Source organism: Thermobia domestica, chromosome 3, assembly GCF_964235325.1.
Source record: "Thermobia domestica chromosome 3, izTheDome1.hap1.1, whole genome shotgun sequence".
NCBI classification, from domain to species: Eukaryota; Metazoa; Arthropoda; class Insecta; order Zygentoma; family Lepismatidae; genus Thermobia; species Thermobia domestica.
Window position 1 is genome coordinate 210,000,792 of NC_137456.1, and position 72,089 is coordinate 210,072,880.

The 72,089-nt window shown below is 38.2% G+C and overlaps 2 protein-coding genes across 3 annotated transcripts; both read left to right on the forward strand.

Moving 5' to 3' along the window:
- The first annotated feature begins 25,106 nt into the window (after positions 1-25,106).
- On the forward strand, positions 25,107-26,354 carry LOC145682096 (zinc finger MYM-type protein 1-like). The gene has a single exon (XM_081753691.1). The coding sequence runs from the start codon at positions 25,107-25,109 to the stop codon at positions 26,352-26,354; it is 1,248 nt and encodes a 415-aa protein (XP_081609817.1).
- Positions 26,355-30,076: 3,722 nt separating this feature from the next.
- LOC145680945 (uncharacterized) lies at positions 30,077-41,642 on the forward strand. 2 transcript variants are annotated; one of them, XM_081752154.1, is made up of 4 exons: positions 30,077-30,581; positions 33,731-33,890; positions 35,282-35,400; positions 41,025-41,642. In XM_081752154.1, exons 1-4 carry the CDS (start codon positions 30,579-30,581, stop codon positions 41,163-41,165), a joined length of 423 nt encoding a protein of 140 aa, XP_081608280.1. In that variant the 5' UTR covers positions 30,077-30,578; the 3' UTR covers positions 41,166-41,642. The 2 variants fall into 2 exon arrangements, with proteins under 2 accessions (XP_081608280.1, XP_081608281.1); XM_081752155.1 differs by lacking the exon at positions 41,025-41,642 and adding an exon at positions 38,824-41,015 and having other exon boundaries at positions 30,087-30,581.
- Positions 41,643-72,089: the final 30,447 nt, after the last annotated feature.

Here is a 72,089-nt window from a genome sequence, read left to right on the forward strand (position 1 = left end):
TAAAGTGGAGATTTTTTTTCGTCCATCAACTGCAAAGCAAAAGGATATTTCAGTGTTCCAGTGTATAGTAAGACACAGATGACGTGATGTGAGTGTGAAGTGGTGGCGCTAGGATCAACGAGGCGGTCAGAACACTTTCCGCTTTCTGTTTGGCAAGTCGCTGTTGCCACGTTTACACCCTACTCCTCTTCCCCGTCCCTTTCCTCTTCGTTTTACCTAAACGTCAAAAAGTAGAAGGAGGAAAGAGTCTTTTTACTCAGGATCATTTAATATTGTGTTGGTAGTGGATACAAAATATGTTTATTTTGCAGCCTAAAACTATTTTAAGACTACTGCATGTCGGTTAGTATCTAGCTCCCGTGTAGGCATTTCTATGTTTATTTTTTTATGTACCGGCACGTTTAGGTATGCATTCTGCTGTTCCATTATTATAATTGATTTAATTTCTCTTGTTAAAACAAAGACCACGGAAGATAAAAGACTACGAAAGAAAAATGATGCAATAGACTAGGCTTCCTCAATACGGCCCCCTTTTATCACACCTTCTTGCCTGCGACCCTTACAATTAATTTTCTGTTTGTAAGTTATTTATCATTATTATTATTGCTGTTCATCGTTTACAGTTGTAAGTTCTATTTGTATTTTTCTTGTATTTAAATCTGCAGATTTTAACGAGTTTCATTCCTCTTTTATTCCAATTGTATTTAAAACCATTCTCGTAATTGTTCAATATGCTTTTTTGTATTTGGAAACAATTGTACAAATAAAAATGTCTATCAAAAGAAATTCAAAATATTTTTTAAAAAATATTTTTCTGCTACTAGACGCTAATTACATTTATTATTTACATCTTCCTTCTCACCCTCGTGTCGGGCCGCGGTGGTTCAGTGGTAAGCCTGTGGTAATACCCCAGTTGTCTCGGGGGTTCGGCTTCGGATAATGAGGCGCATCCACTGGGGTTTCGAATTCCTCTGAAGAGCATAGGATTTTTAATTGTCCTGGACCTTTCTGTGTTCGTATCCCTGTCGTGTTTGGATTACACAGAAATTGCACGAACTGTCCATGCCAAAGTGTATCTCAGTTAGAACGAACTTTAAAAAAATGGTAGAGCGTTTACCTATGGTGCATGAGGTCCTTGGTTCGATCCCAGATAGGGCAAGTGAGCTTTGTGATGGAGAAACATGCACGTGTTTCCCCAAGGTTCTCCCGTTTCCTCCTACTTCATTCCATTTAACTCATTTATCATCCTCACCGTCTTATTTAGACTAGCCGGCATGATCGTACGACTTAAACTGAAGAATTCATTTTTTCAATCCTCATGTTGTTGTGAGTCCAAGGTTGAGAAACCTCGATATATATATATATATATATATATATATATATATATATATATATATATATATATATATATATATATATATATATATATACTTAATTTAAATTCATATTCTTTCCAATAACTTATTTATATTTACGGGGTCCTTTCCCTTTCTTTCCCCTCCTCTTTTTTTCTATTGAGAAGAATGAAATGAACCGTAACATTTGAAGCAAATGTTTCATCTGAGCGCCGCGGACTTTGAAGAGAAACTGAAGCACACCACATGGTTTGTTCTTTAGTCGGCAGCCATGTTGGGTATCTTAATGTTAAATGTGGCTACTCAGCTCTGTTGATAGTCGTGTTGGGGGTGGGTAATGTGTTCGCAGCTCCTATTGGTTGACACTTTCTTGTAGTCTGAAAAATAGTGTTGCAAAGTTGAGAACATTTCTCTACGTTAACGGAGTGATTGGGAAAGGTACTACAATATTATACAGCAAATTTTCTCTGAATTTCAGAACTTATATGGAGCATTGCATGCATTTTAAGAAAACAGTATTTACAAAAAATCTTTAAGAATCGAAAAAAGACTCTTTAGATTACTTTCAACAACTATTTTAATTTCACACAAATTTACAACATAAAGTATGAGGCGTATCAAATACTAAGGACAATCTCAACATCTGACCAGCTTTTTTTTATTTACCTGGAGTATAATAATCATAACAGAAATCTCAATAATAATAATAATAATAATAGTAACTAATTGAATTAAGAACGTTTTGTAGAGTACTGTATTGTGAAGAAAGTTTAAAATATCTTTTTCCCAAAGTAACTCTTTGTTGAGTTCACCATTACTACCCGGAATGCTCCATAAGTTTTGAAATAGTGCACATTCATCGTATACTGAACGCTAACCAACTTTCTGATACAGCCTGAGACACCAATTAATACTGAAAACAGAAAGAACCTATAACAATATAAGACGAAGTTGAAGGAAGTTGGCCAGTGACTGCACTGAAAAATGTCATTTACTTGCTTGATGGAACTTGAGGAAAGCGTCTGGAGAAACCTCAGACAGGATAGATAGCCTTCGGATTTGAACCTGGGATCATCACATTAAGAAAGAAGATCGCTAACAACTGGCCTATATTTTGATTGCTTTTTTATTTGATTTTTACCGTCTTTTTTAGCAGCGAGACAACATGGGACGTATACCTACAGGTTAATGAGGAATCTGAGCCACATGTGCTCCCGCCGATAACCGCTTAGGAACGAGGGAGCTACTACCTTGTTCGTTAAGCATTTATCTTTTTAAAATCTCGGGTTTGCCTCGTATTCCTGCGAGTAGCATGTTTTCAAGTAGGTTTTCTAAAGGGAATTGGAAGGAACGAACAAAATTTCGTATAATTATTAGAGTTCTGTTTTAAAATAAGGATTCGTATGCTCTGATATACTCTGAAATATATTTGTATCTCTTATTATTTCAATGAAAAATCGTATTTTGGTTGTGAATGCAGATTGTCGGTAATCCTTTATCATGTAGGACATTCTTTTATTTTATCTTACAAAAACAATAAAACAGAGAAAATCTAAATTCAAATCAACTTAAATCTTAAACTACTATAAACACGGTATCTTTATTTTGACATAACACAATCCCATTGTTCGCAAAATCATTCAATTGTTGCGTTATATCATGCACTTACTTAGATAACTATTCCAGAGAAGCAATATACTCCATCATAAATGATTGTCTTCTCACATTGTTTAAATAGATAATCGGTTTATTCCCTGTGGGAGCTTATGTTTTCAATCCTAAGTTAAGCTGCTTCATAGTACTCGCTTGCCTTTCCTTGCTATAACGTTCGCTCAGTTCCTTTTCAGGCTATAGAACAAATCTTGTTGAAGCATACTAGATAAAAATAAAAGTTACCTATAGATTAAGGGAATTTAAAATGTTTAGGAATCAGTTTTATTCATAACTCACTGTAGAACACCCTTGTGTCTATGTTAATAGCGTACGCGCGAAAGACCCCGGTTCGAATCATGGTAGCTCTTGTTATTCGGATCCCAAGTTAAGCTGTGTTTCGCGTCCCACATACTCTTGCTGCTGAAACGTACGCTAAACTCAAATAAAAAAAGATCATATCATAACCAATTGTATTTATATTCATTATAGCTATATAGACCTCTTCATTATTCAGCCGACAAAGAAAATAATATATTTCCCGAGTACGAGTCGACAATGAAGGGGAAGTGAATAACATGAACACAAGAAAATTAAACATTTTTCTTTCAGCATTAATAGCACAACATAGTTCTTATAACAAAAGTAACTACTAGAGTTCATAAATTTGCAACACTGTTTTTAGTTCGCGTATTTTCCGTCGATCTTGTCATCTGTGGCGCACCATATTAATCGCTTGAGAAGTTCGTGTAAGTTGGGTTGCACTTGTTCAGGCTTATAGACGGCCTTAGCCTTTGTGGTGCCTAGTGGAAGTATGCCCCGCGCTGTCTTTCGCCGGTGTCGTGATACAGTTTCAAAAGTAAAAAGGTCGATGACAAAATATCGCCTGACAAAAGACTTACATGAAAAATATACACTGAGAGTTCACTGAATTGCGACCACCTAGGGTAAGCCTGATACTGTGTTGATCCATCTTGTGCTCAGAGCACGGCCTGGATACTGCGTCCTATGGATTCTGGTAGTTTCTGATATGTTTCCACGGGGATATGACACCATATATTCTTGATGGCATCTCACAATCAGCCTACAGATGTTGACGCAGGAGTCAATGTGCGAAGAGCTTATCTCGCAACATTCCATAAATGTTCTATAGGATTAAGGTCTGGTGACTTAGGGGGCCAATTCATAAGTTGCAGCTCCGTGGAATGTTCCTTAAGCCAAACAAGTAGAGCCCTGGATTGGTGACATTGTGGATTGTCGTCCTGGAAAATGTCGTCTTCGTGTATGTAGAAGTATTGCATTGTAGGGTGTATGTCATTATCTAACACCTGCAGATACACAACAGATGTCTCGCTGTGGTTCATACACACCAACGGTCCTAGTCACTGCCAACAAAAGCATCATCGAACTATGCAGCCAACCCCACTTTTCTGTACAGTAAGCACCATGCACGAGGGATCCATATCTTTGTGGTGTTGGCGTCACACATGTATACGCCCATCCTAGAGGGATAGCACTAATCGTGATTAATCGGACGATACACCCTTTTCCAGCCACCCATGGTCCAATTAGCGTGTTCCCTTGCCCGAGCGTAACAAAGTCGGTGGTGAGGAGTCGTAAGAAGTGGGTGAGAGTATCGTCGGCTGTGGAACTGCGTGCGTGCCAGTGTAAGCTGTATAGTTCCGTGCAATATGGGTGTTGTGCATCCACCAGTGTATTGGTCACGTAATTTCTGGGCACTGATGGTCCACTTGGTTGTCACGAGCTGTTTAATGTGACGCTCGCCTAACGTTTTGAACATCCGTATACCCTGTAGTTCCTTCTCTTGGAGACCGTTACCCCATTTTCTTCCCACTCCTTGTAAACCTTCACTACACAGGGACGGGCGCATCTGACAAGTAATGCTGTCTGGGTTATTGACGCTCCTATTGCTCGGGTAACAACTCATGCCCTATTGGAATGCGAATAAATCATGATCATCTCCCATTATGACGATGTGTTGTCTGCTAACATGTAGCTTCGAGCGTGTTCTTTCTCTGCAATACTACCAGCCGGAGTGTTCATGTAATCAGCTCGCTGCTGGCCACACTTTCTTGTGCGATGGAGTGATCGCAATTTAGTGTGCACTTCGTGTAGAATTATTTTCCATTTTAGCGGTGCTTGTTTACTAATCGTAATATTGTAGGGAGTTCCTAAACACAAGCAATGTCACGTTATAATCAAGAATAATGGAGTACGACTAATAGTTTAAGCAATTTCTTATTATTTTCTTTTTGATTGAATGAGCTTTATAATCCATCTTGAATATTTTTTGTTCGGACATAATAATCATTTGTCTTCTTATTAGTCATTTGGTGTGGACATTGCATCAAATCGGACAATTTATTTGCTTCATTCAAACCATTGTCACCAAAGTGACGTTCAAATTTTCTCTATGACTACTGAATGGTAAAATTTTGTGAAGCTACAGTCTTAACAATGATTAACAGTCTAAAAATATATTTCCAGCGCTCTTCTACTCCACTTCAGATCTGAGATGAATAGACGAAAGTTGTTCAGTCCTTTTTGGAGATCGAACCACTTTAACATGCACTCTTTGTTACTTTGCGGCTTTACATTTTTTGTATCGTTTTCGTGATAGTTCGCATGTTCTCACACATGCCTCGTCTCACGTATTTCTTTAGTTGAATCAAAAACTTTATGATCAGAAATAAACGAACGACAAAATGGTATATACAACTTTCAAATTGGGAATACAGATGGTGATCAGAAAAATGGAAACACCTGTAGTTGGCAACACGTCAGATGTATGGGTTGGCAGTGGTGTCGTGGCGCCAATGGTGTCCAGTGGCTGCAGCAGACGGAGGTAGTGTAAAATGGGAGACCTCTCAGAGTTTTAAAGAGGGCAAATTGTTGCTGCGAGGTTATGTGGAGTGAGTGTGGCGGCAGTGGCTACTGTGTTAGGTGTGTCGCGTGGGACAGTGTCGAAGGTAATGACGGCCTACACAACACACGGGAAACCACATCGGGGAAGCGGAACAGTGGGCGGAATAAAATCATGAGTGACAGGTCACGCCGGGTATTAAAGCGCATTGTCACGCAGAACCGTCGTGCCACTGCGGAGCAAGTGACGGAGGAACTCAATCACCACCTCCCCCAGCCTGTTTCGACAATCACAGTCCGCCGCGAATTACATGACATGAACTTACGGGGCCGTGTTGCACGGGCCAAACCGCTCATCAAGGACCATAACGCTTTCTCACGCCGCAAATGGTGCCGCGACCATGCAACTTGGACCGTTGAGGACTGGAAACGTGTGATATGGTCAGATGAGTTATCCTTCACCCTATTTCCAACCACGGGCCGTGTTTATGGGTGGAGAATGCCCAAAGAAGCTTATGATCTGCAGTGTCTCCGATCAACTGTGAAACATGGCGGCGGCTCGGTGATGCTGTGGGCCGCCATATCATGGTTTTTCATTGGGTCCTGTGGTCACACTTAGCGGACGAATCACTGCCAACGATTATGTCGCAATTTTAGGAGACCACTTGCATCCTATGGTTCGGATGTTGTTCCCGGACAGTGACGCCATCTTCCAGGATGATAATACACCCATTCGCACACCTTGTTGCAGCGTGGTTTAAGGAACATCGGGATGAAGTTCAACACCTCCCCTGGCCCGCCCAATCTCCAGATCTCAACATAATTGAACATCTGTGGTCCGTCTTGGAAACACGACGCCGGCGACGATTTCCACCTCCATCCTCTCTCACAGAACTGGCCGGTGCCCTGCACGAGGAATGGTGTAAAATTCCACTTGCTACCATTCACGACCTCTATGCCTCCATCCCACGTCGCATCAAGGCTGTTCTGAAGGCGAAAGGTGGCCCGACACCATATTAATCTGGTAAGTTGCAATTTCGTTCAGGTGTTTCCATTTTTCTGATCACCATCTGTATATTAACCAGCATATATCATGTATTTCGCTATTAGCCCAAATGCTCGTGTTGTAAAATTTACTAAAATGCCACTCACTTGACTGGCATTTGTTTTTATTGTGGATTGAACAGAATGTTTAGCAATAATCGTATGCCACTCTATGTCACGTAGTTGCGATGACCATATCTCTGGATCATTTTGTAAGTTCAATTGTTTGGTGGACTTTTTATTGAGAAAGAAGAAAGTGTTGTAACGATGTTGTATCATATCTAATTTCTTAAGTTCTTTAGGTAAATTGTCAAGTTCAAAGCTAATCCCACTTCCAACATTTTTTATTTTTAAATATCTTGTCATACGCTCATGAAGATGCTGGACTGGTTCACTTCTTTTCTTCCATTTCCTATATCTTGTATTAGTATTGTGATCACGTGAAGATTTTTGTAAAATCAAAAATATACAATATAAACTTTGAATTTCCGTGTAACATGCAAAAAGGTAATCAAAACTTTTGAGTGAAGACCAAATAATAAACAGATTAAGATTAGTTCTTCTATAAGCAGCTTAACTTGTAAAGCAACACTAGTGTGTAGTTCGTGAGTAAACTCCGTTATGCAGTAACTAGATATCTTATAGTGTAATAGTACAGAATAATTTGAAGGGCAACTTGACTCACTAATACACTGACCATTTAAATGGAGTTAATGAATAATGCAAATATTTCTATTTATAATTGTGTGTTGGTGTTCTGCATATGGAGTAATTATACAACTTTAATCGACTTGACTATTCTTTAATTTTGTAATATTCAGAATGTTATTGAGTTCTATAATTTGCTGTCCATAAATGCTTTAAAAAATCAAGAGTAGAATTATGAAGTGCGCGGTGCTTCCATACACGAGACCCCGAGCGATTGGCCAGTTCGTTATATGTAAAAGCCACTACTTTGTACAAAATTTAAAGAGTATACGAGAAGAGTTTAGGATAAATAGTAAATATCGGTACAAGGTCAGGTCTCGCATCTCCATTGAAAATTCGCATTTCGTGACAATTCAGGTTTATATATAGCCTATGGTATGGAACTTGAAGTTTGTATGACCATTTCGAACAAAAATTCGACAAAAATATTCAAGCCCCTCTCAGCTTCTTAGGATTCGCACTTCGACAATGCCTTAGTTTCAGCTTAGGGTGTAAGGAGAAAATCAGCAATTTCAATTCTTTAATGGTTTTGGAGGTATTGCGAACAATAAAAAGGAATTAAAACCCCCATAAGAAATCTGATTTTGCAATACAGTGGTTTATTTTAAGCCTGGATTCCAAAACAAACACAAATTAGAAATTTAGAGTTCGTACGAATAATATAGTTTTGGAGATCGGCAAGCGGTAGAATCAAATATTCAAGACCACTCACCCCTTAGAATTCGCATATCAGAAAACCGTGTGTTATTTGCAGCTTCGCATTTCTGTAAAAGTGAAATAATAGAAATCCGTAATGATACCTCTTCCTTCACCATTTCTTACTCCTCATACTCATGGGGGCATAAATCGGACTTAAAATGCATTGGTAGTAAGTATCACTATACATCTAAGCGACACCTAAATTTATGAATTGGTCGTTTCCGATTATTTTACATGTCATCCTTTCCCACTCCATCCATCATTCCATGCCAATAGGGTTGTATTTGAGCGTAAATTTCATCCGGATTGTCAGTAATCATCTCAACAATACTGAAAAGAATGGATTAGATAGTAATATCGGTCGTTTTTCGTTTTCATCTGTTCGTATCCTCTCTCTCCAAGCTGATAATCTAATATAAACCAAAGTTCTGTCATCGTCCACTCATGTATCAACAAGTAGCAGTGGCACGTGTACATAATGTGAAAGAATTTAATTTGAATGGCGTGATATTTTATATTAATATTGAAACCAGAAGTTTATACTACTTCAAGGTTTATTGTAAAGTGGAGAGAGAACATATTACTGGGATACATAATTGATTGTAGAAAAAAATCTCGCCGTCTGTTACTGTGTTTACTCCATAACGATCAATGTTACAACTCAAAGTGGTTGATTTCTGTCACTTTCGGTTTTAGTAGAGAAATTCGAGCACAGATTGAATATAATCCTAGGAAGCTTAATAGATCACAGAAAACCACATCACGCAGTTGCAGTCTTCTTTATGGTGAACAATGTTAAAAACGGTAATGGTTTATTTCTAACTCTTCCGCTTTGAATATCACCAATAAAAGCGAACCCGATTCCAAACTTTTGAGCCCCTACATTCTGACCAAATTTAGTGGTGAGTTATTAAACAGTTCTGGCGATTTTTTGTCTCCCTGACGGACACACAGATAGGGTATGTAAACAAGTGTTAGCAAATCAAACTCCTTAAAAATCATGAAATTAAGTGGCCTCTTAGGAGTTGCCGAAAAATCATTACATTTATTTCCATTGTAGAAAATGTTTCCTATCCTTCTAAGATGGAAATTTGCAGAAAAGCTGAAACACGTGTCCCCTTATTTATAATGTTTCTACATACCAAGTTTCACCTTTCTAGATTGACGGGCTCGTGAGATGCTATAAAAATGAAATAAAATAATATCTTTTAGTTTTACGTCCATGATATGCTGTGTAGGCTAAATGAGACGATGATAAGGACAATGAATAAAAGGATGGAATAAAGAAAATGTGAGGATTCTGGAGAATCCTGAGAAAACCCAAAATCACGATGTTAGTCAACCACAAAGCTCATTAGAGCATGGTCGGATATAAAGCACACCACGCACCAGAGGTAAATATTTTGCCACTGAGCTACCGCGGTCCTTGAGACACTGTATTATGGAGATATTATAGAGCCTCTACTAGGAAACTTATGTGGTAAAACTCTAAGCTAGGACATGTATTCATTGACCATAAAAATTTAAATCGATGGAGTCCTTTAGGAGAAGATCGCGGACGAACACTGTTACGCTCATCCCTATATACAAGGTGTGTCTGAAAAATTTGGTAGTCTCAGAAAATAATGGCACAAGAGTCACAAACAATAGTACAAGAGTAACAATACCGTTACTGGCCTTGAAGGTAATCACTATTAGCTATAACACGTTTCTGACATAAGTTGTAAATCTGTTGGAAACTGTCAGCAAACGCTTCGTGTGGAATCGCTCGAAGCACCGTGGTTACGCGTTGCTGGATATCCGCAACGTCTTCGAAGCGTACGCCTTTCAGAGCTAATTTAAGGCTAGGAAACAAAAAGAAGTCTGGTGGCGCCAAATCTGGAGATTAAGAAATGTATTGAAGAATTGTCACCTTGCGTTGAGCGAAAAAGTTAAACATGTGGATCGCAATGTGTGACAGGTGTTGTCCTGAAGAAAATTCCACTGTCCACTCCGGTACAGTTGTGGCCAAACCCACTGGATGCGTTGCAGCAGCTGTTTGAAAATCCCCTTGTAAACTTTCGCTTTAACAGTTTCATTCTCTGGTGGAAATTCATACCGGATCAAGCGCTTCGAGAAAGGCAATCAACATCGTCTTAATCTTGGATTTTGTCAGCCTACTTTCTCGGGGGTAGCGAAGACAATGAATGCAATGCCATTGACTGTCTCTTAGTCTTCGGATCGTATTAGTACCACCAGACATCATCTCTTGTAATGATGGTTCCCAAAAAAAAGAGACTCCGGTCAGAGATATCGATGAAATCTCTAGAAGTTTCTATCCAAATTTTCTTCTCTCATTTCTCAGCGTCTGTGGTACAGACCAGGCACGGATTCCGCTTTTTCAAATGTTCGTGAACAATAGTGCCTGCACTTATATTAAACTCTTGTGCTATCATTCTTAGAGACGGCCGCTGATCATCTTCAAACATCCGTCGCTCTCGTTCGATGTTGTCTGGGATTACGCTTGTTGACGATTGACTCGAACGCGGTGTCCTCGACAACTTTCGTCTCCAAAGCATTTAAATCACTTAAACACACACTTTTTACTCACTGGTTTAGCATCATACGCTTACATTAATATTCTATGAGTTTTCGTCGCCGTTTTCCCTAATTTCAAGCAACTTCATATTAACGCGTTGCTCCACTTTACAATGGCACGAGTTCTCAAAGTAACTCCATTAGTTTGGTCACAGTGCACCACTGCTTAACTTCGATGATTTTCAATTTAGAGAATCCTTATTGACATGTCTCTGAATGCGTATGAGCGGGTGCCTCTTCTAACCAGTGCGAATTTTAACCTATTGGACCACTCACCAAACTTTTCAGATGCACCTTGTATATGGAATATATGCTTTAACTAGTAAAGTAAGTTTCACTAAAAGTTTAAAAAAGCTTTCTGTTATCATGAGAATGAAGATGCTAAATCTTAAACCAAGCATATTTTAGTGTGCGTTTAATAGTAGGTGGAAAATTATTAGAAAAATGAGGCACAGAAGAAAATGGAAACTACAGAAATCTCTGAAATGACTGTATAGAGGGGGCGCTAGCTTACACTGAGCATGCAAAATTTTACCAGAGCTAATGTTTCTTCTATCCTTTTCCTCATATGATGGTGATGTCAGAAAGCGATAATATCATGTTCCTAGGTGGTGCAAAATCAAGATGGCAGCCAAACTCTAATATGGCTACTATGCCGTTCGACAGAATTGAAAACTTTTATTTAAATAGACACTGATGCTGTATTTATTATCGTACCATTATGTTTCGCATAGGTTTCTTCACTTTTAGATTCTCAGGTGGTACTACTTGTGTTGGACTGTGACGTAAGAGAAAGGAGCTGTGAGGGAATTTCAACAAGACTTCCTTCTAAAATTTTCCTTTCCCCAATTTCGTGACCCATAGCTCCACTCTTCTTGTAGTCACCATAAATCCAAATATTTAGAGAAATATAACAATTTATGGATGACAAATTCATCAATTTTCACTTCATTTGGAGCAATGTGTGGGAAGAACAAATATTTCAAGTTCTTCCTATTTGAAATTTTGTCACTTCCACTGTAAGAGAGTAGTATTTTTACTAAATTACCTAATTTCCGTTCATGACTTTACCCGAGCCAATGTTCCTTCGGTTGTACTTTCTATGCCATGGTGATCATGTTCAAAGATAGTGCAAATTCAAGATGGTGGTCAAAATCTAATATTACTACAACAAACTTGGTAAAACAAGTTTGCTGTGCAAGTGTTTAGCTTGTATTTGCCTCGGAGACATAAACTATAAATTTAATTTAATTGAACTTGCATTGAGTACTCAGTGCAAGCAAGACCCTTCTCTGTAAAGCGCATACAAAATGTTACTGATGTTCATTTATCATTTGGCATAATTTATGAATTCTACTTTCAAAACAGTTTCTGATTTTATGTTTCTTTCTCTTTCCAGATTTGAAATTTGTACCATTTCAAAGGAAGCACAACATCTGACGTTATGCAGCGTTTCAAGAGGCAGAAAGTATCAGATAGCTATCATTGCATCATTTGCATACCACAAACGGTCACCAATCCAAAGGCAACAAGTTTCGGTAAACTGCAAAAACTCCATGCAAATCTAAGTCGCAGAAAGCATACCTTCAGAGTACTTTTAGCAATGAAGAAGCAGATGCTCATCCTGCGTTTGTGTGGCACAGACGGTGTTATTGTTCGTATGTAGGTGAACAGAATATGAAACAAAGAGAACGGCAACTACAGGGGAACTCATCCAGCAACCTGGATCAGTGTGATAATCTTATTAAGTTGGAGAAGATGTACAGCCTAGGCGAGTTGGAACAGATATGAAGAAATGTATCTTCTTCCTCCAGTAAGAGCGAAAGAAGAAAGAAAGAAAGAACTTTTTACAGAATATTGAATGATACATTTTGGTTTGGTGTCAGTACTGTGGGATGGTGGAACTTCCGCTAGACAACATTTCGGCTGATAGAAAGGGCAACTGGAGTCTGCATCTAGTAACAATCAAGAAGATGATCCCGTATTTCTTTATTTTGAATCTCTGTAATTATGCACGCTGGATGGCAGTATACTTGGAAGATGTGATTCGTCTTCAAAATGATGTGCACGCATTAAGGAGTTTAAAGCTTGGAACTTCTGCCTGAAACGCACAGCTGGTAAATTCAACAGAGTAATTTCAGACGATGCTCTTGAGCAAACCCTCATTAGATCATCGAAAATCCAAGGAGGAATTATAGGCAATCTGCTCGAAAGGAAGCAGTCACGAAGTGGCAGCTTATACATCATGAGAAGACTGCAATGAAAGAAATCCTTCGCCAAGCAAATAGACTGGATTATGATGCTACTGGAGATATAGATTCTTTATATGACGAGTGATTACCACACTGTGCTGCTAGAGACGAAGACGATGTTCAAAAGCTGATAGCTTACTTGAAATAACAAGACAACCCATTTAACATGGAACATGCTTTAGTAGGATTACAGAACATTAGTAATGGAATTATTGCTAACTGAAATTACAAATTTTTTGTTAAACCTGCAAAAGAATTGAAGAAATAGGTATGAAGGATTTAGAGAATTAATCCAATTAAAAGTTTGCATGATCCCATCAAAAGAAGAAAACTACACACCTTCACTGAATGCCATGCTACCTCTCCCAAATCTAAAGTCATTAATGTAGCTACTGAGAAAACATTGCAAACAGTTAGGAATACACTTCTCTTAGCTTCAGAGTGAAATTACTCCTTTGAGGAACTGTTCAAATGTGAGCTTCTCTCATACCTTCCATCTTTATTCGATAGGTTTTGGCGTAATGAGAAAAGCAAACAAGGCATTGTTGATGAATAAAATAGCAACAAAAACTACGTGCAGAACAACAGATGAAGTAGACTTAGAATTCCCTACTAATACAGTAGTTCAAGTGTATGACGGAAGACGCTAGTATATTCACTTCTAAAAGTTACCGAATTTAATATATTCGGTGATTATTCAAGCTGTCTACTGAAAATAACTACACCATTGACTTCATGAACTTACGCTGTTAATCGAGTGGATGTTGTCTTCGATCGCAATGATCTGTATCATTTTAATGAATCGGAAAGATACCATCCTGCTTCCCATGATGACACGCTACGGCTGTAATAAAAGGACCTAACACCAAATTTTCAAAGCAATGGAAACGATACTTAAGCTCATATGAGAACAGAACAAACTTCATTCAATTCCTTGGCCAATGCTCAAGAAATGAAGCTGTAAAGATACTCCAAGTTGGACAAAAATTAGTGAGCAGTGGTAGTTGGAATAATCCACAAGAATGCAAACAAATAACGAAATCAACATGGACAACTGTCCCAGAATTAGAAAACAATCATGTAGAAGCCGACACCAGGATATATTTACATTTGCGTCATGCTATCGTAAGTTGTAACAATAATAACATCTCAGTAATCATGCATAGTCCAGACAGTGGTGTATTTATTCTTGGTATCCACCTGTGGCAAAACTTTAGAAGGGTTGGATGTCAAGCCATGTGGATTACTTACGACTGAGCAAAACAACCAAATCTAGCCATACATTCAGCTGCTGAAGCGTTAGGTAATGGCTTATGTAATATAATGCCTGCTTTCCACAGTTTTACTGGTTGTGACACAATCAGGATGATTTGAACAAAAGAAACTACATTTAAAATAGTAAAGAAGATGGGCGATGCAGCTTTAAAGCCGCTCGAAGGTATTTAGGGACCTGCTATTCCAAGCCCTATGGATGCACAAATATTTTATTTGGCAATTCGGAAGAAACAAAGGGACCAGTAATGATGACCCTCGGTTTCAAGAATTTATGAGAAAGACGCCAGTGGTGGATTCACTATCTAAGCTACGAGCCATCTCACTCTGTTTTCGGTATCACATTTTGCGTGCCGTGTATCAGACATACCTGTGCTTTAACACCGATTATTCCCTCTCAGGATCCAACCTTCTATGGATTCTGAAAAAGTGATGTGTATGAGCTTTAACCTGCACTTATGACAAGAAGTTCGAGTCCACTTGATTTGTTCAGCCCTGCAAATGCCGAAAGTGCAAAACTCAGAACTGAGAATATATAAAACAAAGAGCACCTTGTTGTACATTTTGTGCTTCTAAGGAAGAAGAGCGTCGAAATGTTGACCACCCATAAATGCGGCATTTTGTCTAGAAATTCAGGAAGTTGATTAATTTTAAGTCACAATAACCAAACTTGGTAATGACTCTGAATCACGAGTGGATGTTTATCTTAAATGAGAACTAGTTTTTCTTCACAAACTAAAATTACATAGATTTAGACATATTTTGTTAAAGTTCCTCGAGTTAAAGTTTTTTTTTACCTATGTTGTCAGTTAAAAGGTTCTTGTATAGTTGTAGAGATTTGTACTTTTCTTTCGCATTTTCATGAATCATTTCCCAAAATATTCATAATGTATTTTTAATTTTCATGAATTAATTTTCATCCTCGTGGTTGTAATATTACATTTTGACAGCCATCTTGGATTTGCACTATCTTCGAACATGACGTCATTGATATGTGACATCACCATGACATAGGAAATACAATCGAAGGAACATTGGCTCTGGTAAAGTAAAGGACGATTTGGTAATTAAGTAAAAATACTACTTCCTTACAATGGAAGACACAAAATTACAAATAGGAAGAACTTGAAATAATATTTTTCTTCCCACGCATTGCTCCGAATGAAGTGAAAATTGGTGAATTTGTCACCCATAAAGTGTTATATTTTTTTCTAATTATTTGGATGTATGATGACTATAGATTGGAGGTCGTTTCGTTCAAAGATATTTTGTCCAAAGAACATTTCGCCCAGAGACATTTAATCCAAACAAATTTGGTCCAGGGACACTTGGTCCAAAGGACATTTCGTCCAAAAGACAATTGGTACAAAAGACATTTCGTCCAAAATATATTTGGTCCAAAGGACATTTAATACAAAAGACAATTGGTCCAAAGGACATTTCGTCCAAAGGACAATCGGTCCAAAGGACCTTTTCTCCAAAAGACATTTAGTCCAAAGTACATTTCGTCCGAAGGACAATTTGTCCAAGAAACATTTCGTATGGCGATGTTTAGTTCAAAGCACATTTCGTCCAAATTACATTTGGTCCGGTAACGCTTGGGGTTCCGGGCTTTGTTTCTATTAGAAGAGTAACAGTAATGCCTATAACATTATCACTCAGTAGCTTCTGATTTCTAAAGGAAATTTGAAATAGAGATTTATTCCACAATTTTCATTTCGATAGAACAAATATATGCTGAGATATTCAGAAAAACGTAAATGCCTGAAAACAAAATGGCCACATTTCTTTGCTTTCGTTAATAATTTTATAAAAATTCAGTTTTAGCTTCGCAGAAATACAGTTTTAGCTTCGTTGGTTAAGGAATTCACCTCCTCCCGAAATGAACAACTCTTTGAAGAGCAAACTCCCTCTTTATTAAGGACAACATTGCCTCCGGAAGGTAATGTGAACCTTCTACTTGGTTTGAGACTTTGCAATGGATATCTTAAATGTACTGTACTGTACCGAGAAAATTAATATGAAAGAAAAAGTATATACTGTATTTGCATGAGGAGTAACACTGAAATAAAAATACAAGACAAGTGAACAATTCTAGTTTGTCATACAACTCACTAATTATGTAGAAACGTCTGCCGAAGGTACACACTATCAATAGTCTACGAATAGAAACCAGACTTGTGGTTAACCTGAAAAGATACCTATATTCTACACGAAATGTTCCAACTTTCATCCTATCTTTGTCAATCACTTATCACAATGTTGCAGCCAAGAATGTGACTGTTTAAGAGTATTACTAACGGTAAAAAGAATATATTTCACACATGTGTATTTTTCTATTCTCAGTATTTCTTCAAAGAAACTTGACACACATCATTTTTCACTTTTCTAACACAAAAGAGTTTGAATTCCTAATATTTAACTTACTCAAATTTAAACTTCATTAATTTTAGTTACCGGTACTAATTTTAAAACTATTTCATTCACAACATTAAAATTTTAGATGTCATGTTAGCAGTTGTTGCAGTAACATACTTCACACTTCAACTTTTCCCTCATTCCTGTTGATCGGCCATTTTGTTTTCAGGCTTTTATATTAGTCTGAATACCGCAGCATATATTTGTTCAATCGAAATGAAAATTGCGGAATAAATCTCTATTTCAAATTTCCTTTAGGATTGAAAAGCTACTGAGTCACAATGTTATAGGCATCACTTTTTTACTCTTCTAATGGAAACAAACCCCGGACCCCCAAGCGTTACCGGGGCAAATGTCCTTTGGACGAAATGTGATTTGAAGTAAACATCCCTGGACAAAATGTTTCTTGGACCAATTGTCTTTTGGACGAAATGTCCTTTGGACGAAATGTTCTTTGGACCAATTGTCTTTTGGACGAAATGTCATTTGGACCAATTGTCTTTTGGACGAAATATCCTTTGAACCAAATGTCTTTGGACGAAAGGTCCTCTGAACCAATTGTCTTTTGAACGAAATGTCATTTGGATCAAATGTCTTTGGACGAAATGTCCTTTGGACCAATTGTCTTTTGGACGAAATGTTCTTTGGACGAATTGTCCTTTGGACCAAATGTCCCTGGACCAAGTGTCTTTAGACTAAATGTCTGAAATAAATGTCCTTTGGACGAAAAGGGTGGTCACGTGACTACAAGGCGAGCGGAGCTACGGGTTACGAAATTCGCGGAAAGGGAAATTTTAGACGGAATTTTCGTTGAAATTTCTCCATCGATCCTCTCTTTTACCTCACAGTCTAGCACGAGTAATACCACATGGAAGCTTGCTTAAAACTGAAGAACACCATGTGTGAAATACAGGGTGGTCGTGCATGAATGTCGGAAAATTCGTGAGATGAATCTACAGCTAAAAACAAGCAAAAAATGTCATATGAACATTGGGTGAATGCGGCTTCGTTTGGACGCTAGAGGCGTCTGAAATGTTACCTTCCGAGGCGGCAATTTGCAATATCTCAAGAACGGAGAGAAATACGAATGTCGGGTCAAAATATATCAAAGGAAACCCCATCCGAAGAATCCAATTATGCATAAGTGGTGGCGAAACAGTGGCGGCGCTAGAGGGGGGCACAAAGAAAGTGAATGAAACATGGAGAAAAGTGAACAATTTACACTGAAAAATTGTAGGAGGGGATGTTACTTGGAATATGCAACAACAAATGTTAATGAACAAAGGCAACAGCGGCTAGTCTGTAGGGACTTTATGGGAGGCGGATTGTAGGAATACAGTATCTTTGTAATGGTGAGAAATAGGAATGTCGGGTCAAAAGATATCAAAGGAAATGCCATCTGAAGAATCCAATTATGTATAAGTGATGGCGAAACAGTGGCGGCGCCAGGGGAAGCATAAAGAAAGTGAATGAAATGCGGAGAAAGGTGAACAATTTACACTGACAAACTGTAGGAGCGGATGTTATATGGAACATGCAGCAACAAATTTTAATGAACAAAGGCAACAATGGCTACGCTGTAGGGACACTATGAGAGGTGGAATGTTGAAATACAGTATCATTTTAACGGAGAGAAATAGAAATGTCGGGTGAAAAGATATCAAAGGAAATCCCATCCGAAGAATCCAATTATGCACACGTACTGCGGAACAGTGGCGGCGCATGGGAGCTGCAAAGAAACTGTTAAACACTCTTAGTGATGAAACGTGCAGATCGTAAAAAACACGTATGGAAGATGAGACCCAGTGTACTGTAAAAACAAGAGGTATTGTACTTACCATGGTCAACATAATGCCATTCTATAGCAGCTGTTCAATATGTCCTCCTTGTTCTTCGAGACAGACAGTTACACGATGGCGTAAGGATTGTCTGACTGGTGCCAATATCGCTGGTGTTTGCCGTAATGTGGCAAATGCAGCACATACACGCTGGCGAAGATCTTCAACATCATGCAGGGGCCGTGTATACACGAGGCTCTTCACGTAACCCCACAGGAAAAAATCTAGGGGATTCAGGTCGGGTGAACGTGGGGGCCATGCTTGTCTTCCACCACGACCTATCCACATGCGTGGAAATGTTTTGTTCAGATATGCACGAATGGTGTGACATGAGTGGGCAGGGGCGCCATCATGCATAAACCACATACACTGTCGTGTCCTCAGTGACACATCTTCAAGCAGAATAGGTAGGTTCTGAGTCAGAAACTGGAGATACGATATTGCGTTCAATCGCTGTGGTAAGAAATGTGGTTCCACAGCGTTGTCGCCAATAATACCAGCCCACACATGCAATTGGAAACGCTGTTGATGCTTCGTCTCTACAATTGCATGCGGGTTGTTGAGTGCCCATCGATGGTCATTGTGGAAATTTGTGATGCCATCCCGTGTGAATAATGTCTCATCCGAGAACAATACCTGTGTTAGAAAGGCTGATGATACACGGCAGCGGCGGTATAACCAACGACAGAAACGTCGTCGGGTTTCATAGTCACCATCGTATAACACATGCGTTCGTTGTACGTGGTATGGTCTGAGATTATTACTATGCAAGATGCTTAGCACGACTTGATGCGAAACGTATTCCTGCCTTGCTATTCGTCGGGTACTAATACTCGGGTTCCGGGTCACATGTCGGAGTACCCTCTCTTCCAAGGGGGGGGGGGGTGTTCGAACGCGTCGTCGCCTCGGAATGTCTGTGTTGGGAAGGAATGACCCAGTGTCCCACAATCGCTGATGAATACGAATAAACATCCCCGGTGCTGGAATTTGTCGATCTGGGTAGCGTTCCGCATATAACCTACGTGCTTCTTCTGCATTACCTTCCGCTAAGCCGTACATCAAATGCATATCTGCCATTTCGGCGTTAGTGTATACTACCCTATTCATTGTGGTGCATTACACATAGCGCTTGTCAACATCAACACTGTTTCACACGACACAAAGTAAACCACATTCACATACACATGGATTACTGCCCTGCCTGCAGAGTGTAGCACTAAAACGCTTGTGCTGTTACTGTCATTGCTCCATTCAGTACGAATGAACTGTGCGCTGTCCTCTGCGATGCGAACGCTCTCGTTACCCACCCTTTCACTACTCCTATAACTAACTCTACTACGCGACGCTCTGCACGCCCCCTTGTTCCACCTACTGTAGCTATGCGCCCTCTGTCGTCGGACATGTATCATACAGTACACCTAGAGTTGTATTCCTTGTTTCCTGATTGCTTTCAAATAGTTGTGTTTTCACCAATTTCAACTTTTCTCCATGTTTCATTCACTTTCTTTGTGCTTCCCCTGGTGCCGCCACTGTTTCGCCATCACTTATACATAATTGGATTCTTCAGATGGCATTTCCTTTGATATCTTTTGACCCGACATTCCTATTTCTCACCATTACAAAGATACTGTATTCCTACAATCCGCCTCCCATAAAGTCCCTACAGACTAGCCGCTGTTGCCTTTGTTCATTAACATTTGTTGTTGCATATTCCAAGTAACATCCCCTCCTACAATTTTTCAGTGTAAATTGTTCACTTTTCTCCATGTTTCATTCACTTTCTTTGTGCCCCCCTCTAGCGCCGCCACTGTTTCGCCACCACTTATGCATAATTGGATTCTTCGGATGGGGTTTCCTTTGATATGTTTTGACCCGACATTCGTATTTCTCTCCGTTCTTGAGATATTGCAAATTGCCGCCTCGGAAGGTGACATTTCAGACGCCTCTAGCGTCCAAACGAAGCCGCATTCACCCAATGTTCATATGACATTTTTTGCTTGTTTTTAGCTGTAGATTCATCTCACGAATTTTCCGACATTCATGCACGACCACCCTGTATAATTGTACATTAATTAATACAACAACAGTACCTATTTAAATGAAAGTCTAAATTCTTTTGTACGATATGGTAGTCATATTGGAGTTTGGCCACCATCTTGGTTTGCACCACCTAGAAACATGACATTACTGTTTTCTGACATCACCATCATATGAGGAACAGGATAGAAGGAACATTAGCTCTGGCAAAATTTTGCTTGCGCAATGTAAGCTTGCGCCTGGTCTAGTAGACAACGTCTTGAACATATAGTGGTCAATTTGAATTATGTCCTGATCCTGATGTCATTCGAGATATCTCAAAGCAGAAGATTCAACATTATTTTCATAAGTCAGTTTCACAACATAAGTTAAAATTGGCGTAGGATTAACTCTTTCTGAGACCCTTTTCTTTCTTCAGGGATTGCTCATCATCGAAACTCGAGTAGATAATCCGTTGATCTGACTGAAGCAAAATGATTCAGTTCCAAGAATCAGAAAAAATGTAGTTCTTACAATCATTGTATGTATTGTGTGTATTATGTATAATTCATTTTAACCCTTAGCGTTTCTATTTCTTCTCCTTCCCTCCCGACATTATCAAGTGTAATGGTAAGCAGTGACCTATCTACACCCCCTAACAACCCCCCAGTACCCCCTAAAATTTTCGGACACCCGCGGAAGTAAATTCCTTACATCCTCGAGGGGGTGCAATATTAAAAAGATTCATTCTCGTTTTGCCTAAATCCCACCACGACTTTGTAGAAAATATTTTAAATAATATTACCTTTAGGCAGAACCGGAAATCTGGTTCTGCCTAATCTTTGGATACAGGGAATTCTATGTGAGGAGGAAATTTTTAGGGAAATGCAGCACTGAAAAGCTTGACTCCTAGCTTGTTTGTATTCAAATCGGAACTCATGGCTGTAGCAACGAGAGCGGGAACTAAATCCAAGCGGTCAAAATGCAAGGAAAATTCTGATGAGGACATACTCCAAGGGGTAAATCACAGGAGAATATATTGGATATGCCAGTGCAAACCCTACATGATTATTGTTCCCTTCAATTGTCATATATTCTAAAATGTTATCTGTTTTCAATCAACAGAAATAGCTTTTTTTAAAATGCTGAAAACTCAATAAAACGTAAAAATGTTATGATAAAAAGGCAGATAAGCTTTAATTAAGCACACATACCCATATGAAAAGTTCTGGGTATTCCTATTTATTATACCTTTAGTAAATTTGAAATACGTTTAGCATATTACAGTGAGATCATTCATTTTAGTTACGAAAAGTAACTGAGATGCTATTTAATTTTAAAAAGTCCGTCTTGTGTAGTAGCATGTAGCAGTCTTTTATTTTGAGTAATGTATATTTATTGGGTTTTCAGAATTTTTTTTAAATTTTATTTCCGTAAAGTAAAGAATTTCAGATAACATTTTAGATGCATAACAGTTGAAGAGAAAAATTATCATTCTTTTAGTAATCTGCGCCTATGATTCTGTCGCTTGAATTTGGTCCGTATTGCCTGAATTGTCGTTCGAGTTTGTTTTCTTGAATGTTGTCCTGTATTCATAATATTCTGTTTGGTAATTCTAAAGAGGCTGTAGGAAGAATAACTATTTCTTCAAGTTTCATTATAAATTTTGGGTGTTATTCTTCATGTTCTTCTCGGAAAAATGACGAGGATACAGTTCTTTATCAGCAATGTTATTCACATCTACTTTGGTAGAGATGAATGTGTGTGTGTGTTTTTTTTAATACCTAAGGGCAAATGGAAAATTGATTGACTCAGTTGCAAGAAAGTCGTTTGACATTGTAACTGAAACGAATATAAAATAAACTTAATTCGGTATAATATCAGATTATATCACATCAAGATTTTATTCACTTTTTCAGTAGTTCATCTCTAATATGCTAAGTAATGCAGTATGTAAAAGGTGTCACAGTTCACATCCTCAAGACACGTTTGGCCATTAATTAAGTAAACAATGCAAGAGAATGCATAAGGCGAAAAATGAAATGAATGAAATCGTTAAGTTTTACGTCCCACGGTTATGCCGGTTAGGCTAAAGGAGGCGGTGATGATGAGAGATGAGTGAAATGGTGGAATGAAGAAAGTGGGAGGAAACGGAGAACCCCGAGAAAACCCACGAGCACGGTGTCTGTCCAGCACAAAGTTCACTTGGTGGGGGCTGTGATCGAACCCGGGACCCCAAGCACAAGAGGTGAACGCTCTACCACTGAGTCACCGCGCCCCCTGTATAAGGCGACTCTTAAGAAAGAATGTTAGTGTTCTGCATCACAACTCCTTTCTCGGCATCACCTTAACCAGAGGCGGCCTTTGGGGGTGGCGACTGGGGCATCCGCCCCAGGCCCCGCGATAGGATATTCTCTTGTCACAGTCAGCTCAAATATGCGGGGCCTTTGCAACATTCTAATGTACCGTAGCTTAGAGTTAAGTGAATACTTTGGCCAATAATACGGTGTGGTGGATTTCTTCGGAAACCAGTTTTCATAAACCAGAACTTCTTACTCAATATTTTACTTTTAGAAGCCTTAAATTCTTGAAATCTACACCATTACTATGAAAGTGTTTAGCATGATATTTTTCATTTTAAAGTACCGTAATAATTACGCCCTTGAGTTTCGGATTAACAATGGGTCAGCAAACAAGGCGACGCTAATACCATGCACGTGACTCTAAATGGCCTTATCTCAACTTTTCTTTGTTGTCGAAATAGAGTGAAAAGTCATGTTGTTTGTTGCTTTTGGGTCAGAAGAGTGGTCCTGTTGCTACTGACACCTCTGAGTCATCGCTTCCAAGAAATAGCTCCTATTGCACGCCTTGTGTAGCACCTCAGTTTGGCTTCGGAATTCGGACCGCGCAGTCGTAGTGAGATGTGGATACGTAATATTATGGTTAGTGCGTGAGTGTCTTCCGATTATTCGTTTATTGGGCAAAGAATAAGTGACCATCATGAGTGGCAGAGACAGAGACAAATTCCGTAAATACGAAAGTGGGGCTGTGAAAGCCAAGAAACGGAAATATAAAGAAGATTTCATTCAGAAGCAAAAGGGATCTTTGGACAAGTTTGTTGTAGCGGTAAAATCAGAGGATCAACACCAAAAACTTGAGAACACGGATGATGATTTGTCTGTGACTGTGAGCGATCGGTGTGATGCGACAGACCAGGTTGTGATACCAAGTTTTGCGTCCGACGAAGAAAAACTAGCCGGCAACAAAACTGTTTCTACGCCCTGTTGTCCCACAAGCAACAATGAAAACTTGGTGCAATTCTCTGGGGACAACGTTGTTGCAAGAGACCCAGAAAGTGACCTCTCCTGTGAAAGCGCGACCATTCCTCTGCATACTTCTGACACTCTTCAAACGACGAGCACACTGTTCGAGGACATATAGGATCCAGGTAATTGGAAACATATTAACAGTGAAGTGCGTGACATTTTAGTGGAGAAGGGTCCAATCAGGCTAAGTGACTGTGAATACCCAAAGGACGAAAGTAACAGACATTTTTCGAACAATTTCTTTACACGGAGGATGCCGAACGGAGAAACAGTGGATAGGCGATGGCTAAGTTATTCGAAGATCAAAGACAGAGTATTTTGCTTTCCTTGTAAGTTGTTTGGCACGACAGCTACTAGACGCCAGTTAGCAAACGAAGGCTGCTGCGACTGGAAGCATCTTGGCGATAAACTTCAGCACCACGAAGTTTCTGTAAATCACGTTAAGTGCATGACAGCGTGGTTGGAATCAGCTCGGAGAATGTCCAATGGTAGCGCAATAGATAACATGATGCTAGAACGAATTAGAAAAGAAAAGCTGCATTGGCGCGCAGTGTTAACATGAATTCTAGCGATTGTACAGTACCTTGCCGAAAACAACAGCGCATTTCGTGGGAGAACGGAGAAACTTTATGCGCCGAACAATGGTCAGTTTTTAGGCTTAGTTGAGATGCTGGCCAAATTCGATCCAACCATGCAAGAACATCTCCGCCGAATTAAGAACGACGAGGCTCACGACCATTACCTCGGGCATAGGATCCAAAACGAGCTTATCGACCTGATGGCGTCAGAAGTAAAGGGGAAAATTATTAATAAAGTGAAACTTGGTAAATATTTTGCTGTCATCCTTGACTGCACGCCTGATGTTAGCCACAAAGAGCAGATGTCCCTAATATTGCGTTTTGTGGACGTATCAGATCCGGAAGTGAAGGTGATGGAGCACTTCATCGAATTTCTGAATGTGGACAACGCAACAGGAAAGGGGTGTCTGAAGCTCTTCTTGCCGCACTGGCGAACCTCGGTCTGGACATCGCCGATTGTCGTGGCCAGGGGTACGACAATGGTGCGAACATGAAGGGAAAATACCAAGGAGTTCAAGCGCACATTCTTCGCATGAACAATCGAGCATTTTACACTCCGTGTGGCTGCCATAATTTGAACCTTGTTTTAGGAGACATGGCTAAATGCAACTCCCAAGCAGTGACGTTTTTTGGTGTCATACAGAGAATATATAAATGCTTTGCTGCCTCGGCTGAAAGGTGGAAAATTTTGGAAGAAACTGTGCCTTTCATGACTACAAAATCACTTTCAGAAACGCGGTGGGAGTGCCACCTGGAAAGTGTGAAAGCGCTGCGTTATCAGACGAAAGAAGTCAAAGAGGCACTGTTGACTGTCGCAGATACCGCCAATGATCCGCTAGTAAAAAGTGAAGCCGAATGTCTTGCAAATTATGAGCTCGAAAGCTTCGAGTTTGTTCTGAGCTTAATCATATGGTATGACATTTTATTTGCTGTGAATGCTATCAGCAAAACTTTGCAATCAGCTGACATGCAGCTCGATGTAGCAATACAGCAAATCAAAGGCCTTGTTACTTTCTTGAGAAAGTACCGGGAAACCGGATTCTCCGATGCTATGATCGCAGCAAAGGAAATTGCGTCCGAAATGAACGTAGCTCAGAAATTCAAGGAACGAAGAGTCAGATGCAAGAAAAAACAATTCGATTATGAGGATAACGACGAAGAAACATCTTCGCCGGAGGAATCCTTCAGAACAGGATATTTCTTATGGATAGTGGATCAAGCACTTACCTCAATGGAAAAAAGATTCGAACAACTGGAAGAGTATGCTTCAATCTTTGGATTTCTATACAACTTGAAGGGTTTGCGATCGTTGAACGACGATTATTTGTTAAAGTGCTGCATGGATTTGGACAACATGTTACGCGCAGAAGATTCACGCGATTTAGACGGAATTGACTTGTGCGCAGAATTGAAGATTTTTCGAGAAATGCTTCCTGATAACATCAATGCCGCCCAAGAGTGTCTTCAGTACGTTTGGCCCATTCGAGATTCATTTCCCAACATCGTTATTGCATACAGAATTATGTTGACAATTCCTGTGACAGTTTCCAGCGCGGAAAGAAGCTTTTCGAAGTTGAAACTTATCAAAAACTATCTACGATCAACAATGTCGCAAAGCAGATTGTGCGGTTTAGCTATTTTGTCCATCGAAAAGGAAGTTGCCTCAACAATGGACTACGAGGAACTTATCAACGATTTTGCACAGCGAAAAGCCAGAAAAGTGGACTTCCGTCTGTGACCGTCAAAGCAGCTGCTTCGTAAGTCAGTGATAGTTTTATTATGTGTTCTAGTTTGTTGATCTTGCATGCATGTAAAATGTTTCCGAATCATTAATGTCGTAAGTTATATCGACCCCATGCCATAAGAACCCCTTACCCCTTCAAAAATTTCACCTATGTTTCCTGGCTTCGGAGGGGGGCCTTCGCCTACCGAACCCCCCGCCCGGGGCCCCGCATACTACTAAGGTCGCCTCTGCCTTAACACCTGATTTGTCTTATATACATAATTCTATACCAAATGCAATAGTATATATGAAGCGTTTGAGGCAAGAATATGGTAACCCACAATTTTACTATGATAAGAAATTAGAGGTTTCCTGCTGCACAATTTATTTTCAAAGCCGTAAAACTGATTTTTTCACATGTCTATATGTGAAGGATTAAACGGACAGGATTAAACGAAACGGTATGCGTTGCTCTCTATCGGGTGCTGGAAAATGTAGCAATTGCAAAATTGTGGGTTACTATGTTCTTGCACCACACCCTTCATATATACTTCTATTTTCATATTTATATTTTCAATGTAAATAGCAGCAATACAAAATGTCAATATCAATATTGAAATACTTGTTTGTTTTTTGTAGTTTCAATTAAATCAAAAGGTCAAATAGTTGGGAATATGGGCCGTCTTACTCATCCTTTTGCACTGTTTGCTTAATATATGGCCAAACATGTCTTGAGGATGAACTGTAGCATTTTTTACGTACTGCGAGTAACGTTGTTTTTAGCGGGTAGGCCGGGTAGGCACGGGCCTACCCAAAAATTCTGAAAAAAATATATAAACACTAAAAGATACAATAAATAGTAAATATATTTTCCACTTTTGATATTAATGGTAAATAATTATTTAATAAACAGCATCAACCACTACTGTAAAAGTAATTTCCTATTTTCATTAATCAATCAAATGTGCATAAGTAGCCTTAAGAGGTGGAGCGGGCCTACCAAAAATTAAAATCCTAATGCCGTCCCTGACTACGAGCCTTAGCATGTTGAAGGTAAACTACTCGTAAACATAATAAGTTTTTTTTTGTGAAATTACTTTAGACTAGACCGAAGTAAGTTTGTTTTATCTTTGTTTCATAATGTCAAACGATTTTCTTGCAACTGAGTCAATCAATTTTCCATTTCTCTGCAGGTAGCTATTTTGTTTTAAATCACATTCTTTTTTTTTTTAATAGATGTGAATAACACTGTTAATAACAGAACTATATCTAGTCATTTTTGCGAGAAGAACAAGTAGAACAACATCTAAAATTTATGATAAAACTTATAGAAATAATTATTCTTCTTACAGAATTTGTTACAATTACTAAAGAAAAATTCTGCTGAAAAAATCCTTCCCTGGACAGAAGTCCCCGTCTCGAAAGATTAGGCGGAATGGGAATTCCTGTTCTGCTTAAATATAAGATCATTTAGCATATTTTCAACAAAGTGCTGGAGGGCCTTTAGGCAGAACGGGAAGGCACCATTAAAACTCTCGCTATTTTGTTTTTTAACAGATTTTAAAATCTTGTTTTTAAGAGCCTATAGAATAAAACAACATACTTTCCACAAGATAAATTTTCAAGCAAAACACGCAACGCAAGATTGAATAGAAATCAACCTTTACACGGCTGTGATCGTCACAAAAACGATTGATCAATCGATTGTCAACGATTTCATCTAGACGTCACACCAATCATGAGAAAGTCGACGCTAATTTGCTGTGCCTGAGGAAGGAAATTCAATGCAATCGTTCGTTGCATCAACGAATTTTAGTTTGTAAATAAAAAAAGACGATAATAGTATAGGACCTTAATGCAAGATTGCACCCGCCCCAGATTTTTTGAACACCCCCCTAACTTTAAAATTCTGGATAAATCGCTGATGGTAAGACCAATTAATTGTTAAATATGCAACTTAATCTGCAATTTACTGCTCAATGCAATTATACATTTCTTCACTCTTACAGACAGCCTGTAGTAATTAATCTATACGAGCATATAAGTTTTAGTATTAGCAGAATGGGGTATGTCCTTCTAGTGCAACAACATATCCTTAGTATTTGTGTAAGAAAACTAAAATTATACCTGATTGACGATAATTACAAATGCAAGCTTAATGAAACTACCAGAAGTGTGTTGAATTTTTAATGGACAGTCCTTGCAAGAAACCTGAATGTTAACACTGTAAAATGGATATTAGTATGCTTGGTTGATTGAGTTTAAATGCATAACATGTACGGATTAGTATGATCAGCAGCATTGGTCTTTGCAAAATTTGCGGACTGCAACGTAAGAAATGAATTAGAAATTTATAACTGCTACATCGATAATCGGAAACTGAAATGCAAATTTTGAGTTGTGTTGACGCAAACCGTTATGGAATGAGGCTTCATATCAAAAAGAGATTCCCTGAAGAAAACAGTGGCAAATATGTAAAAAAAAAAAAAAAAAAAAAAAAAAAACCTACCGGTAAGTAATGAAAAAATGGTTTTAATGCTTCACTCTGCCGTGTTTTAATGTGGCAACCCTAATTTCCTATAATGCTCAAAAATACTAATTCATACATTTGATAGGGGACGCGGTGACTCAGTGGTAGAGCGTTCACCTCCGGTGCTTGGGGTCCCGGGTTCGATCACAGCTCGCGCCATGTGGACTTTGTGGTGGACAAAAACCGTGCTCGTGGGTTTTCTCGGGGTTCTCCCGTTTCCTCCCACTTTCTTCATTCCACCGTTTCACTCATCTCTCATAATCACCATCTCCTTTAGCCTCACCGGCATAAGCGTGGGACGTAAAACTTACTTAAAGATTTCATTTCGTTTTTCATACATTTGATAGTAACTTGACCTTGCTTCATTTTTTGCCATTTCACGATTGTGAAGTGAATGAAAGCTATTACTTATTTACTTATATTCCTACTTGACATTCGCTTTACTCATACAGTCCTTACTTTCGAGTACTATCATTCCAGATACTTCGCATTCCAATAGACACATTCAACGCGTACTTAAATTACATAATTATTACCATCCCAAGTGTACCATTTTAGTGCTGTGCTATAGATCAATAGGGTATCAATATGTAGCAAATATTACTGCAAGAATTAAGAACGTAGGAAAGATTTCAACATATAGGCCTATATGTATTTAGTATTTCTGACTCATAAGGGAAGTTGAGTTGAGTTGATTTTGAGTTGAACGTTTCTTTCAGCGGTGAGGCAAAGGAAGATAAGTTCTGTTTAAATATTTTAAATGCAAAATAAGAATTAAAATATTCCATTTGAAAATGTCAATAGGAATATTACAACGTGCTTTAGGTATATAAGGTAAAATTATGAAATTTTCTACTTGCTTTGTTGTTAAATTCTGTTGGCTAAAAATTTAAGCTTAAGTCTGGAAGACTAACATTTTAGCTATACTCTGTTAAGGCATTTAGCTACTTTCTGACGAATCCTGTTAATAACACCGAGGTAAAGCTGGGTACCATCAGCCAGTCTGGTTGACAGCCTACGGCAGCATATTTAATCTCTTGGATATGTAGGACCAAGTAGGGCTAGTGTATCCTGGCCTGCCTATTTACGAATTCTAAGAAGCATCTCAAGCAATAATTCTTCTGGTCTCGAAGCGTCCCTTTTTGTTCGTAAATGTTTCTGCGTTGGCCCCATTTATGTTTGCCAGGTTACCTTTCCCCATGCCGTAAGAGTCGCTGAAAACCAGTGGGCCACTGGCAGGGAAATGGTCGATTCGTCGCCACAGCGACGTATCGAAGAGTATCGCCAGTGGGCCGCTGGCGGCGGATCTCCGACAAGTCGGATAGAGATATGAAGCAGCGGCATAGTGACGGTGCCACCACGTAACAGCGTGTACTTCGTTGCAGTCCGCGCTTCTTCGATTCGCCGAGGAAGGAACGCGTCAACATCGCCGCGTGCATGCGGAAGGAGGACTTCATTTGTTGTTTACATGCGGGTCTCAAGTGTGGCGGGCAAGTGGCAAGATGTGCAAATTATTTTGTGTTGTTTTATTTATAAGGATGAAGATACATTAGCTACTATACCAAAGTGTTGGATATCTGAACACGAAGGAAAAGAAATTGCAAGATGGCCATCATATGCATGAACAAAACGACGAAGACATATTATATTCCATGAAGAACCGGATGAGGGAACATGGGACACCTAGGAAGTGGCAGTAAAATACACTGATGGTAAGATTTTTAAATTTACTTGCTATACTCGCTAGAGCAAATCGAGGAAAAATGTAAACTTTGCGTAGAATAGGGTTTAGAAATGTACTAAATTGTTTGCAACGTACTAGTAAGACACTAAAAAAAGTTATAGCCTCGAAATAAAAATATGCACATACCTCCTGTATATTGTGAATCAAATAAAGGCGAAGGATGTAGATGCCCGACCCCCATATAGGCTACATAGTAGGCCTACTGGCTTTAGGTTAGGTAAATTTTAAAAAGTTTGGTTTACAAATGATAAAATAAACTCCTTTATGGTGTAAAGATCATTACCGTAACACATTTAGGCCCTTGTACTTCGAAAACTAATAGAATTCGTACTCGTGCATATATGGGGTCAGTTTATTTTACACCCTTGTCAAATAAAAGTGGTCAATGTTCCGTTAAGGGGGTCCAGTGCCTTTGACACTACTTCTTTCTATTGATTTTCGTTTGATTATATAATATAACGTTATATTAGGTTAGGTTAAGTTAGGTTAGCTTAGCTTAGCTTAGTTTAAGGGGGTCCAGTGTAGTTCTGGACCCCCTTAACGGAACATGGACCATAAAAGTTAGTTAAAGCTGCTCTAGAACGCAGACCACTTATTATAAACTCATGAAAAGGTTATAATTGTGGTTCGCTTGTCTTACGCAGGAGCGTTGACCAATTGGACCTGTGTCTTTCTGTATGCAAGGACTATGAGAGTTCCAAAAAAGGTGCTAAACCAAGTGAAACGTGAGTGAAAGGAGAGGATGGAGAGTGTAATTCCCTCCTGTTGCAGCAACCCTTAAAGGGAAGGGGTGTTACTCGAGCAGACGCCTCTACCAAATTTTCACACTTTTATTGCATTTTCCGATTTCTTCTTGCAGAACATGCACTAAATGAGGAGCTAATGCTTAAACCATGAACAAACTTGTACTAGGTGGCCACTAAAAGTACGAATGCCATCTAACCGAGTCAGTGCAGGAGCGCAGCAGGGCGGCCCGATGGGTACGTCTGCAGGGAGCAGGCGCGTCAGCGAAGGGGGCATACGCATAAACAAGAATGGAAAAATACATAAAATGTCCGCAATAATTTTCCCCTTCAAAAACACTTAAATAATCGAAAGAACTCTTACTTTCAAAACGGCTTCATTGGTTTCCAGGGTACAAATGGCCCCCTGCGAGGAGAAATTCTTATAATATAGTGCTTTTCTTATAATAATAGAAAACTTTATAATTTGGTGCTCTTTATCACACAATTCTTTGTAATAAAATAGTATCTTTGCATTATATTCATCGCAAATTGACCATTGCTAACACGAACAGAACATTCCCGCCCTTTATTTCCACCTTTTTCGCATTCTTGTGTTCTTCCGCTTCAGTAAATAGTTACACTTATAATACGTTCACTCCCATTCAAAATGTATTTCAATATGATATCTAATGGCAGAAATTACTTATATTCACACTCTACTTCGTTTACGAAAAGTGTTTGACATCGTATTTTACCTCTAAATTTTGTTTTTGGTAGAGCCGTCTGCTCGAGTGAACCCAGGGAATGTTCTAGATCACTGGTCCGCAACACCGTCACAAAATTGCAATCCGTGCAGTCTTCGTTGAAACTGCTTAAAGTTACCTTTTGGACCTGTAATTTCTACTGTTTTGTTTTGAGTTTTTTTTTACTTTCTTTCTTCTTGGAACTCTTAATTTTGAATTTCAACATAATGGTAAGTTGCCACAATGCTGTATCTTCATTAATAACCGATACATTTTTAAAAAATACGTTAGCGCCATTTCCTTAACTTATGTCCGGAGACAGGTGATATCCTCGGATCGTTCTGTAAGAATTCTAGCTTGAAAACAGTTAAAATTAGGTTCGTTTGCTTTAGTAATCGTAAAATACAGTTCCTTATAATGCGAATAATGGGATTTATGCCCTTGTACTTAAAAATGCAAAGACTTACAAAATATAGGTGATGGTAAACGCTGACACTAAGCTGCAAACTTAACGTTCAAAAAATTATATCTTATTTGTTAATAAAGGTACAACATAATGGCAACTCACACGTTATGTGAGGGTGCAAATTAAGATTTCCAAGTAAAAAAAAACTCAAAACAAAACAGTAAAAATTACAGGTCCAAAAGGTCCCCTTGAAACTCTCAGAGCCCTGGTAAAACTCTAGAAGAATTCCTCTACTTCTACCATGAAGAAAATGCATGAAATACCATATTTTCAAAATGTAGGTTCCTTCCCACTACCATCAGGTTTAAAAATTAGGGTTCAGTTTACCAGACGGTCTACTAAATAGAAAATTTGGTACAACTTTAATTACACTTGCATATGTACACAGATAGGGACTCATTCGGACACGAGTGCAGATTTTGTTTAGCCATGATAATGTTATCAGACAAGAATGATTTTTATTACTGGATTGGCCTTGAAAAGTGCAATTCACAGCAGTCAATACCGGACAGCAATTGTTCGGAATACAGACATGCGTATCGGGCTAATAATATATATTTTTTTTTTCGTCAGCAGGCAACAGTGTCCAAATGATGGATATTAGTTTTTAACATACGTTGTATATACATCAGTGGATGTATTGTAAAGTGGGTTTCCTCGTAGTCTGATACTTAGCGCGATTGCCTTCAGTGCACGTGGTCGCAAGTTGGATTCCCGCTGGGAGCTCACCGTGAATGGAGTGGTTCGAAACCCACTTTAAACTGTAGGTTCACGTATTATATGGCTCTCGCTGCGAAAAAGGGGCGAAATTTTTAGCGTTGCACTTGCGTAGCTGATTCCACTATAAGAAGTACACATTCCTCAAATACGAAACTTCATTAATATTTTTGTTCCAGATTTTTGCAAGTAAAAAGTCATTATTTGCATATCTCGTTTATAGAGTTAAAACTTTTTTTTTTTTTTTTTGCGTTTGCGCAGTCTATTTAGTTATTAAGGATTTGGAATTGATACATTAAGTACTCAATGAGTCTTCCTTGTTCTAGGATTAAAAAAATTAATGTTTCTCGGCTACTTGCTGAGTTAAATTTGTGTTTATAACCTTTCTCTAACATAAGTCAGAAAGTTGATCTGTACCTTACCAGTTTGAATACTTACAGAAAAACGTTGTTCGCTTGTGTTTCAGATTCGGTTGTTGACCGCAGTGGGTGGAGAAAATGTGGAACAGTGTGCAAGAAATGCTCTGGGGAAATTGATGACAGACGAAGCAGCTCTGAGAGTTAACATAACTGGCAGTAACGCCAAGTTTTCCTTTGGAAAATCTTTGTTGGCTGAAATTCTTCGAGGTAAGCAAAAAAAAAAAAAAAAAAAAAAGTCTTAAACCATTGTCACATTTTAGTATTAATTACGTCTAGTGTCTGTTAGCAGGTCCTACTGTTGATGGAAGGTAACAAAGAGATTTTTAACTAGCTTCTGCTCTGTCGTACAACAGTTGGGGGGTGAAACTCCCTGTAGAGGGTAAAAATATAGAAAAACGAGCATTTTTATTAAAAACTACTTTAATGGATTGTTCTCTGTTATAAGAGCCTTATAAATGTGCAAATATAAATTGAAGATTCCGGGATATTGGTTGGGAAGGGGGGGGGGGTATCGGACAAGATAAAGGCAGAAAATGAAAGGGAGTTGCTCGAACAATGGATTTTGATGAATCTGAACGACACTTTCAAAGGTTTATCGCGAGGTCTACTTTTCGAAGAACCTTAATACTAGTAATAGTAACTCGTGTAACGGAATGAGCTTAGAAGCCTGCTTTAATGCCAGCTGTTAGCAACTATAAGGTCAACACTGCGTGTCACTGTCTGATGGCAAGCGAGCGTACCCATGATAGTGTTTACAGTCGGGGGAAAATGGGAATTCTCTGAATATACAAGAAAGTTTGGGAGAATGGTTTATTACTGGTTTAGGCTATGAAAAATTACTTTTTGATGTTGAATGAAGAGTTCGTGGTTGGCAATATATAAATTATTTCCAGAAAAGGTGCATTGCATTTCCTAACACAATACCTGTAGATTGGTACCAATTCTCTTTCTTGTACGTTGTGTTTCGGATACCCTTTATTAGAATACATGGATGAAAGTTTGTAATTGTTTGTGTGTTTTCACATAAGACATAAAATAACTACTATAAAGGTTCTTCGAACAATAGACCTCATGATAAACCTCTTATGACATAAAAAAAATCCATTTAAATCGTTTTTAATATTTTTTTCTTTTTTTTTTACCCCCTTCTCCTTGTCCGATTTTCTTCTCCAACGAACTTGTACCTAACATAGTTTTGTGAGCATTGATGAAAATATCCTGCAGTATTTTCGAGATTTTACTTTAGCTTTAGTTCCCTTTCAGGGACATTTTCGAGGAGAAAAATAGTAATTGATTTCTCGAGTTCAAGAAGTACAGCATGGGTAAAAGCATTAAAAGAGCTTTGAAATATGCTTCATCTACCTATTGTACCTATATTAAATCTCTCCTTGATAATCGTCGGTAAGTTCTTTGGACCACTTTTAGCCAATTGCATTTCTGGTGTTATTTTGTCTGAAAAGCTCACTGGAAAGAGAACGAAAATAAATATGAATACTAGAAAATGATTATCTTTTATTGTTAGTCAATACTAATATTTTACAGTGCGCCATTTTTGCTCCACTTTTGTACTTCTAAATCAAATTCTCTGCATTTTCCAGATGTTGTCGCCGCAAACTTCCCAGGATATAATGTCACAACACACCGAATTATACACATTACCCAAAGGTGGTTAAAAGGTGCGGTGGACAGGAACGGAGGAAGGGAAAGAAGACGTCAGGTATACTTAAGCAGTATATTTTCTAACTCTTTAGGCTGTAAAACATGCATAGCTCAGAGCAGTAAAATTAGTTACTGGCCTAGTATTTTTAAAACTAGTAACATTTGTCTTATTTGATTCACCGTTTGGCTCTAAGCTTAGAGTTCTTGTTCACGCTGCATTACATTTAAGCTCTCTGTTCAAATGTTTGTATATAGACAAACAGTACTTACGAATATACACACGAAGATATTGGAGCAAGCTTTCGGTATAAGAAACCAGAATCATGCAGACGAAAACCCTTAGGACGTAGAGCCTCAGTTCAGAAGTTCCTTGTACTCTCACCGGGAATGGAGCACAATTTCGCTCGATTAGCAGTCGGTCACTTTACCGACTAGATTACATGTTAACCCAAGGTCAGAAAACAGAGATTATAAATTGCTTTATTATTATTATTTTAAAATAAAGAAGCTTTTTTGGGGAAGAATTTAAATGTTGGTAACTTAATTTTTTCCTTTGCAAATTTACTGGCTTATAATGTCAATCTTTTTTTTTTCAAAAACTGCTTTATTCAAAGAAAAAAAAACAGCTTATGGCACAAGGCCGCAAAGAATAGGTAGATTTCTTTCTAGCATGTATTTTATTGATGCGCGACCTATTGCACGGACTTCTCTTGATAGATTGAAATATACAAATACAAGAAAATATCTTCTTCCCTCGCGTCACAGTTTCCCGAATGGAGAAACCTCGGTGGTCGTGTGGTTAGACGCGTTCGGTTGCTGTCCCCTGGCTGTGGGGCTCGTGGGTTCGATTCTCGCCTTGGGCTTGGGTGTTGCCTAGTGTCGTGGTTGTTCTTGTGGAATGTATTAAGCGGGAATCAGTAATCGGTAATCACAAATCAGTATATGTGGTATGAGTGTGTAAGAAAGGTCGGCGTGAATATTAAAAAAAAAAAAAAAAAAAAAAGTGGTCTAAGGCATAGGTTGAGTAATGCAAGGGTCACTAGTTCGATCCTCGTTCACGGGAAGATCGCTTTTTCTTTTTTTTTATTTTGCTTCTTTGAACGGCCACTTTGAAATTTTCTAACGGTTCGTTCTGATTTTCACACACATCTAGTATATTGTTAACCTCGACATTTTGTTCAAATATGGTGCAGATCGGTTCATAATTGTAAAAATTATGAATTTTTCGAAAGTTCAAATGGCCGCCGTTTTCAAATGTTTCAACAGATCATTGTGGCTAACGAACTCATTAATACGACCAATTTTTGTGCCAAGTTTGGTTTCAATCCATGAAAAATTACGGCAGCTAGAGCATTTACAATAAACGTTATATATATATATATACATTGGAACTAAGGGTGGTTTTAGTGTCACGGAGTCATGATCGGCAAAATATATAGAAATTTTCCGGAAGTGCCGACATGAGAGTCTCTGCAATAGGCAATTTATAAGAAACCACCTAAAAATCAGGGGGAGGGGAGGGGGGTACAAAGTAAACTTTCCCTAGTAGAAACTAAGAAAGTCTTCAAATATCTTTGTTCATGTGTCTCAGACTTTCTAGAACATGCTTAAGGAAGCTCATGTGCACAATTTCTCCTAGTGTGTAGTAAGAAAAGCTTTCTTTTCATCTTCCTGAAAAGTTTCGTTTTTGGGCAATGGTTATTACTATTATTATTATTATTTTAATGCTACGCCCTGGAGGAAGGAGTTACGTAAAGGATTAAAATATTATGATGATGATATGATGCTGATGCTGATACCGAAAGGTAGCTACATTTTCTTTGCGAGCATATTCATAAAAGCTATTTCCCCTATTTGATTTACCAATTTGCCTTTAGATACCTTTCGTTTTTCTGTATGTACATATATGCAATTTTAGAAACAGTTTAAAATTTTCCTATGGTAATAATTGTCCAGCAGTTAGTAAGCGCAGACAACAAAGAAGTATGTATTAAATGAGTCAAGGAGACAGATGCACGGGTTTGTATCCTTTTTTCACAGAATGCCTTCTAATTTTTCAATACCGTAGGGATAGTCTGAATCCTGGTTAGCCCTCTGTAGTTCAATGTATTGTTGGTGTTCGTGACCTATCATGCAGGATGTAGAAGAAAGATAGATTAACTCTGTATCTGTCATCACTATTTATATGTACTGGGATATTTTCCTAAGAATAACAATTTTAATGTAATTTTAATTCGGTGTATAATAATAAATCACTACTGGATGATTCCTCCCATATTCGATCCACTACTGGATGAGGCCTCTCCCCAGAGGGAGGAATTGGTTTACTGCTCCCACGCTGACCAGACGGGTTGGGAGAGGAGAGCCGAATCTTTCACTGTGATCGTCACTATCTTCATTCATAACAGCTCCCCAATTGCGTTACAATGCTGGGTGGGCACCGTTCCAGACCCACGCCTTGGAAACCATCGCAGCGCCTGGTATCGAACCCGGGAACCTTAAGTCCGTAGTCAGCGACGCTAACCACTAGACCACCGGGACGGTCTCTCTCTCTCTCTCTCTTTTTGAGAGAAAAAGAGAGATTCTCACCATTCGGTTTATTTGATAATATATTTTTAGTAGTTTTACTACTTAAGCACCAGGTTGTAATTGAAAACTAAAAATGTACTGTTTCCTGAGAAAATGGCTTCTAATCTTGCTAAATGTCTAAGTTTCTCAGAGCTTTACTTAGTTTCACCAAATCAGTGTTGAAACACTATCTTTACAATTTTTTTTCTTAATACTACATTCTTAATCATTGCAGAGCAAAAATAGCCTTTTCTGAAGTTCCCATGCACGATAGAACTGTACAAACCTCAGTCGTGTTCTTAAAGGTTGTAAAGCAATTTCAGAAATATCCAACAAACATTTAATAATACTATTTTAGCCCTAACTACTTTCCAACACTTAAAATTGTAACAATACATTTCTGATACAAAAATGACAATTTGATTGCGTAAATAAGACAAGTAAATTCAGCATTGTTAATAAAATTAACTTTTGCAGCAACTCCAGTAAAATCTTATGATTTAGCACCAGTGACACCATGATTTGAAAGGGCCCATGGTGTAACAAATGAGGGCACTTATCCAATTTGCCAACCCTTTTTAACATTATTTTTCATTTCTTCGTGATTGAGATTTTACAAGTGTTAGTTTTTATCCCGATGTGGACTCCCATCTTTCCGTATACGTATACGTCCATGTAACGGCATTCTATCCTATTTGTTCTAGAGTCTGCAGCACTTGCTGCCAGTGCTGCTGGCTTAAGTGTGGGTTTCAGACTTGTTTGGATCAACTTTTATTCCCTTAGATGATTTAAAGAAAAAGTTCTAAAACACAGAAATTACAAATAACTGGTCTTGCACGAAATTTGTTGCTAAACTATCCTTAATGAAATCTAGAGCTAATGTGTAATAGAAGCATTTATATTTCTTTTACAGAAAAAAAACTCCTATTGAGTACAGATGCCTAAAAGTCACCACCGTGTTTTATCTTCAACTGCATACAAAAGAATAAAGAGAGAGGTCAACCGACAGTTTGAAGATATAGTGGCAAATGTTGAACTCTCTAGGAATAATGAATCAGACAGTACCATTGTTTGTGACAAAGATGATTTTCATTCCGTACAAGAAAACAGCACATGCACATCAGCACGTGAAAGTCAGTGTTAGTGACATCGTGAAGTCGTCTTATTTTGGCATATTTAAAGTAAGAGAGCTTTCAAAACTTTCAGTGTTTCAGGTTGAGAATAATTTAAAGAAATGTGTTCTTTTGCCTACAGACTGCAACAGCTTTGTATGCATTCCAATGTGTCATGAAATGTAAATGTAAAGGTATTATTGACAATTGGACTTTAAGGTGTTGTCATCATTGCGTAACGCACACAAAAATAGCTTAATTGTACTGAAATACTATAGTGGATGGATGTACTTTGCTCACAATATGTACAGATTTACGTGTCTAGAATGCGCATTTTTTTTCTAAGATAGCGAGATGCGTGCTATATACAGAGTGATTCGAACAGCGTTGTCCAAACGCGTTTTTTTTTCTACATTCCATATGTTTAACATGCAGATTTCGACATGTTTCACTACAGATGACATGTACCATTGGTTTAGATCTGCTTTTGTCTCGACGTTTGCTTAAAATTACTAAATCTTAACATTATTCAATTTCGTGTGGGGTTATTTCTCTTTCTCGCATTCATACACTACTCTGAACATCGTTTTTAACATTTGGACTATAGTTTTGAATTTTGGCATTACACAGGAAATTACAAAAAGCATTATACGTTCTTAAAACAAATGGAAAGCACTGGTTTTTTAAACAATGCTGCGCGATATATATTCAAGATACAATTTGTTTTTTCCGACTTTACCGTAGCACAGCCAGATAGGCATATGCATGCATATGCACGTTCTACACCCGTAAATCTTGTATTATTTTTTCAGTCGTAAAGGGCCCTGCCCTTTTCTTATGGAAAATGGATCTCGGTCAATTTATTATTTCTAACTGTGCCACTGTTCCCACCCACCTGGAAAACCGGGAAAAGTCAGGGAATTCACCTTATTCGTAAAAAGTCCTGGAAAAGTCAGGGAATTCCATGAAAATCTGACAAAACCTGAAAGAGTCAGGGAATTTCAATATGAGTTTATAACTTTCAAATCTAATTTTTAACGTTTTATAATGCTAAGCAGGAATTCCTTCTGGTTCATCGCAAGACGAGCCAGTAGTTTAACATTTTTTTAAATGATGTTACGGCGTTTAAACGACGAATGTAAATGTACATGCATAGTATACCTCTGGTCCGAAGAAATAAAGTTGCTTTTTTACATTATCTGTAACCCTGGAAATTTATAAATTGTGTCCTGGAAAACCTGCAAAAGTCAGGGAATTCGTGCTTGCCAAATCAGTGGAAACCCTGTATGCACAAACGAAAGGTCTTGATGTGTAGGTAAAAAGTCTCTTTGGGCACAAATCTCTAACAATTATATTTCTCGAGTTATGTGGGTTTAAAGTCACGCGATGTCATGAAAACCGCGCGATACACTATTCGTCAGAAAACTACTTCGGAGGATACAGAGCCAGTTAGTCAATGACATCAAAGCTAGCAGAAACTCATAATGGCATTGGCTAACTGGCTTTCGATCCCCTCGAAACTGCATTTTCGCGAATAATGCATCACGCGGATTGTCGAAGTAGCTTGTAGTTCACGATGCGATCACAGACGTTGCGCAGTCCCTCGTCTGTGGCCGTATTGTGAACTACAAGCACTTAGACAATGGTCAGTCCACTCATGGACACATTACAGTTTTATTTCACGCGGTTTTCATGACATCACGTAACTGTAAACCCATATAACTCGAGAAATATAATATTTGGAAATTCGTGCCCATGGAGTCTTTTTATCTACACTTCAAGGCCTTTCGTTTGCGCATAGTTAGAAATAATTTGACCGAGAGCCATTTTCCATAAGAAAAGGGCGGGATCCTTAGAATTATATTTTTCTTGTGATATAGCTTGAAAATATTGACCATTTGCACTTTTCTTTAGATTTCCTCTTGTTTTTGTGTTTATAAATAAGCGTTTGTTTGAATAAAGTGAGATTTTAGTTTTAATTACTTTCTTTGGTTCTTTCCAGATTTTATGCCTTCGTATATTTAATTTAAAATTCATTATTAACTTCTGTAACACTCGTAGTGATGCACAATCAATGCATTATTTTCTAATAAGGCTAGTTCAATTTGCCACACAAATGGAGGTGAGAACTCGTGGTTCGTAAGTGCAGGATCTCTCATAATTTATATTTACAGTTTGTGCACTTTAGTCTCTACAGTCAAACATTCCAGCAAGTAATAGCTTACCAACATGTATATCTTAAATCTAAAATCGAATGATGTGTCACGATTGAAAAGGGTTTATTTTTTAACTCTGCTTGGCAACACGTCTTAATTCTTATCTCCTTGATGTATTTTTTACACATATTTGTTGCTTCAACCAAGATCAGTTCAAGAAGTTTAATTGTTGAAACTTTGCATTCAAAAATAAGAGAGCAGAAGTAAAAAAAAAAAATAAATAAAAAAATAAAAAAAATAAAAAAAATAAAAAAATGAAACGTCAGACAATAAAAGCAAAATATAACCTTGTGGAATTCACCATGTCTGACAATTTTAGCATTCTCGGTTGACATTTTTATTGACAGCGACGAATTATATTTTAGAGTAAAAAATACATTCGGGAGATAGAAAGATGCAGGAGCGACGGAGGAACGCCTATATAGGTTCATTTTTGTCTTTATTGGATATTTTTAATTGGTGTCCAACAATTCCCCAATATCCTGAATAGTATAAACAATAATTGAATTATATTTTGCTTCAAATTATGTGAAATTCTTTGTTTATCGTTAATAATTGTCAAAACTCCTTCGTCAGTTTGTTTCCACGTCCCACTTGCCATTTGTCCGCCTCCTTAATTTTCCACCAATTAGCAGATTCTTTTTCTGCCAACATGGAACACCGTATTTAGTAGCCCAAAAATTGCCTGATGTGATTGAATTATTGTAACCATAGCTTAGAATAAAAAGAAGTAATTGCTTGTTCTTGAAGTAGCGGGTATTCAAATGCACTTTCTCCCATTTTTATTTATAGAGATTTTGACTCAAAATCTGCAGAAACGGAATAAAGCAATTGATATTCCTGCAGATTTTGAGCCAAGGCTGTGAAACCTCTATAAATAAAAATGAGAGAAAGTGCATTTGAATACCCATTACTTCAAGAACAAGCAATTACTTCTTTTTATTCTAAGCTATGGTTACAATAATTCAATCACATCAGGCAATTTTTGGGCTACTAAATACGGTGTTCCATGTTGGCAGAAAAAGGATCTGCTAATTGGTGGAACACAGACGTTTCTTCGCGGCGGGACCGCCGATTTCTGTCACTGATGGGCCACCCAACAGTAAAATTGGAAAAACGGAAACCGGGCCGCCCGCGAGCGTCGCCACTGACCCACCAATTTCTAGCGACGCGTCGCTGGTGGGCCATCTAACTGTAACATAACAAAAATATATAAGCGGGCCGCTGGCGATTATCGCGGCGGGACCACCGATTTCTGTCGCTGGTGGGCCACCCACCAGTAAAATTGGAAAAACGGCCACTGGGTCGTACGCGAGCGTCGCTTCCGGGCCACCACTTCTTAGCGGCGTGTCGCAGGCAGCCCATCAGTGGCCCACCGGCGTTTACGGCATGGGGTTAGCTTTAATAATTTTCGATTGTGTGAAAAATAAGCGTGGAAAACGGAGATTATATATTCTTCCCGATAATGGTTGACTTTCAGTGAAGATGAGGCACCTACTGACAACGGAGCCGGTTGCATGGTTCTAGTGCAACTTGGCAGGAAGCAGCATTGTCAAATCATTCGGACCTAACCCGGTCAATCATACGTATGTATGGCATTGCCTTCCTGTTCTTTTGTCGTCCATGCAGGCTATTCAGCTTCTTCATGAAATATTCCAGTTAGTTAGAAAAATGTATTTTAAATGAAATTATATACTACCTTTACCAGTACAGGAATACCTTTCACTACTCAGTTTTGAACAACACGGGTTTTGCTCTGATAAGGTGTTTAATTTCACACATTTCTAAAATTAAATAAAGGCAGTAAACAGTGAGTACATGTATATAAGAGGAAATATCAGATAAATATTTATGGAATACCATAAATCGTATAGAATACAGTAATCATAGCCGTATAGGATATCGTTATATTACTTCAATTTTTATAATTATATTACTATTGATCCATCCTTTATTATTTTATTTCATCTTTATTGCATAATTATATCGCAACTTTTTTACGTGAAAATGTTCACTGAATGATTTTAAAAATCAAAAGTTAATTTAAGAAGCTACATATACAAGGGCAGTCCAGAAAATACCAGGCGTTTTGGTCTATCGCGGCAGTGGGCGAAGCTAGAGTCGCCATCTTGATGTAAGAACGTTGCCATACTCAGCAGTGTTGCCACACTTGATACAATTGTACCAAATTCAGCCCTTTTTGTCATTCATCGGCCCGTTGGTACCACGCTGGCACTTTTAGCCCCTTTTGTGAAAAATTTGGTACTATTCTATCAAATTCAGCACCATTTAACAAATACTTGTCACATCAAAAGAGTCAGTAAGACTTTTCCTACATCTCACGTTATTCACGCTGTGTTGAAGTCTAAAAATATGCTGTTGAATATTTATTCTGCGACGTTGCACGGCATATCATTACGAACTTTTTGTGGAAATTTGTAATTAGAACTATACCGGTAAACAAATGACGCTAGATGGGCACATCCGCTTCGAGCATGAAGGAGACGAGAAAAAAGTAGTGTGGCGGAAATAATATTTCGAAATTTTATATAAATTATATAAAAATTCGACAGAATTTATATAAAAAATGCACACACACATACACACACACATTGAATCAAGTGTTAAATATTCTGAAGAAAGTCCGCGTGTGCTCAAGTAAGTATAATTTGTGTCGTTACAAAGAATCTACAACAAAACGACAATAGCATGAAAAATACATTGACATGATTGCTGGCTTACCGGGCTAAGTTGTTTACTAGTGACGCCATATTGACGAATATAAAGATGCCCGAACATTTCTGTGTTTGTAGTTCTATATCAACGAGTTGATTTGGACTCTTGGAAGGAGGTGTTGGTGGGTGTTCTAGAACTTTATCTTTTTCAGTTTCATATATATATGCCATGTATTACACTTGGTATAAAATTCAGTCCTTTTTGTTTCAATTTGGTACTATTTTTCAGCCCACTTCAGAGCTAAGACTGTGACAACATTGATACTCAGTAAGCATCAAGGTGTGGTAGCGTGAGAACTGTGACGCTGTGATGTGTTACAATATACGCTGCAATAGAAAGTCCCGCCTCTTGGGAGGTACAGTCTGCAGCAAAAAACCTGCAACATGCGCATGTAAGTTTATTGTGAAACTACTCCTAACAGCGCAGGGAATCAGCATAACGTCTAAGTGACACGAATCACGCCAGGAGAAACTTCGGCGTCCTACCCTGTACACTTATTTTGGAGCAAAAACTTGGTTGTTTCACAATAAACTTACATGCTCATGTTTGCAGGTTTTTAGCTGCGGACTATACGTGATTAGTTTTGTTGGCAGTAAACCACAATCCAACTGAAATCCAGCGCCAACTGTGTGAAGTGTATAGAAATGGAATAATGAATGAAGTCCGAGTGACGCAATGGAGCATTGATTTTAAAAATGGCCGTTCCATTGTTCACGATGAGAACAGCAGTGGTAGGTCTAGCCTTGTGTCTGATGAACTGGCGAGGCAAATCGACGAACAAATTCGTGCAAATCGTCGTTTCAAGATTACATAACTTAATCAACATTTCCTCCAAATTTCACAGAGTTTGGTGCATGAAATTCTGGTGGAAAAGTTTGGTTAGCACACATTTTTTGTGCTAGGTGGGTTTCGAAAATCCTAACGAAAAACAGAGAATGGCTGCATCACTGACTTTCCTCGAAGATTACCTGAACAATGGAAACAAGGTGATTGATCGTATCATCACTGGGAACAAGACTTGAGTGAAGCATGTCAATAGGGAAACAAAACGCCAATCGATGGAATGGGGACACACATTCTTCCAAGAAACAAAGGAAGAGTTTGCAAACGTTGTCAGCAAGAAAGATCATGGCTACTGTTAGTACAGTCATTATACGAAATTCTAGAAAAAATCATACAAGAAAGGGACTTTGTATAAACATTGTATATACCTTTAGGACTCAAAATATATAAAGTCAACAAAAATAAAAATTGTGCTCATGCCGCCACCTTGGAAAATGGCGGAACATCCAATATTTACGAAGGAAGTCGCAGATTTAGGTTTAAAATAATATAGCAAACACACTAATTGGTCTATTGGTGCAAATTTTATACCTCGTTAGAATAACAATAAAATAAGCTTTCATACGGGAAGTAATGGTGGGAAATGATTAAGATTTAGTGTCCAAAATTCCCTTTTTTGTTTATTTTCAGCTGTAACATGGCAACAATATATGGAATTCATACGCAAATATATTGTGCAAGTACACTAATATATAATAAATATATTCTGAAAGTTACATATCATTCCGCCGAAACCAAAAGGAATAACAATTTGCAGTTCTTATAATTGCGTTTGTCGGAACTGCGTAAAGAACTTCATAATAACGTTTCGCAAAAAGATTTTACCACCATTCCACCTGCAGCTATAAATGAGTTACTCATCTCTCGAATCAGTATAAAATTGGCATTGATTTGGTGTGCCGGTGTTGTTTAAAGTGTTTAATATAAGGAAGTTCTGGAGTGAATTTACGGAAAGGTAACTAAAAATTATCTCTTTTTAAATTATTGATGTTATACACAGGCAACACTGCATAGAAACAAAATCAAAAAGTTGTAAATAGACATTAACAGATATTAAACATAATTCTGGAAGTTTCCAGTCTTTCCAGCAACAATGGGAGATTACAGTAGCCGAGCTCTTCCTGTATCGTAATATAAGAAAGAAAAAGTGAAATTGCAGTCAAGAAGGCTTTGTTATTTCTTCAAAATTTTTATTTCAAAAGTTTCGAAGATTTTGTTATACCTCTTTTTACATTTCTGAAGTAAAAGCTGTAAAAGAAGAGGTAGATAAAATTATAATATTACAAAGTTTTTTTTTTTTTTTTTAATATTCCCGGCCCGATCTTTATAGAACAGAATGTTGTCGAGCTTTGACTATATAGCATGGATTATTTCATATCATAGGTTAGACCTATGGTTTTCTAAAGGCTGTCATTAACATTATCTCCCAAATCATTATCGAAGACTTCTATACTACTGACACAAGATAGTCCTTAACATGTGGCACACATTGGTGAACAGCCCACTCCCGATTTTAAACATTCACAATATTTGTTAGTGCATAATATTTTAAGTACACAGAACACTAGTTTCAGCAGTTCGGGTGGTGGAGGTTGTTTTGAAAAAAATCGCGGGATTCTTGATGACCCATCTCCATAATGTTGGGTCCAGCATGTTCCCCATCCAATGTTGGATTTGTTAATAGACCCAGTATGAGTGCTGTGAAGCCACATCACTGGTCGATGAAAGCATCAAATGCTCGATATACTTGTTTGGCTATTCCATTACTGTACCTGTAATATCTCAAATTATCGAGGTTCTCACTCTTCTTACAACCATACAACTTTTTCTCCTACTGAAGTAATTTCATCTTACGAAGTCGAAGACAGATTGAAAACCTTTAAAGTCGACCGAAGTTCGCAATCTTTCTAAATAATATTTAGAGCTTTTATTTTACTTTGTTGTAGAGGCCTGAAGTAGCATCACATCCAGAAATAGCATGAGCAAAATGAAGAACACTACAAACCTCACTCAGAAGAGCCTTTGGGTCTGGAATATTGAACAGTTTTTGCTTCGTTTCCATGCTTTGAAGCTGGTTTGAAGAAATACATTTTGTCAGACAGAGAAGACTTAGAAGTGAGATGAAGCAAATCAATATCCTGACCAACCATAACGCGATTCTTTCCAGTGTTTACTTTATCTATGGCTACTGAGACAATGAAACTGTCTGCATCAGATTATGCTTGATGAATATCTGTATTTCAGTCTCGGCAGTGACTTGTGGTGAAGAGTTTAGATTTATAGATGTTCTCTGTGGTTAAGAGTTTAGATTTATAGATGTTCTCTTAGCAGCTCTCCCTCGCTGTTCACATCTCGTTTTGGTGGGATTGGTTGGATATCCATCAAACACGATAGTACCGCACATGATCCTCCATAATGGGACTTTATGTAGGAAATATAGCTTTTGAAAATATTATCATAAGTTGCAGGTCTGGGTCACACTACACAATGAAGTAAGTAACCACCATCAACATCGTGAACGCAGTCTTTTGGAAAATATGACATATCGGTAGATTTAAAACATTTGAAAATCCTTTTTATTTTTTCTTAGTGATACACTGTCAAATAAGAATGGTGGTTTTGGTGCAAGCTCGTACTTGAAGCACCTTCTGAGTTTCTGAGGATCTTTAACAACAATTATCCTGCTAAAAAGTTGCTGCATATTGATAAGTATTGTTTCATTGTTTATTATAATCCGCTGTAAGCAGAGTTACTTTATCTTTAGTGTGTCTTTACAGTCCCAAAATCTTTTCATTTTTTTTGCTGCCAAGGAAGCTATTCTCTTTTCTATGGCTTGATCACAAATTACTGTATCATCTGCAACTAGTCTTGAAGCGATGTTGATTAGTTCTTCAGATTCTTGATGAAATGGATTATGTTCCAAGAGCACCTTGCAAAAAGTGTTCGCTTCCCTGTAATCACGAATCTGCCGAGAGATTCGTTCTTCCTTATGCTGCTCAGAGGATGTAAAATTGGTTAGTTTCTCTACTACTTTTGCTATTTCCGTCCTAAGTGGTGAGGAATAAATCCATCGTAACAAAGTCTCATTTGTTGTGCCTCTATTATGAGTAAGTCCACCTACAGATTTTATCGGGCGATTCACTCTCGATCAATATCTTTCAGAATAAGGAACGGAGAAGAATCTTTGTTTTGTAAACTTTTCGAAGTTTTGTGCTAACATTCGATGTTCGTATTCAAGTACCAACTGAAGATACAGGTGAGGAATTTTTGCGTACAAATTGTGCCCTGTTGCATCAAAGGTAGAGATCATAAGTTTAACTATCTCCACATGCTTTCTTCAGTTTCCAGTTTTTCTGCTGCAATGAACCATGACCAGCTTCAATTGGCTCATATACAGAAGCCACAATTTTGCGGTTCGACTATTTTCCTTTGGTCTAGTACAGATTTTATTTAAGTCACCTACCACTTGGACACATGCCTCAGACGATGTTAATTCTTCCAATGACTTTTCATTCGCAAGTACCTCTTCACTCTCTCTTATTATTGTATTAAAATAATTGCTTTTTAATTCATTATATCTTTCATATAAGTAATAAAACAATGCACAAAATATTAGTAGATGTGCTCTGAAGAATCGAGGGAAAGTATGACTTGACAAAAGGTGTGGAATTGTGTTTTTAGCATACACACTTGGTCACAGTTCCTCAATTTTGCTGCCTCTCATGATATAACCTAACGAACCTAAGAAACTTATTAGTAAGTTCGAGCCACCCTATCGTACACTGACTGTTGAAAGTGTGCTTCCAACCTCCGCTGACATAAATTCACATCATTTTACAAAAAGAGGTTCGCCGAAAGTAACAATATACGATTTGTTCTTAACAATTCACTGTTCATTTCGATATTTTGTATCTTCAAATCATTTAAGAAAGATGTAACTAGTTTCTTGTAATGCAAAATTTTTATACTGTTCATTTGAGGGTTTATTTTCTTTTTCACATTTCTGATATTAGGCGATTGAGTTGATACCGCTTGAGTTGGGGTTATGCACTTTATGCCACCAAGGATATGAACAGCCCCCTTACCATGTAGGGTACTCGTGTTTATATCTGTATTGTCAAACACAAACTGCATGAAAGAACTCTCTTCTAGGTCAGTTTGGGTACTTGCACTTGCACAGTTTTATTGGTGTCTATTTACAATATTCTGCTCTTGTTTCCACGCAGTGTTGCCTCTCCATAATAGCAATAATTCAAAAAGAGGGAATTTTTAGAGTTAACTTTCCGAAAATTCCCCCGGTACTTCCTTATATTAATCACTTTAAACAACACCGGCACACCAATTCAGTGTCCATTTTATTGTGATTCAAGAGATGAGTAACTCATTTATAGCTGCAGATATAATGGTGGAAAAAAATCTCTTTGCTAAACGTTATGATAAAGTTCTTTACGCAGTTCCGACAAACGCAATTATAAGAACTGCGAATTATTATTCACTTTGGTTTCAGTGGAATGATGTGTAACTTTCAGAATATATTTATTATATATTAGTTTACTTGCACGATATTTTTATGTATGAATTCCATGCAGTGTTGCCATGTTACAGCTGAAAATATACAAAAAAGGGAATTTTGGGCACTAAATCTTAAACATTTCCCGCCATTACTTCATTTTAATAGGGACTATAAACGATTGCTATATGTCATATGAAAGCTTATTTTGCTGTGATTCCAACGAGGTACAATTTGTACCAATTGATTAATTTGTGTGTTTGCTATATTATTTTAAACCTAAACCTGCGACTTCCTTCATAAATATTGGGTATTCTCCATTTTCCAAGATAGCGACTTGAGCACAATTTTTATTTTTGGAAACTTTATATATTTTGAGTCCTAAAGGTATATACAATGTTTATACAAAGTTCCTTGCTTCTATGAATTTTATTCTAAACCTTCATTTTTGAACCTATGATAATGACTGGACTATGTGTTCTGGGACGCTCAGGGTGCTTATCGTTGATTTTTTTGGAGGTGGCACATCAATTACCTCGAAGAAGTATTGTGAAATACTCAGACGCACGATTGAAAACAACCGCCTAGGAAAACTTAGCGCGAAGGTGTTTTTTCACGACATCGCACGTCCAGACACGGCCAAGAATACCCGAGAGTTCTTGGATGGTTTTGGATGGAAGGTGTTCGATCACCCACCATACAGCCTGGCTTTGGCATCGAGCTACTACCACCTCTTCCCAGTGATGAAGACATGGCTCGCTACACAGCGCTTTGATACTGACGCCGAACTGCATGCCGGTGTAAGAAAGTGGTTGAAATCGCAGGCGACAGATTTCTACTGCATTGGTATTGAAAAACTTGTACGATTGCAGTAGATAAGTGCACTTGATAAGTGACAAATCTCTGCTCTCTCAGCTTTGGCATACCTAATCAAAACATGAGTAGCAGAAGACTGTGATGAACAGAAACGACAAACATAGAGAGAAACATTAGGAAATTGTACTTAAGACACTATTGATAATAAAATAGCATTATCTTCGGCTTGCTTAACCATAACCTGAACAATCACTTTCAGGTTGATGATCCAATGCTTTTTCGTAAATATCACCAACGTAGAAGAACGGTTTATTATTTGTGATCCAGAAAGACAATTCAAGCACTTATTTCTGACAGTCCATACACTGAACTATGTTTTCTACCAAATATCATACTGGTAACAATATCAATGTGTATCATTTACAGGTTGTTGTTTAGTTGCAGTCACATCATAATGACCTAATTTCAAAATCACATACTTAGGTTTCATATGTTTCGTTTTAGGAAATTTTCAGTCACTATCATCGTATTGAAGCCTTATGACGTAGATGCATGCTATGTCTTGTTTCGACATGAAATCATCTGTTGTTCGGCTGTCCTTCAGCTTTTCTTTTAGCATTCACTTCTACCGGCTGGTCGTTAGTAGTTCTAGGCCTACTCGTTGAGACTCTACTGGACGTAACTTGCTGGCTTCCAGGTTTACACAATAAAAGAGGTTAAATATTGTTGTAATGAAACATGTACATAGAAACATCTGGCCGTCCTCGTTGCAGAATTCGGGACGTCATCTACAAGATTTCCAAGTTATTCTTAAATAAAATCTATTGGATGAATCGGATAATAGACAATTGTTCCATTTAGTAATTTCTGTTGCTCATCATATTCTGAAGTGTGTACCTATCTGCGTCGAAATCCAAGTCACTAACGACATATAAATCAATCGACTATGTGCCACTGGTTTTGAAACCACTAAGCAGGCTTGCCCTTACAGTAGCTCAGGAATTTGCCTTACCAGTAAGAATAGATACGTGGCACTGACGAAAAGAAGACACTTATTTCATATGATACTTAATAGATCCTGGGTGTGTGATAGAGCTGAAATAATTTTAATACTACTAGCTCAAGGAGTTGTTGATGACGAGTTGTGTAATCCGGAAGTTCAAGTATTAGGATACTATTACTTCTCGCCAACTTAATGACTTCTAGATTTTAGGAGTGAGTGGTGTTAATCTAAAAGAAGAACATTTTGATGAATTGTGGTCTTGATTTATATGAAATACGTTGGTTCGATCATCCACAAACAAGAAGACATCGATCTATTCTGATTCTGATACTTTCATTAAACTTCCTTGAGGATTACTATGGGCGAGTAAAAAATTCATCATTTGCCCATTAAAATAATCATGGGTGGTATATAGAATCCTCCTATTGATTCTTGTACAAGAAACATCAGTAGCCGTCACTTCTTTTTCTGCACTGGAAATGAACCAATCTGACTCTTCCTCTTTTCGGTGAAAAACTTAGGAGCTTTGTTTTGGAATGTTTGAAGTCCTATCTCATTTATGTAAAACATTAAGATTATCGTCATCCTTAACTGTTTCGAGAACGTCGAAAAAGTGCTATACATTATCTTTGTTGAATTCTTTCGTTTTGTATAGGCAAACATTCACTACTCTTGAAGACTAATTTGGCGTGTAAGCGAGAAATTCATATAAACAGATTCTTTAAGCAAGGGTTAGCTTCGAAAACCTGATATCCTAATTTCCTTTCACCTGCTGGTGTTAAGCCAAATATAGACACTTCGCATTCAAAAATTATTTGCATTACATCTTGATCTAGCTTTTATTGTTAGAAGTGATATACACTCATCACGAAGTACTACGCGACCAATTTCTGGGTAGAAATTACCGAGAAAAGTTTATTTTTAGAATAACATATTTATGCCATAATAGCATGCATTTAAGGGGATATTGCCTTCCTTGTACTCCTGAGACCAATATTCGAACCCGAAACGGAAGAGAATGGGGAATGATGGAAAATTTAAACGAGAAACTGCATAATTAAAATAGTTTACCTGACATTGGTAGGATCATTATAACTAGGAGACTCAGATGGGAAGGTGGTGTAGCCATAATGAAAGAAAGTAGGAGCACATTCATTTTCTGAAACTAAAATTCTAATTGGAAGAAGCTGATTAAGAATAAATAAACCGACCCAGTTGACTAAGAACAGACATCAAAGAAGAGCTTTTGCGAACGAAGCATTGAACCTCTTGATTCCACAGTCCATGTAATTAGTTAGGTCGTATTCCTTCAAAACAGATTTCATATCTTCAAGTGTCATATTTCCATACGCTCTTGTATGTTTTTCATCTGTCATCTTCCTTCATTCTTTTTGATGATAAAAATAAAAGAGATAACATATCTATTACTCTAGTACTGCAAATCGCACCGATGCGATTTGAGAAAGTTCCTTGTGCTGCGCTTTATGTTTTTTGAAGTAAAATATTCCCGATAATACGTTTACGTCTAGTGCCAAACAACAAATAGACATGATAAGTAATTCAAATGTAAAATTACGAACGTATCTTCCCCAAATAACCTTAACAAGCACTGCAAAAAACATCATTAGACATTTTGTTTTCTTCAAACATGTGCGTAGCCCGTCTATCTTTATCGTAAACTATCAAATTAATGGATGGTACAGCGACGAAATAAAGAATTCGGTTTAATAAATCATAAGAGAGAAACGAAATATTTCCATCCCTATTCACGTGATTTCGCTCCATCGGAAGATATGATACTTTCACGTGATGCATGGAAGCAGACTACAGTGCGAAATTTCAGCAATCTAGCGGAACTTAAACGTTGCGTGTTATTTACACATAGTTTTTTGTGTGGTTCAAAGAAATTCATGTTGTATAAGTATTTTGAGCCATATTTCCATGCTTGATATGTAGAGATACATGCATGCAGTGATTATGTGCTCTGCAATAGCAATGCATCATGTGGTGAGAACCAGGATTTTGTGTTTGGTAATAAAAAAAATATCTGCAGACATATGATGACTATGTTATAAACAATGTGAAAGAAAAGGAAGTATGAATAGTGACCATTACATGTTTGTTGTATAATGTCCTGGATAGAATAGTATGATAAAAGTGATTAACATAAATTTGAAACACAAAAGTATTATCTTTATAGACGAGAAACAATGAAATACAGTATTACGTAAAGTTCTTCTACAACATGGCACATTTGTAATGTATTCAGAATCAGTAGTGTATGAGTAATCAATGGGCAGGAAATTTCCATCATCATCATCATCGTCAGGGAGGTTGTAAGACTGGTCTTTAAACAAACACAGAACCTCAGACATCAGTTACCCCTTTTAGTCTTTGGAGATATCCGGCGACTGTTGACAAGTGGATCTGAAGTAAATAGTAGTCGATGCATTAAGGTGATATTAATGCCAAGTCTAGATGTTTTCCTCGAGAAAAGTTCTCGATATTTCCTACAATCTTAGAGCTTGGATACCCGTAATATTGTATTGATTTGAGGAGAGATTACAGTCCGCTATTAAAGCTAATGCTTGATCAGGAGTTAATGTTGCGGTTCCGCCAGATAGGTTTTTCGGGGCTTCGTGAATTTAGTACCTCTTGTTGGGGAGGCAACACTAAGCTTTTTAATGATCACAGCTGAATCACGTTTCCCTGCGTTGTACAGTTTTATTTTTGTAGCTTTACACAGCTCTTCCTGATTGGAAGATACTAGAAGAGGTTTTACTTTTCGCGTTTGTATCTTAGAGCCACAATCCGTAAATGTTTATGACGGTCTGCCTATTTTAGTGATTGACATATTGGAGCACGGAACATCTTGATTTACGTCTTCAGGGAACGTAACATAGCACTCCAACTAGGTTGCATTGTCTTTCAAAAACCGACCTTTATGTCTGTGTTACTGTTTTCTTTTTTTCTTAATTTGATATAAACAATTCTTTATTGTTACTTTCACAAGACACTGCGTGAAATGTCTTTTAGTAGTTCGGAAACACCCTATTTCTGCACAATGTAGGTCTCTACCGTTCGAATTCGTGTCTTATGTATGTTCCACCCATTCATTGAAGATGTCGAGCCGTGAAATATTAGACGTCATTCTGAAAGGAAGCAAAATAACCATTAGTTTTGTAACGTTATTTTGGCTGTACATAAATATGACAATAGGACACGTTTGCATATTACAAAATTCACGACCTTTTAATACCTCACAGTGCACATAGGTTGAATTAAAATCTCATTCGGGTTGCATTTATACTTACTACGTTTAATGATCTTTTTTCTCGGCCTAAATCACAAACAAGTGGCGGATTGACAGAATCGGAGAGGACTTTCTGACTAACGCTCACCAAACTTCCGAGATATCTACCTAGAAAACGCAGTAAATGTAAGTGATTTCATAGTATTAAACTTCAGGTTCCTCCAAATGTCCGTGTGCTTTTACAGAAAATAACATATTCCTAAGAAAAGCTCCTCCAACACTATTTTTCTAAATCCGCCACTGAATTGTAGGTGCGCAAATTTGCGCTAACTTTTTTTTGCTGATTGAAACAAGTAAGATATCTAGCTCGACTGTGAAACGTATGGCAACTTTAAACAACATTAAACAATAAACAAAAACCTTCATTGAAAAGTGCATACGTTACAAACATTGTTTTTCAAGACACTAATATCAAAGCTTGCCAAATCGTAATTACAACACAAATTGCAATTGATGTGCACGATATGTTACCCAGTATATAGACGTTTCAGTGTAATTATGGAATTATTAATGGATATCACGTTCTCTGTGTAGAATTCAAATAAACTTTGGGTAATTAGATGAGCGCCGGTGATACTTTATTATGAAATGTGGAACGTGTCACTTTTAAACCCAGTTGGCAACTACTTAGGGCACAAATATGCCAAAACAATCTCAGGGTCATTGCGACTGTACCTAGGTACATTTCCCAACCGAAATTGCGCATTTGTATTCTTTTCTCCGTCATTCCGAAATTTGATCAAAGTTCCGCTAAATCACTGAAATTTCGCACTGTGAAACGGTTCTCTCAAACAAACTCAATGTGTGCTTAACAGTAATCTTGGTTTCAATGCTAAGCTCAATGCTTTCAGATAGAGAGGGAAAATAGTCCTTTAATTTACTATTGACGAAAACATGAGAACAAGCATAAAAATATGTGCGCAATGAATTACAATTGTTTATTACTTATTATAAATAATTTACGTATGAAAATATTTATGTTCTACTTCAGCAGTACTCATCTCCCCAAGTGCTTGGGCACAATCTCAAAAATTTAGCGTTTTTCTCTCAAAAGTATACAGGATACTATTTTACTCGCTAGCCTCTGTTTAAAACAAAATCAGTTTACGTCCGCTTACATCTGCTGCTACAATTAGGTCCTTTCTAATAACAGATCTTTTGTATGGCTTATCGTCTCACGATCATGCATCGAGGCTAAGGGAGACGAAGATGATGGCCATGAATGAAATGATGAAATGTAAGAAGTGGCAAGAGACGGAAAAAATAAAACAAACACACATGTGTTTGTCCATCGTAATCCCAGTTGACGCGAGCTAGAATCGAACCAGTGTTCCCACCCACCAAAAGTGAGTCCTCTATCATAAATTTACTGCGACCCCAAGTTATTGATGCTAAATTCTCCTTCACAGTTGGCGTGCTTAAAGAAATCATTATGATACAATTGAAATTAGATTGTAACATTTTCACTAAAAAATTATACCTCCCAAAAATTTCATGGGCCAACCCCAAACCCTAAAATCTGCCTGTGGGAACCCTGTTCTACCCATAACTAAGTTTTATCAGTTCACGAAGTGTGAATAGTGAACAGCGATTTTGGACACACAATCAGACTTTCTTCGAGAAAATTTTGTCCGCAGATAAAATTCAAAATGTGTGGAGAGATGAAATTGAACGGTACTCGCAAAACAACATGCCCTGTACAAGAGGGATATGTAATCGAAATGCAATTTACATTAGATCCATTAGTGGGAGGACTGGCCATCTCAGGGGGCGTTTGATCCCCTCAGAAGTTCTCCCGCAAGCAGCACTAACTTTGCACACAACAAGGTACACATACAAGACAACGTAGAACGATAATCATGAGGTGTGAACACGATATTAACTAGATTAGTTTAAATTTTCTTTTAAATTTGAAGCATGATTCAATTAAAACTAATATAACAGTATGAAGATACGAATTGTTCACATAGAGGACGAAAAAAGTATTTATGTTCTAAACATACGCAATTGCCCAGATCATGCTCCTGCAAATTTGTACTCATCAGTGAAAAGCCGCTGAAGTCGATTTGTTCATTCAAGAAGCCAGAAGTTATGGGCAAACCTGTAAAGTAATGTTACTGTTTCCATTTCGATATTTGTGTCACCATACACAAGATCTGTCCTGAAAGTAATGTCAGTGAATTTACTGTGACACGACTATACTTCGGAGCGCGGTCTAAGCGGTTGAAACTAGTAATGGGGAAACCCAGCTAAGCAGCGCTCCTTCGCTCAGTGTGCTCCGAACATCTAGAGAGTGAGGACGGGTCTGTTTGTGAGGATTGTTTTAACGAAGATTTGCGTTCAAATTGTGCGTGGGGGGCGCGGTGGCTCAGTGGTAGAGCGTTCACCTCCGGTGCTTGGGGTCCCTGGTTCGGTCCCAGTTCGCGCCGTGTGGACTTTGTGGTGGACAAACACCGTGCTCGTGGGCTTTCTCGGGGTTCTCCCGTTTCCTCCCACTTTCTTCATTCCACCATTTCACTCATCTCTCATCATCACCGTCTCCTTTAGCCTAACCGGCATAATCGTGGGACGTAAAACTTAAAGATTTCACTTCATTTTTCATTTTTCAAATTGTGCGTGAAACTTAGCAAGACCGCTACGGAAACTGATACTATGACCAAGACTGCCTAGAACATGCCTTGTCAGATCGGCAAGTGTTTCGGTTTCCCAAGGCCTTTTTTGAAGGCCGGGAAGAGGTCGACGACGAGGACCGTGCCAGACGGCCATCCACGATCACCACGGCTGACAATGTGACGCGAGTGAGGGAACTGGTGAACTCAGACCGACGATTAAGTGTTCGTTTAATGGCCAACATGTTAAACATTCCACAACTCAAGTTCATGAAATCGTTACAAACCATATCAGCAAGCGGAATGTGTGCGAAATAATGGTTCCAAAAGTTCTCACTAACGATAAATTAATTGTAACGATAAATTAAATAAATAATTTTTAATAGACTTAATGACATTGCTTTTAGGACATACCTTATAGAGTAGTTTGAGCGATATACTTTTCGTAGAAAACGCTAATCACCAACCCGACGTCAGGAGTATTTATATTTATCGTAGAAGACAAAAATAGTATTAGATAATTAATATGTCAAAAATCATTAAAAGGTTGCTCAATAAAGTTTAACGTCAAACTACATTTTTCAACTTACCCTGCAGATGAGTAGAACAGGAAGCCCGGGTTGCTGCAAGAATGAGAAAAAGGATGTTAACGGACGTAACTATTATTATTATTATTATTATTATTATTAGTAGTAGTAGTAGTAGTAGTAGTAGTAGTAGTAGTAGTAGTAGCAGTAATAATAATAAAAGTAGAAATCGTAACTATTGCTTTTAAAGTTCTGATAGTTGAATGATAGGCAGTAACATCTCACAAGGAAGGGACTTAACCTGTCAAAGGGAATCAAACTTGGTCCATTCGATAAACATAACAAAGATATGTTCATGCACAGAAAGTTAGGTGCCATGGACAACAGAGTAAGTCCCTAGGTCCCATTGACCTTGTTAGAATAAAGAAAACCATAGATTCTCACTGAAATTGCTATTGCATCAACACTGTTCATTGGAAAGTCATGTTTCATAGTTCATTCTCTTCAGCATGAAAGAAGCTTTACAAAGGTGCTATGTATTGAGGCCCCTAACGTATTTGAACAGGGAACACTGGGAGAATGTCGGTAATATTCCATCCACAAATACCTCCCATTAACTTTGGATGCAGTGGCCCCGAGCAAAAGCACACAATCCTAATGTATCTGAAAAAATAGTGTAGGGGATAAGAAATGTGTATACCAAGTTTTGTATTGATAGATGGAATAGATATGAGGGAAAAGCTTGTATACCAATACACGATAGCCTGTATATCAAAGCTCGTAGACAAAAACTTGCGCACACAGACTTTATTTTGAGATTCATTTAAACATTTCTCCTAACAAAGTAGTAAGCCTTTCTAAAATCAATAAATAATTGATGTGCCAGTAAATAGTTGATTGATTTCTTCTAAATCCAAACTGATAATCCCCAATAATTTCATCTGCGTATTGGATCAATTTTACTAATAGAATGTTTGGGAGGATTTTATAGGATGTTGACAGAAGATAAATGCCTCGATAATTATTACAATCTGCTTTGTCCCTTCTCTTGTAAATTGGAACAATGATTCATTCTTTCCACTCTTGCAGTAATTCCTCCTTGCCCCAGATATGGAGGTGACTTTGTGTATCTTGTTCCAAACTTTTTCCCTCCAGCTAAAATTAACTCATCAAAACTTTCGTCTATACCATGAGATTTGTGTTTCTTTAATTTCCTTATAACAATTTCTTCTTCTGTTCGGCTAGGCTCTGCAATATATGATTCTGGTGTGTTCATTTCCCTTTCGCCACGATCATTAGTTTTGGCTACATTTTAAGCAAATTGTCAAAGAAACCTTTCAATCTATTCAAGATGCCATATGTATAAGTGAAAACCGTTCCGTCATCTCTCCTTAAATTACACGCTCAAGGTTGATACTCTTTCTTAAATTCGTTGATGCCCTTATACATGTCACGATTTTCTTACTATTATCTTCAAGTTCATTAATTGTAACTTCCAAAAAATCACATTTCTTTGTTCTATACACTTTGGAAGTTTCCCATCTGACGTCAACGAAATTTTGTGTAGTTATACTGTTCGAATTTTGTAGCCAACGCAGGTTCATCTGTTTTCCCTTCCTCGCTAGTTTCGTGCACTCCTGGTTGAACCATGTTTTTTTTCCTACTTATTTCCTCATGTCCCATGTTTTCTCTTGCTAAAATTTTAATGTTATCCCTAATTTTGAACCCAATTAGCCTCAACACTAGTGCTCTCAAAAGCTTCTGAAAAGGAGAATCTATTAGAAACTTCAATTTGGTACTCTTCCTCTAGCCTGGTTTTCTTTGAGTTCTTTTGTTCGTTTTTAGATGTTGAATATCCCCTGTATTTAACGACAATTTTTCTCTTAATATCGCTGCTACCAGATAGTGATCAGTGTCACAGTCGGGTCCTCTGAATGACCGAACATCAATTATACTAGACTGTCTTTTTCTATCGACTAATACATGATCAATTTAATCGTGTGTTCTTCGATCTGGCGAGGTCCATGTGTACAATGAACATCGCGATGTGGAAATTTTGTACTCTTCACGATAAGGTTTATAGATGTTGCAAAGTTCACGAGTTAACGCTGTTTTTATTACTTTCTTCATGAAGACTTTCATTTCCTATAATCGGTTTGAAAATATCCTGTCGTCCTTCTTTCGCATTGAAATCCTCTAATAGAATTTTCATATGCTATCGCGGGAATTGGTCAAACACTGTTTCCACCACTTCTTCGTAAAAACTGTATTTTATATCGTCATCCTTATCTTCTGTTGGGCCATGTATATTTGAAACAATATAACACCGCCGAACCCTTAAGAGTAAAGTTATCATTAACAAATTCATCCCGTTTTGTTGCTGGTATTAAACGAATCGAAATCAAAATGCTATTTGTGTGGTCATATACAGAATAAAATTACAAAAGTTTACAATCTGTAAATGTTCATAACTGTTGTCCAAGTGGATTTGTATACAACCAAAGGTAGTTCTGTGAAGTTTATCAAAAAGTAAAAAAAAAAAAAAAAAAAAAAAAAAAAAAAAGACTTGAAAACAGCTCTTATTTGCAAAAGAATACATAATGATTTTTTTTGCTGTTGCAATGGTCTATCCAATCAGCTTGATAAAAATCCAGCATAGTATAACGACAAAAGCTGCTTCTGTTATATGCAAATAAACAAACAAAAACGAAAGAAAGGAGGCAAAAGTTTCGTATGTCAGTGTAGGTGAGTGTATGGAGGCAACGAATTCTACTTCGCCCCGGGCGCCGAAATCTGCTACGTCTCTGTATAGGAACCATAAATTCATTAAGTAAATGTTTAGATACTTGAGGGTATGTCGTTCGTAAAATCACTAGTAACTCGCTAATCATTGCAATCTTACTATACATGTCACGAGGGATGGCCTTAGGTGGTGCGAGGCCCGATTGGGAACATTTTGCGGGGCTCCAGTTTTACAACTAACTTGCACTATGGTCTGTAGAACCAATATCTATCTATCTATCTATCTATCTATCTTTATGGGACTTACCGTAGTCGGGTTAAGACTTTACTTAGGAACTAGTATGTGCCCTATCCAAATATTTGGGTAGGCATATAATTTGAAGTACTCACCAACTACCTCTATAAAAATTGTTGTGGAAGTACCGCACGATTCTGAAACTTGGATATTTGGATAGGGCACATACTAATTCCTAAGTAAAGTCATGACCCGAGAACGGTAGTCCCCATAATTTTGGGAGCTATGGACCTCTAAAGCTCATTTTTTCATGATTTCGGCAGCTTATAACTCCGAAAGGAAGCATTTGTGCACCCAGGTTATTCTATACTTTTCGTCTTATCTTGGTGTCAGGAATGACCTCCCAAACGTTGAACGTGTTGTTTTGAAACATCCTTTATAAGATTCATTTCAGCATCTAATGCAAATAAAATAAAGAGTTTGTGTGTGTATGGTGTGCGTTTATGTGTGCGTGTGTGTGTGTCTGTGTTCGCCCTGGGACCCAGACGAGTGGACAGAGTTCCCAAATTTGGGTCACGGATACCTTGGTCCAGGCCCAGAACAAGACGAAGCGTTTTTTCCAAAGTTCGAACCTGGGGGGTCTCAGGGAGGGCGTTTAGTGGGACCGGTCTGGGGACCAGACAAGTTGAACTAGAGTTACGAAATTTTGGTCACGGATACCTTGCTTCAGGCCCCAGACCAAGGTGAAGCGTTTTCTTCAAAGTTCGAACGTGGGAGATGTCAGGAGGGCATTTACATGAACATGTAAAAGTAGTAGAAAATGACCGATATTAGTGTCGAATTCATAGTTTTCGCGGTTGCTGAGATCAATGGTAACACTTCCGTTAGCGATGACTTGCATATTCAGCTACCATTGTATGCGAGACGGGGGTCACCGGGGGGAAGGGAAACCGAGACATATAAAAATAGCTCAAAATGACCGATATTACTGTCAAATCCATAGTAGTCGCGGTCGCTGAAATGAATGGTGATACTTCCACAGGCGTTGACTTCCAAATACAGCCCCTATGCGAAGAATGGATATATTCAGCTAGTATAAAATATGTACATGTCTACAACTAGCAATATTAGATATCATATCTGAAAAGGATAGTCATAATACTATTTATTTTAGTGACTGTGAAATGATTCATTTAAATATAGGTGATGTAACTGATCCCTTCGCTCCACACTGTGGGCGGCATGCATACAACCAGAGATGGAGTGGGTCAGTGGGTCGTGGGTCAACAGCATGTGACCCACTGCAACCCACCACACACCATGACCCACTGCGACCCACCGACTCAGTCTGATTTACCGACTCACTCTGCTTACTGCATTGTAAACAGTATCTCCTGAAGACTGGTAAATTTGTCTGCGTTTTACTTTCAAGACCTTCATTTCCCTTCCTTTTCCATTTGTTTCCGTCTACTTATCTGAGGTGAGCATTCTATATCTAAGTGAAAAAAGAACTTCAGGCACTTTTGGATTTGATATTTGTAATTTTAGTAATAGCAATAGGACTTATACTACTACTTGGCTCTCGAGGCCTGTCAGTTTTTAGAGAAGCTACTGGAAAAATACATTTTTGAATCACAGTAATGTATAAATTATTATTAAAAAAATGAATGTAACTATGTGTGCCTGATCATAACGGCCAAATTACAAAGTCAAATGAAATGACTTTTGGTATATATTTTTGGTCTAGGAATTAATTCGTGCGGTTGGTACGCACACATTGAAGCTGTAGTACAAACACAAAATACATAAATACCTTAAGAAAAATATTGTCCATCGCTAGCCACCACTTTCGCCCATCTGTCAGGCAATGTACGGATTCCGTGGCGAAAGAAGTCCTCATCCTTGGAAGCGATCCAGTCAGAGACCCATGTTTCGATATCTTCTGAAGAAGTAAACCGCTGTCCAATCAAATCGTTGTTCATGCAATCGAACAAGTAGTAGTCCGAAGGAGCAACGTCTGGTGAATACGGCGGGTGGGGTAAAACTTCCCATCCGACATTTTCTAAATAGGTTTTGACCGGTTTTGCGACATGTGGGCGAGCGTTATCATGTTGAACAATAAGTTTATCATGTCTGTTCTCCCATTCTGGTCGTGTTCTGGCCAGAGCTTGCTTCAAACGCATTAATTGTCGTCGATAACGTTCTCCATTCATAGTTTCACCCGGTTGCAGCAGCTCATAGTACACCACACCTTTCATATCCCACCATATGCACAGCATAACCTTTGCACAGTGAATATCTCGTTTTGGTTGTGATGGACCTGGTTCATCTGGTTTCACCCAGGCCTTTTTTCGTTTAGGGTTCTCGTAATGAATCCACTTCTCATCACCCGTAATAATTCGATGCAGAAACCCCTTTCTGCTCTGTCGTTGAAGCAGCAATTCGCAAATGGTTTTTCGTCTTTCAACGTCTCTGTCTTTCAATTCATGTGGAACCCAATGTGACATCTTTTGAATCATTCCCATGGCTTTCAAGCGTTTGGAGACTGTTGTTTGATCAACGCCTAATGCTGCTGCAAGTTGTTCCTGCGTTTGACACGAATCCTGCTCGAGCAATGCTGTCAATTCTTCGTCTTGAAATTTTTTTGGCTGTCCAGCTCGCTCTTGGTCTGCCAAGCCGAAATCACCACTTCTAAACCGTGCAAACCACTTCTGACACGTTCGCTCAGCTAGAGCATGGTCACCATACACTTCCACCAAAATACGATTACTTTCAGTCGCACTTTTCTGCATGTTAAAGTAATGCAGCAGGACACCCCGCAAAAACACTTTATCAGGCACAAATTGCGCCATGTTCACTTAACTACAAACTGGTGTTGTTGACGCTTTAATCCACTGCCCTATACTACGAACGATACGCGATGACAGGGGTTTGCAACACATGTGTGGATACACGGAACTGTGGGACGCTCCGTTCGTTGCGCCATCTCTTGTCCACCGCACGAATTAATTCCTAGACCAAATAGTTAGGCCTTAATCCAAACTGGGATGTTATATTGCTTTCATTATACTACACATCCCAAAGAGGTAGTGAGGATCCGAATTTTTGCGGGGGGAAAAATGAGTACCTCGCAAGCCGTTAAACTTACGAAGCTGAAGTTCAGTGTATTAACTTTTTATTAAAAATAAACAGAATCTGTCCTAGCATTTTTTTTTTTTAAATTCTCCTTTATGGGGAGAGCACTTTCTATATTTGGAAAATTGGAAGTGAGTTGGTTTGTAAAAATAATCACAAAGGATCGATATTAGTTAAGAAAAACATTCAGAAACAAAAAATACAGTGCTTCGCTTCATATATCCATTGCTTTCTACTATAATAATTGTTGAAGCTTATGTTTATTATATGGAGCGCTTGCAGTACAGGTCAATCAATCCATAAAGTTGTGAGAAAAATAGACATAAAATTTGTACTCTAAGTTTAAATACACGGAAATTTTAGTTTCGATTGTATGCATAATAATATGGAAAATTTTACACTTTTTTCCTTTACGTTGGTCTACTTACCTTGATTTGGGACTTTCAAATTGCATCCCTTTTTCCACTGGAAAGCATCTATAATTCAACAAGAAAATAATTCTACTATGATAATTTAATTGAAATTCATCGTAATTTGGCCCATAACAAACAGCAGTTTGGTAATTGAAGGAGAAGAAGGGGGAAATTCCCAGACACCTCTGAACACTTCTCTGAAACCTCGTTTCCTTTTGCCTTTTAGGGGAGAGGAAACTTGGGAATGACATCAAACTTTCATGTGTAATTACAAAAACTAAATTTATAAACAAATAAGAAATCATCAGTTTATCAGGTTTTAATTGATAGTTTATGCACAAGATTTCCTATCGAAGATGTGGTAGATGAACTTTCTGTTCTCCATGAGTCGACATTGCCAACTGACATGGTCGATATGGAAAAGATGTTGTATGGTGATAGAGAGGTGATACTTCTTGCGGAGTATTTCAAAACTGACCGAGAAAATTCGTTATCAGATTTAAGTCTAACAAGCAGATTGTCGAGTATTACCAATTTGCACGACTGAGTGCGAACGGGGATTTCCCCTTATGAATTTACATATGACTGACATTAGAAATGGACTAAGTGCTCTAACATTGTCTAAGTTATTGTTCATCAATGTTAATGGCCCACCGCTAGACAAGTTCAAAGTAGACGAGCTAGTTATTTCCTGGCTGAAGGATGGACATCATTCCGCTGCGGATGATTTACCACGAAAAAGTCCTGGAGGCCAACAGAAAATAAACCCGATTTCAGATTTGTTTTAAGGTGGCAAACTACGAGCTATGGAAAATGTATACTTGTATTACTAATGGCTTGTTTGTCGAGTCGAGTTACGAGTCGAGTCAAAGGTAATTTTCTCGAGTCGAGTTCCGAGTCGAGCCACTGTTTTGAGGTCGAGTTTCGAGTCGAGTCGAGTTTGATACATGGCTCACTCGTTCAGCTCAGTTCAACTGAGAGAACAGCTCGATTCGGCTCGGTTGGGATGATTCATCGGCACGGCTCAATTGAACCGATAGCTTAAGCCGGTTTGGTAGGGATGAGCCATCGACTCGGCTCAATTGAGCAAAGGCTCGAGCCGACTTGGTTGAAGTGAGCCACCAACTTGGCTCAAGTGAGCCGATGGCTCGGTTGGGATGAGCCATCAGCTCGGTTTGGTTCGGCTCTGGTGAGCCATCAGCTCGAGCCGGCTCGCTTGAGGTAAGCCATCGGCTCAGTAGACATGACATGCAAACCATTTTTTCTGAGATCGGCTCTGTGGTGAACGAGTCGTGAGCCGACCCATTTAAACCAATTACACCAATAGAGCCGGCACAGATAATTCAACATGATCAAATGGATCGAGTTTGTATCTTCACTAAAAGCCAGATGTTGCTTTTATTGAAATAATTGTATATCTGGATCAATGGATCTTGTATCTAGGCCCTAGTTTAAAGAAATTCTTGGTTCGGATATGAGGAAGACTATTACAAAACTAAGTTCTTGTACAATCAGGTGTAAATTTCCAACTCGATAAATTTATTGTGAGATACACTAAGAAAAAAAATGTAGGAAGCGTACTTTAAAAGGTAGGTTACATGCGTAATTCCTGTAGTTTTTGAACTTAACTTACACCAGACTTATAACTGAAAACGGATGTTTTAGAATACTTTCCGTATAAGTGTTCCATCTATACGTACTTTCCGTATGAAACAATATAGGGGGTCAGGATCTCACATACAAGTGGACGTATATAACATATAGCTGAGGAATGTAACATAAGTATATGCACGTGATATACGGAAAAACTGTTAGATGTCAAACATCCTGCAACGGCATGATGTAACATCTAAGGGCAGTGCGTATGTAGCATATGGATAAGGTATGCTTCATACTGATTTCTGTAGTAAGCAAGAGGATTCCGTGTATTTGTACAATATACCGCTGTCCGGTTAACGTATTTTTCTCAGTGTATCTTGAAGAATTAATGGATAAAAGCAGTGATTAGTAGTTTTCATTGGTTCAAATTAGTGAGGCCATGGTAGAGACGGATCTAGGAGGTAAAAACTGGGGGGAGGCGCAGTCGGAACCAAGATTATGATAAGTATACCTTGTTTATTATAAACTTTCAAAGATATATAAATAATAGTTTAAATTATTTTTGTCACTCAAAAATACTGGGGCCTAGGCACCCCTGACCCCTGCCTAGATCCGCCACTGGGCTATGGGTCCCTAGCCCTCCCTTTCTGTATGACTCAGGTACTTTAAATCGTCTCCTTAACTTTGAGAGCTTTTTGCTCATACAGAATATCAACCGGAAAAGAATAATAAACTTGTTTCTACCGCCTGTTCAAACCGAAGCAAGCAAACTTGTCGAGAATAGAGCCGGGACACCGCACACATAGAGGGCAAGCATATTTGCCATTTGGCAGGAAAGAGGTAGCAAAAATGATCACTGTTCCCAGTTAAAGTTTCCTTAACGTAACAATTAATTTTCACTTTAGGCCTATATACAATACTCAATTATAGATACAAACGCATACATAGGTAGCAAATGCATTCATCAAGAAATTACGTGAATGCAATAATAATAGAGAAACCTATAGGAGAGACTTGATAGATCTTAGGTTTAACTGTTTATCACTCATCTGCTAACAACAATGCTTCGTGCAGCAATATGATAGTGTTAGAATAGCGGCAAGTTCAACAGTTGACATCTACATAAGGTGAAACAAAGGTCGAGTTTGTTCTATGGTCATTATTTTCTATTTATGACAGACCTCTTATAGGATACAGGAAACCTAAAACGGAAGGCGGAAAAGGAAGGTGAAGACAGCGAAACATTCTTTTGACAATTGTCAGTCCTCGCATTTTCTCCCTAGTAAGATACCTTCAAGGAGTAAAATATAGGCCTTGTATAGTTCATTGATCTCACTGAAAAAAAATATATGTGCCACAATATTTTTTTAGTATATTCTCCTACAGTACAGTAAATCTACAGACCACACTTTTAAAAAATCTGGTTTTCCGTATTGCGATGAAAAATCCCTAGATCTAAAAATAAATATATAGATCTGGCAACCTGTTATATCCGCATCTGCAAATAGCGGTTATACTTTATCTGTGTTCCTGAGTCTTTTACAGTTGGGAGGGAAAAAACTTTTTTTCTGGAGACCGACTGGTTATGATTTACAACATGCTGTTTGGAACAATGTATTTACTCATATGTTACGTATTTTGTGAATCTACCGTCGGCAAATCGGACAAAATGTTCTTTCTTTTTTGTGTCCTGTACGTTTGTTTAGAGTGGTAAAATCTCAAAACTTCTAGGTAGTGAGAGGATTGGGCCACAAAATATCAACAGAAAGATCCGGAAAGAAACTACTTATAAGCTTGTCTAAGTAGCGGCCTAGCTGATTTGAAAGAAAATGAAATTAAATATTTAAGTTTTACGTTCCTCGATTATGCCAACTAGGCTAAAGAAGACGGTGTTGATGAGAAATGAAAGAAATCGTGGAATGAAGAAAGTGGGAGGAAACGGGAGAACACCGAGAAAACTCATGCTCATGTTTGTCCACCACAAAGTTCACTTGGCACGAGCTGGGATCGATGCAAGGACCCCATGCACCAGAGTGAACGCTCTACCACTGAGCCACTGCGGTCCACCTAGGTGATTTGTCCAAAGGACATGCCTATAATATTTTTGTGGTAATAATGCGTAGCGTTTGCCACGAACATGAAAAAAATATTGAATATTTCAATAGATCCTGTGGAATGAGTGAGCTCGTCTTTTTCAGGACTAAGGATGTAAGAATATCTAGAATAATATGGGAAAAAATTATTGTTTATGACACAAAAGGACACTAGAAATGTATTTCATTTAAGTTTCCCAAATTTTGCCCCGAAATACTGGTTGCCCTGAGTGACTCTTCGCATCCCCAGTTTTTTCGAGGGAGATACCATTGAAGTTATAAATTAAGTGAAGATCAAAAGCATCACAAATTATAGTTCTGAAATTAGAAGGTAACTTCCAATTGTCTTATGCAAAGAAATCTCGTCTAACAGATTTGTCATGATCTAGACCTATCAGCCTTTTGAATGCTTCTCGATGAAATTTCAGTGCGTGTTGTGGAAGTAGAGAGGGGAGCGCAGAACAACAGTCCACATGACATTAGGTCTCTTTAAACAATAAAACATTTTACTATTTTAAGTGTGTTCTGCTATCTAGGCTATTAGGATAAGGGAGAGTGAACAGTTAGGAACAGAAAAGGTGCTATAATTTTAATTGAGTATGGATTTTAAATTTCTGGGCTTTCGCCATCTATGGCCATTTAGCCCGTCACGTTTGAGGGATGACATGCTTCGACGAGCACAGTCTCCGGGGTAAAGGATGGAAGAAAGGATTGGGGAAGGAAGGAAGCGGCCTGGGACCTATATATTAGCTACCACACCGGCATTGGGCTGGTGTAAATTAGAAAAACCTAATTCAGGATGATTGGCCTACAATAGCTTTTTACACATTTTCGACCGAGTGCCCCCAACGGGAAGCTAACCCGGAACCGCTAGCACCGAAGAGAATTTTCATTGTGTAATACTATACTGTTTTCAATCATTACGCAGGGAATTAAGCTGATCCGAGGTCTACCAGCTTCTGGTAGAGATGCCAAGGAATGCACTTTCCCTGGGAATGTACTTTATGTCTTAGGGCAATTAATTTGGTGGGTCCTATAAACGTATGACCCCATGAATAAAATCACCCTCGTCCGAAATATAAACCCGGAGCCTCTTAGACTTCACGACTACCGAGATTGGCAGTCCACTAGTTTTTAGTATTCAGATACAAACCACTTCATATTTTTACAGGATGTTATAATAATAATAATAATAATAATAATAATAATAATAATAATAATAATAATAATAATAATAATAATAATAATAATAATAATAATAATAATAATAATGTGTTGTAGTAGCATCATTGATAATAATTATATTGTCTATGTAGGATACTTGTAGAGAGTATTTAAAACTACACACAAGATTTGGCTCGTTTTGGCTCGACTCGACAAATTCGAGTCGAGTTGGAGGAAAGTTTTCGAGTCGAGCTGAAAGATGTATGTTTTTAGTCGAGTCGAGTTTCAAAGAAAACTCGCTCGAACTCGCTCGTACCCATTCCTAGTGTTTTTCAAATTTGTACCTAATTTCTAATAAGTCTCTTCTTTCCTTTTCATAAACTAGAAGGTAAACTACTTTGAATACATATTCATAATAATTGCAATTATGCATATTTGTAACTTAAATTTAACGTGATGTTTTACTGATTACACAAATTACAATTATGAGCATACTTTATGGAGATGCTCTCACATAGGGTAACCGAGCACCTTTATACACTACGAAAAACTGATTTTTCAAGTCTTTTGTGAGAAAAATACTGTGAACTGAGAAACCATAACCTTTTCCATATTGTACAGGGATATTTTCCTGCGAATAGAAGTTTCTTTTGGAATGCGTTAAGAAATTAACACTCCCAAGAATACTCCCTTAGTACAAGTATATTTTAGGCACACACTAATTTCCCCCACCTCGAAGTGCTTCAATTTTTTCACTGACAAACACTTTACCATTTGATATTGTAAACGTCAGATCTACCTTTATTATAATAGAGTGGTGTTTGAGCGATTGACCGTAGAAATTCAAACTCCGATTAGTGACAATTTCACAGTCTTGTTTTGTTACAAGTGTAAACTCTTTAGTCAGTAGAAGAGGCCGTGGATTATGTGTAAGACTTGATGACGAGATTTTGGTGAGTCAGAGTAGGGCACAGTGGATGGGAGTGGTTGATGGTGGGTGGTGAGTCAGAGTGGGTCACGGTGGGTGATGGGTCATGGTGAGTCACAGTGGGTGTTGGGTCATGGTGGGTCACAGTGGGTGTTGGGTCAGAGTGGGTCACAGTGGGTGTTGGGTCAGAGTGGGTCACGGTGGGTGGTGGGTCATGGTGGGTGGTGGGTCAGTGGGTCGTGGGTCAAGTTTTCATTGACCCACGCCAACTCTGCCTCGTACCCTTCAGTTCATCTTCGTTCGTGAATTTGAATGTTTAATTGCGCATAAAAGAAGTCGCATATGGATGTATAAATGCTCTTAGCGGTTAGTCAAGAACAAGTAAATAAATAGCTTCTTCCACCATACTTGGCGTAGGTCGGACAGGTCATATTCATCCTCTATATTTGTATCGATTATCATCTTTCATGGGGCCGCAGTGGTTACATGGTAGAGCATTCACCTCTGGTGCTTGGGGTCCAGGGTTCGATCCCAGCCCCCGCCAAGTGAACTTTGCGGTGGACAAACACCGTGTGCATGGGTTTCCTCGGGGTTCTCTCGTTTCCTCCCACTTTCTTCATTCCACCATTTCATTCATTACTCATCATCACCGTCTCCTTTAGCCTAACCGACATAACGGTGGAACGTAAAACTAAAAGATTCCATTTCATTTTTTATCGTCTTTCATTTCCCAGCGCGTGGTCCTCATTAGCTAGTGGTTTGCATCTACGAAACTCAAAAGTTGCATTTAGTTTGTAGTAACTAGCATAGTTTCTGCCTTGCGTTGCGAAACACAAATTTTATGGACATCGATATGGAATCTTCCCGTATATCACAATCATCTTGTTTAGGCAATTCGGAATGATATGTCTTTGCCAATGCTTTTCTTTGTTTAAAGAATTCAATGAATAGCTATTTCTAGTGGCACATTCCGATTCATGTCTCCACAACTTTGCGTACATTAAATCAACGCAAAAAAAAAATCAAAATCAAAAAGCCATTATAATTGCTAAGCCGGTTACAGCAAACTAATACCCAAATTTTGCGTTGCGTCGACGCAAACGGGTAGGGAAGTAAATGGACCGAATTAATAAGTAAACAAACCTTAGACAGCTACGGGCACTAGAGTGAGTACAACATTTAAACATATTCAGAAAGATTAGGTGTGGTGTGTCAGACAATATAGGGTCTATACATAGTTTTTGTCGGTAGATTTATTGAATTAATAAATCTCTTATTAATCACAATGTCATATATATTTATGTGAGTGGGGGCAGGTAAGGCATTATTGTCTTATTTTGAATTATTGCACCTTCAGACTCTACATCCTATGGGCCTAATTTTATCCCCCTATATAAATTGTCTATTCGCTTTATTTAATAATAATAATAATAATAATAATAATAATAATAATAATAATAATAATAATAATAATAATAATAATAATAATAATAATGAACCATTGTCGACCCACTGCTGGATGAAGGTCTCTCCAATACTTCTCCACAATCATCTATCGTGCACAGTCCATTATGTTGCACTTCATTTCTTTGTACCCTATATTTTAGTCATACTTCTCGATCATTTTTATTCATGTTCAACGTATACTTCCAACCAGGCACGTAGCAATTCGAACTTTAGGAGGAGGGAGGAAGGATCCTAGCAATGTTGAGGAGATACACAGACAGTATCACATGCGACAAACATATGAAAATGAATGCCTACATTTATACAAGTCTATAAACTTCGGACGTTACCAGAAGAGCAGGGTCCGGACCCTATGGACAATCCCCTCCATGGCTCTCTTTCTTCCATTTCTGTTTCACGGTGTCGTCTACAGGCTGTCTATAGTTTGTGATTGATTGCTTGACCATGTATTATTACTGTACCATTCCCCTGACGTCTTGCTTCTCCGTTTTCCTCAATTGTATGACAATTTTTACTTGCGTTTACCCCCCTTTTCTGTCGTTACGTGCTACGCCTCTGCCCATGGGCGCCCGAAGGGGAGGGCAGGGTGGGTCCCGGGCTCCCCTCTGGCACACGAAAATGTATATGTAATATAACAAACTACATATATTAAATACCTCGAATACCAGAAGTAATATAGGATCATAGAGATGGGACCTTCCCTAGAAAATTTTCTTCG

What these genes read in the sequence shown, in the direction of transcription:
- LOC145682096 (XM_081753691.1), top strand. Translation starts at nt 25,107, where the DNA reads ATGAAGGGAAAATACCAAGGAGTTCAAGCGCACATTCTTCGCATGAAC.
- LOC145680945 (XM_081752154.1), top strand. An exon ending in GTTGGCTGAAATTCTTCGAG is followed by an intron (nt 33,891 to 35,281) that starts GTAAGCAAAAAA and finishes TGCATTTTCCAG; the next exon opens with ATGTTGTCGCCGCAAACTTC. An exon ending in GAAGGGAAAGAAGACGTCAG is followed by an intron (nt 35,401 to 41,024) that starts GTATACTTAAGC and finishes GGTTCTTTCCAG; the next exon opens with ATTTTATGCCTTCGTATATT.